Here is a 60,948-nt window from a genome sequence, read left to right on the forward strand (position 1 = left end):
CGCTCGACTAAGGAGTCGCTTGCTGAGAAAACACCAACCTCTCAACCATGCTGGGGAACCCAACTCTGAAGCCGATCCAATGGCGCGATGCTAAACTCTTTCCAACAACCCAATCTCGGCTGGTCACCACTGCCTAGGGCTAATGGACATGTTTGCAATGTTGATGCATGAGTTTTTTTTTTTACACAATGCCCCATGATCATGGAAATGCTATGCACTAATGATACAATATGCTATGTTTATCTACATGATGCATGCATACACACGTCTCCTCCAGAGACAACACCGGAGAACTCCAGGAACTGTGCTGAGGATCCTATCACCATGTCAATTTCCACCCTGCTGGGGAAAGACAAACCTTGCTTGGGAGTAACAAGACGACTTGCTAGGGATAATCAGGCGACTTCACTGGGGATGCAGATATCCTTCCACTATGGAAAACTCACCCAATCCATAGGTAGGATGAACTGCTGGAGATATATTTCTTTGAACCCGCTCCACTCGGGGAACTGCTGAGGAAAATCATCAACACAAACCTCTACTCGAGAGATCTGCTCGAGAAATCCGTTCGGTTGGGGATAATGTAACACCCCGAATAAAATAAGGCTAATTATTTAATTTGAATTAATATAATATTTATTAATTTAATTAATTAATTGGAAATATTATTGGATTATTATTATTATTTTGGAAAATATATAAGTTGGAATAAGAAAAAGGGTTTCATTATTGGTAAAGAGTTTTACGTGAAAAAGCAGAGAAGCGATAGAAAAGTGGAAAGGGGCAAAGGGGAAGAGCAAGAGCAGAGGTTGAAGAACGGGAAGGCTTGAAGCTCAAAGATTTGCCGGATTAACTCAGGTAAGGGGGGTTTATCGTCGTTTAATGGGTATTATAGATTAACATGTCATGGGTAGTGATAGCCGTTGAATTGACCCTAATTGGGATTATGAATGCTGGAAAATTATGTTGGATGAAACTGTGTTTAGGCTGTAATTGAATATGTGTTTGGGTTAGTTGTGAATTTCCGAACGTATAGCTTTTTACGGAAGTTGAATCGGAGGTCCGGAAGTCCTCCAACGGCGGAAAATGCGGAGAACTCTGCATTCTGCCTTGTGTTAGCGCAGGAACTGCTATTTTGCCTGCGTTAACCGGTTAACCCAGGGTGTTAACCGGTTAACACTGTTATATTTTGTGGAAATGTGCTGTTTTGCCTGCGTTAACCGGTTAACCCAGGGCGTTAACCGGTTAACACTGTTGCGTTTTGCCAGAAAGTGTATTTTGTCCTGCGTTAACCGGTTAACCTAGGGCGTTAACCGGTTAACACTGTTGGAAATTGGAAAATTTGATATTTTAATGTTGTGAACATAATTGGTGATTGGCTTATTCTCGTTGATTTCGATGAGTAATTTTGTTGAGTTTATGCTATGAAGTGTTGATATAAATATGTTGATAAGTTGTGTTAAGTTGTTGGAAATACTGAGTTGTAGGCTTGATGAGCCAACGTTGATTATAAGTTGATTATGTTGAAAACATTGTTGTGTTGCTGTTATTATTATGTTGTCGGAATTTAAAGTCGTGTATGCCATGTACATTCATATGCATTAAGTCGGAGCTTTGCTCACACCACGTTGGCCTGGATTGGCAAAAATCGGAGCTTTGCTCACACCACGTTGGCCTGGATTGGCAAAAATTTTAAGTTGAAAGTTGAAGGCTTATGCCTTGATGCCCACTAAAATGGCAATGATTTTAAGTTGGGAGTTTTACTCCGATTGGTACCACATGCATGACGAGTCGAGTCTCATTTGAGTTGCATTTTATGTCGTTATTGAGTTGCATTTTACGTTGTTATAGAGCATGATATTTGAGTTGACGTGCCGCTATTGAACGCATGATATGATTAGGGTGATTAATGAGTTAAATTACTTAACATAACATGATAAATAATAATGTTTGTTATATCGATTGAGGAACTCACCCTTACAACTATTTTTTTCAGGTAACGAGCAATGAGTTGAGTAGAAGCTAATGCTTGGAGTCTAGTGTAGTCTCCTAAGTGGGTCATGCTCTGATAGATGTAACATCGGGACGGGATGTTTTAATTGTTTTATTGTTGAATGTTGAACCTTTTTATCTGTAATATGTTATATGTTGGAATGGTTGGTTGATTCATATCCGCTGCGAATTATGCAAACAAAAATGTTTATTTTGATTGAATAAAGAGCATGACAGTTTTATGGTATGAAATGTTGTGTGACACCCTTGGTGCATGATTACTCTGATATAAATATTTGTTGTTGTTATTAAATAATTGGGGTATTTTAGGAGGGTGTTACAGATAACACACCAACTCTGCGGAGGAGGAGCACAACTCTGGTGGGAAAGCAAATATACCAGACCCTGTGTTGGGGATAACACTCTCACACCCACTGGGGAGATACAGCTTACTGGACACGGAACACCTGTCGAGTCGTCGAACAGCGGCCTTTATCATCCACCTACCGTGTCGGCTTTCCACTTTTGAGAACTCCCAGACTCGCCTGGACTTTCTGATCCATCCCACGAAGATCAAATTCCTGGGATTCATACAAACTTTCCAGTCCTTAGACTTTGAAGAGTCTTCTTGGTTAACTTTCCAGGATCGTCGTCGTAATCCTGCATCGTCCTTCCACTGTTCGTCTAACCACCTTGCCCCTGGTCGGGCTCTGCAGGGATCTCTTTTGTCAGAAGGGTTCATATCACTACTTGCCAGCGAATGAAGATATCTCACAGTACTTGCCCAAGAGATTGTTAGATAAAAGCGTGCCCCACGTTTCAACATCTTGGTCACTCAAACTTCCGAATAAGATTTCCAGATTTCAATCTTATAAGCATGCATCGGAAGGGACCTCCATGTTTCAAAATGCAAATATTCTTTATCAAAATAAACGGATGTTTTCGTAATCAAAGCGGTAATGACACAAAAACAAAATTTATTTGACTGAACACACACTTTATTGACCGACACAAAAAGGATGGCTCAGAACTAAGCAATACACAGGAGGCAAACCCTGGAAAGAGGTGATTGCGCACAAAAGGAAAAATCTATCCTAATGGCAATGTGAAACAGTGATCTCATCGGGTTCCAACTCGGTTACACCTCACATGTACTCAAGACTTTCCGCACTTTCGGCCTTCTGAACAAGACGCTTCCAATCGACCTCTGTCGGAGACTAGCTGTGATGTCTTAACCAAAGCACAAACGATCATGCTAGACGCAGTTGTTCGTTTCAATCCCTCTTTTGCCTGGACCGCCCTTTCGGGTTTCAGTCCACCGGGATACCCTTTTTTGCCCAAGTCGATCTTGTGGGGTTTTCGACTTGCCGGGTGTACAGCTTTTTATTATCCCTAACTTTTGCCCGAACCTTTTCTCTTTTTTCTTGGTTCGCCGGGATGCCCCTTTTTTGCCTGGACTCTTTTATTCTTTTTGTCCAGCGGGTCTCTTTTTCACGAAGTATCTTCTAACTGCGTCCGCATTCACAGGGAATGGAAAATCTTCATCATTCGTGGTCATCGATCACAAGGCTCTGTCAGAGGAGACCTTTTCGACCCCGAATGGACATTCATAACTGTTTATCCACTTGCCCCACGATCGTCTTGAGGAGGAAGGATCCTTTTCAACACCACATCTCTTCCATGCTACCCACGAGGTCCCACTTCTCGGTTAACAACACGCTTCATTTATTGGGTACAACTGCCCCATGACAAGTAACTGTCGAACTCTTTTCTCAATCAGGCTCAACGCGTCATACTGAGTCCTCATCCACTCGCCCTTTTCTAACTTCTCATCCATCTGGACTCTCCACAATGAGATCTAGCCTCCAGCAGGCAATATCACTTCCATCCCGTACTGAATGAGGAAGGTGTTGCCCCAGTAGATGCACGTATCGAAGTACGACACTCAGGATACCAACTTCGTACTCAGCCACCATCGTTGGTGCTTTCAACTGTTATCGGGGAAGCACTAGCTCATTCACTTTAAACTCTCCCCATCAGACATCAGAATCCGTTCGGATACAGGGTCAGGCCCCTCCTCCGGGATCGGTCACTCTCAATCTTTCGATTTGAGTACCTCGAGATGTCCTCATCAGGGACTTCAAACTTCCTTGACTGATAATCATCAGTGGGCGAGATAACCATACAGTACCCTCCTCTTGATTACTTTCTGGGGGACATCCTGAACATCATATTCAGTCGACACCATTCGCCCTCTCGCAACTCGTCCGGTCCATGCTGACTTCTCAAGCACGTACTTGATCAGATCCATTCTGGACATCCACAAAGTGGTATGAACCAGCATACTGTGTCAGTCAGCGAGCAGCCTATGCCAAAGTACATCAAGTTTTCTCGAGCAGTGAGTGTATTGTTTCACAGTCGATAAACTTTTTGCTTAGGTAAATTGCATGCTCTTTTCGACAAGACTAGTCATGCTGACCCACCACACACCTCCTAGACCCCTTGAGGGTTGTCAAGTACCAAATCAACACTTATTCCTTCCACGGGAGGCATTAGAATCGGAGGTTCCTGCAACTTATTCTTTTTCATTTTTCCATGCCCCTTGGAAGTCATCATTCCACCTGACCATTTGATTTCTCTTTTTTGTTTTTGGTTCAGGCGTTTCTAGTACTGTTTTTTTCTTTTTCTTTTTTTTTTTTTTTTGCAGGAAAAATCTCGATTCTTCTTTCATTCACCACATGCCTCGGGAGCTTGCTGGACAACACTCCATAAGTGCACTGATTCGAACTCAACGGTATGAGTTATCTCTACCTGTCAAACCACTAGATCAAGTCCACCGGATGCCCCTCTTCTACTTGGGACTTTGTCATCATGTCATCAACATGGCATTCGCTTTCACGATGAGTCATATCATGAAACAAAGTCACCGTAGCCCTTTGATCCGTGGCACCGGCCTTCTTCTTCACTAGAGGATAGTCTTCTCTCGATGGTAGCTCGTGCCCCACAACATGGGTATTCCACCCTGGTGTATCTGGATGCAACCAGGTGAAGATATCAACCTGCTCTTTCAACAGGGCTACCATTCTGCTCTCGACTTGCCTCTGAAGCGGCCTCAACTTTCATTTCCCTTCTGAACTCGGCGGTACTCGGGATTACCATCTTGACTCGCTCCTCGTGTGGTTGAATCACCTTCTCCTCTTGTTTCAACAACCTAGCTAATTCCAGCAGATCACAATCTTCTTCGCCTTTTTCTTCGGCATGATAGCTTGGATTGTCGAAGTCATATAGAGGTGTAACCAAATTGTTATCGATGAGATCAGGAGGGTGGTCACTTTTGTGGTTGGAACGAGATAAGTTCAAAAGAAAACGAAAAACATTGCCATTTTTATTTTTTAAAACTGCAAAAAATGAAAAACAGGGAACACCGCTTTTGATCACAAAAACATCCATTTATTACTGATGCAAAAATGTTGCACAATGAAACACATGAGATGGCCCTTACAATGGACCATTACGTTTCGGGCAAAACGTATGGCTTTCATGCAAACAACAATTGAAACACAGAAATACTACACTTCCGGATGAGTGACAGTGGTGATTTTGGAGGCCTTCTAGTTGCCTGGTACGCACGACTTTATCCACAACTCGAGCTCGCGGTCACGGTCGGTCTCTTCACTCACTGAACAAGCATGATCAGAATCCAGCATTCCTGCACTAACAAAGATGTACGGCGGACGACGTCCTCTGTTTGGTCTAGACGACTCTTGATCTGGATAACCAATCCCGAACATGTCTGCCTTTACCACTATGTCGATGATCCTTCCCCAGCCTCGGGCCTCTTTGTTCTTCACCACCTCTAGAGCTTGCTTATAAGAAGAAATGGACAGCGTCTTCTCTTTCCCAATAACAACAGCATTCTCTACCTTGATGATTTTAATTGCTTGACTGGGTGTTTCAACTTTTTCACTATCCATTTCCACTTCCATCGTCTTCTGGGTTGTATCTCTCATCAATGCACACCCCTCTGTGGCAACGGCCGCACAACAATTATCAACAACAGGGAAAGCTCCATCCTGCATCAGAGGTTTTGGGACCACAGCCATGGGAACCTTTAACTGATCTTCCTTAGTCATCTTTATTCCTCTCTTGACCTTTTTCACCATCTTCGTCTTTACAGGACCCTTCTTGGGTACAGGGTTGACATCCTCATCCATGATCCGTGCCAAGCTGATGGTCTTGGAGTCTACCATGTCCTGGACGACATGCTTGAAAGCCCTACAACCCTCAACATTGTGCCCGGGTGCCTCGGAATGGAACTCGCACCTGGCATTCTCATCATCGTGTGCAGGCCTCTTTTGTTGTGCTATGGGAATCAAAATCCTTGGTCGGACTAACCCCAAATCCCTCAATCTCCTGAACAAAAGGGTGTAGGTCACAGGTGATTCCTCGAACTGACGCTCCTCCTTTTTCTTCTTCACTTGGCTCCTAGCTCTTGGTGCCTTCTGTTGAGGTGGTGGTTGTTGCGGTGGTACAAGTGGATTACCAACAGAAGCGGTTACAGCAACAGCATAAGGATGATAACGATCCTTATTGCGTTCTTTCTTTGCTGGCACACCACTTGACTCAACCTCTTTTTTGAGCGGACCACTACCAGAGATTTTCTTTGCTACAGAGTCAGAGGGATTTGTCATCTCGGGTGACGGAGCTTTTCCCTGAACTTTCTCCTTGATCAGCCACTTCTCAATCTTTTCCAATCTCTCGACCATGGCTTTCTGCCCCAAGGCAAGCCCTTGCACAACACTGAACAAATCTCTCACCATCTCTTTCAGTTCGAGGATGTCGGCGTTGGGAGGATCCATCGGTTCAGATTTGTTGCCCCTAGCAGGATGTCTGAGCAGACGAGCTATCCACACTAGTTGACACCTACAAAACAGCAAATGGGTTAGTATGACTCACACATGCAATGTCTATCCGTACCAGGAATATCTTGTCCTTTGATTCTAGCGTCACTGAGACAAATACTTTTTCATCAATAACATTCGGACATCTGGATGTCTCTCAACCAGAATCTTAAAAAAAAATGGACCCTGAATACGGACAGACATGGGTTGAATGCAAATGAATGCGGTGCAAATGCATGAATGCAAGTCACTGTGCCACCAAGTCATCTGAAGACCCATTCTCTGAACCAGTCACAGTCAACTGAGTCGCCATGAATCCGACTTGGGGAGTTCCGAAATAAACGGAACTGGAGATTACATCACTATCATCACAGGAACATCCACTGAACGGACGACAATCAGATCCTCTGAACAAGTACTCTCAACTCAACCCGGGGATCCGAAATAAACGGAACCCGCTGATAAACCACGGACAGAACTCTGGCGTCCCAGAAATAAGTGTCCACAATTCACAGTCACCATCAGTACCAAGAGTCACCAACAGTCACCAACAAGTCAGCAACAGTACCTGTAATAATCATCCCTTCCCACTCACGGGTGTCATCTAGGCCAGGGTAAAGTCGAGAGAAACGCAGGATAAACAACCCTTTCAAGAATATCATCCTGTGCACACCCGACGTATGCACCGATAATACCCCATCAGAGTCTGAACTGCTCGTGATATCAATGTTCCGCTAAGTGGCGCATACCACCCGCTTCCCATGAATCACTCTATTCCTAGGTTTCCTAGATTTCACTCATAGCCTGGGTATTGGGCCTTTTACCTCGAGTAACTCCCACCCCAAACAGAGAGAACACAGCACAACCAGCAGATGAATATGAATAAATGCAAACATTAATGCAAACAATAAATGCAAACAATAAATAAATGAATGCAATAAATAACACAGCAAAAAGCAACCAGAACCCTAACCTAGAGAGCGCTAGGAGAGACTCGCTTAGGGGAGATGGACCAGTAAGAGGTCAACTTCTGTGATCCCCAGCAGAGTCACCAGCTGTCGCATTATGCGAAAAACCGGCGGGAAACGAAAACAACAGAGCCGCCACCGTGCGTTATTTATCCCAAAAGAGGGAAAGGAAACGCTCAGAGTAAACCTGGAAAAAGCATGGTCTCGCGACCAAAGAGAATGGGATCGGGAGTCGGTTATGCGAAGGGAAGGTATTAGCACCCCTACGCATCCGTCGTACTCGACGGGATCCACGCACAATAAGAAGGAAAATGGTTGCTAAAACACTGCTCAAACAATCATCTACACAGGCTGAAAGAGACACAAGGAAACAAACAAGACGGACTCGGCAGGACATCGTATCCTGGGCCTACTTAGTCTATCAAGCATAGACATCAGAGTCAAAGTAGTTCGGACTGGGGGAAAACATGCTCGCTAGGATGTCGCATCCTATGCATACGTATCTCCTGTGGATGAAGGAGAACCAGAGCATTCGTAGCTCGGCTAACACGCACACAAACAAACACAGGCAAAGGCAAACATGGAGCCTGAATGCCAATTACTGGACTTACATCAGCATCCGAACCAAAACACACACAAGAAGGCAAACGTGGAGCCCGAATGCCAATCACTGGACTTACATCAGCATCCGAACCAGCAAACCCACACTAGAACCTGAATGCCACTCGATGGACTTACATCAGCTTCCAAGCACATAACAAGACAAAACAAAGACACAGGCGCCCAGAGAGATCTTCTCATCTCCTGCCTACGTACCTCATCTGGTATGAGGATCAGGGCGACGTAGTTCCCCTACGAAGGGACAAAGGACTAGCCTAACCAGATAACAGAGGGAGACACAACTAGGGAGACTAACTCGAGCCTAGATGTTATCATGCAAAGTTGTCCCTAAGTCAAGGTTTCTAGCTAACTTGCACAGGAAGCAAGCCTATCCTATTCAACACAAGTAAACAGCAAATCAAGCATTCACAAGTAGCACACACTATATGCACACAAATGGGGCTCAATCAAAGGGTAAGACTGCAAGCGCAAGTCGTCTGTACAAGGTTATGGTTAGCTCTTAACCTTGCCATTGAGGGGCTAAGGTGAAGTTGATGAGAGGAGAGTGAAGACAAGACTTCACAGCTCTTATCCCTGGTCAGGGAGAGCTTCAGACAAAGGAGTGTGGGTTCAGAATGGAGGAACCCTTCTACACTCAAGACTCTGACACAACTGTACACTGTACAAGATCTTGGGTTTGTGTCCCAATGCATCAACACATTGGTGTGAGCAGAGGGACGACTCAACAGAATAGCGGGAGATAGATTGCATATCTCTTATATCCGCCAATTGCCTCATTGAGGTCTTTACCTACTTGGGGACAAAAGTAAACAAGCACAAACATTGCCTCTTAAGGAGGACTTCAGACAGGTGCTTGGCCAAGTAACAGGCCAGGTCTTCCAGACTACATGGAGACAAGAATGTTATACCTCAGTGCAAATTGCTTATCAAGCAAAGCAAAGCAATATTAGCAACTTAATGTACCTGAAATCAATCAAATATCATCAGTATACCAATCACAGAATTAAACAGCAAATGATTCACAATTAGCTATACACAGACAAACACAATCCAATGCACCAAAGTGCAAGCCAACTCAAAGGAGCCAAGCATCCTACAACATAAACCAAGTTAGTTTACAATATCAAATGACATCTCAATCAAATGTGAATCCACCTCCTTAAGTATTTTGCTTCTTAACCTGAAAATCACATTCAAACATAAGATGCAAGACCACTAGGACAAGCCTAGGGTCAAAAGGAAGCGAAAAAGTCAAAACAGCAAGTGAAACATGACCAAAATCAAAATAAGTCAAATACAAAGAGAATCCAATTGGTCTCACTTCAAAACTATGCGCCAAATTAATTTCATGCACAATTTAAGTCAAGCTAGGCAAATGTCAACCATATATGATCAAACAGAATGGTCACACTCAAACAAATACCTAAACAGTTCAATAAATTCCACAAAAATTTCATCCTAAACAGGACACATTCAATGAGCTACATGTCAATTTTCATGCCATTTGGACAAGAGGAAGTAGGTCAATGAAAATCATCAAGTCAGCAGAAATCCAAGCAAGCCAACACATGGTAGCAAAACAAGCACCACATTCAATCAAATTCAAAACAGTGAGAACAATTAAGAAATGAATGGGACCAAAGCCAAAGTGAACTCAAACATGTTATGAATCACTCCATCAAATTTCACATTCATATGATATGGTATGAGCATTTCACAAGACATGGAAGTCAATCACTCAAACAAAACCCTAAAATGTCTAAACAGCAAGAAAAAATCCCAATCAAATAGAAAATGGCTTAACAATTCCTACAAAAATTCATGGCAAAACTAGACATACAGAGGAGATCACATGCAAAATTTGAGGTCAATTGGCAAAGCAGAGGCATATCAAATAAAATCATGAAGTTGACCTAACCTAGTGTGACACACATTGTCACACTCAACTTGCACACATCATAACTTGCAAACCATAAATCCAAAATTCACAAACTACACATAAAAATCACCAGCAATGAGTCAAGAACAAGCATGTGAAATTTCATTCAATTTGGATAATGCATGATCATTTCATGTTAAAAATGGTGAAACATACACAAAATGCACACAAGTCAAAGGCAATAGGAAAAGTCAGCAAAATCACCAAGCACAACTTGGACTACCATGCGTATAAAAAACTAGATGAAATTTGGAATCCAACACAAAAAATCCCACGCAAATTGGATGAAAATTGGATTTGTTTTGATTTTTTGAAGTTAATTGAAACATTGAAATGTTTATTTGGTTTTTTAAATGAATTAAAATTGGATCTGATGGCAAACTTGTAATTCTCAAGTCAGGGCCCAAAACGCGGCCGTTTAACTTAAAGCGGTGGCAGCGCCTGATTGGACGGCCGGGGCGGGAAACAAAGATTTGAAATGAAGCCAAGCCAGCATGGATCAAACACGGGAAAAATCCAGAAAATGTGATGTTCATCCGCGTTCTTGAGCTGCAGATTCGGTTATGCTCATTTCTCAACCAAATCGCCCAAACCATATATGGATAGAAAGGTCTAAACACGTAGATTACAGATATCATGATGAAATTATCCAGAAATTCATGTACAATGCGAATCGATTGAAAGAAGTTGTGGCATCTAAACTTTAATCATAGATTTCTCTCTCAAATCTTAATGGATTTTGATTCTACAACTTGCAATGGACTCTACAAGCTATGTTCTACAATATACACATCACAATTTTGAAAACGGTTAGAGTCGAATTCCAACCTTGGATGATGGCAGTGGTGAAATCCGCGCTCGTTTGGCTTCAATCGATGAAAACAGATGGCCTTTAGTGCTCAAGAAGATGTATGGTGATGATCTCTCAGCTCAAAGATGCATAATCGTGAAGAATCTTGCTACTTCCATTGATGGACAAGCTTTGCAACAGTGAGAATTGGCACGGTTTTCTCCCTTAATTGCTTCAACAGAACTTCAACATCACCTGCACATGAAGATCCAACCAAGAATTCGCAGAAACAATGGTGAATTATTGAAGAATTGATGAAAAAGTGTATGTGGAAATTGGAGAAAAAGTGAGAGAATTTGAGAATTTTCTGTTTGGATCTGAAAATATGAGATGTGATTATGAAATACAGTTACAATTAGCAATATATACCAATGCCTAATCCAAAATTAATCATGATTAGCAAAATGAAGATGATTAGTGTTAAGTGCATTTTTCAAGTGTGTGGCCAAAATGCCCTTTCATGATGCAGCCAATTTTTCTGTCCAAACTTGACTCAAGCAAGTTCTAAATGTCATTTTGGAAGTGTTAAAAAAGGTCCCATGTGAAAATTCCATGTAATTTGAGATTTGGACCATTTTGCCCTTGCTTTTTAATTAGTACACTTGAAGATTGACCTTTTTATGTGAAGGCTTTTGGCAAAATGTGATGATGGATTATGAAAGTACACATCAAATGTGGTTTGCTCAAAGAAAAACCATCCAATTTGGCCATTCCATGTGAAAGTTATGCCACTTTGATTTTGGGCATTTTTGAAAAATGACTGGACCATATCTTGCCAACCACACATGGAAATTTCAAGTTCTTGGACTTTTTGGAATGGTGAGATCAAGATATTCAACTTTCATGTTGGACAAAATTCCATTTGAAGCTTGTATGATGAAGTAATTTTGAGGAGAAGAACTTTCCATTTTGGGCAGCTGAAATTACAGGTCACCTGCCATTTTAGGAAACTTCTTGTCTGACCTCCAATTCTTCAACCTTGGTCTTTGATATATCAAATGAGACTTATATGGACATGAATGAGGCCTCTCAAACCATCTTACGCCTTCCAATCCATAAAATCAGGCACAGTTGACCTTCCATGGTTCCAGCTGAAATTCAGCTTGACAGATGAGCTTTGATCATCCAATCTTTGGCCAAACCACTTCACAATGATCCTTAGACCATATGAACTTGATAAACCAATCCTAGGGCTTTGTCCCAATGAAAATAGCACATGCTTGCTTGTTTGACTGATTCTCCTGACCAGTTTGACCTAATTCTTCTGAATGGCTTGCACTTGGGCAAATGGCTATGCAATGCTATGCAATGGACCATGTTATGTTAATGACCTAATATGAAATGAATGTACAAAAGGTAGGGTGCAAATTTGAGGTGCTACAGCCTATTATTCAGTATGTGCTGTTAATGATGAATGTCAAAACATTCTGATTGACATTCAAACAGAAGGCTATGTACCAGGTCTGATATTATCTTGATAAGCAGACTGAAATACAAGCTAAGTTAAGGCAGACAGGATTATAACATGCAGAAGGAAATCAAACACAGGAAATTGTTAACCCAGTTCGGTGCAACATCACCTACTCTGGGGGCATACCAAGCCAGGAAGAAGATCCACTATCAGCAGTATTAATTCAGAGTTAAACTCCTCCGTTTACAACTCTTCACTTAATCCATACCCAATGCAATCTATACCTAGGAACTCCTAGATAGAAACCTCCAGTTTCCATTCCTATCACTACAAAAACAATGTAATGTCAAACAACTTGAACTTGCTTCACAACTTCGTTCAAGACCATAACAACTCTTGCCTACAGGCTTTGAGTTACAAATACTCTCAGCTTTGAACACTGAGAAACACATGGTAGCCTTCCCACAGGTTGGGAGGTTTACCTCACACACACCCCTAATTTTTCATTCTAAGAGGCTTACAAAAACTAGGTTACAATATTCTATTTATAACCTAATCACCCAACTGGATTTGGGCCTTCAGAAATCGCAGCAAACTTCTTCTTTGCTGTTACAAAGTCAGCAGAAAATTTCTGCTACAAATAAGGTCTTCAATCTTTTAGTTCCTAAAATCTCTCCATATATATCTCCATATTTAAAGCCTCTATATTCTGATTGAGTCTTTAAGACCTCCACAAGGAAGTTAGGATATTCACCAAATATCCTCACTAATCCCAGAATATATACTGAATTAATTAATTCAGTTTTCTACACATGTACGACGTCACGGGCATGATGTCGTGACATCGTACATGACATGTTGGTCCAGATGTTGAACTTCTTCGACCCAACATATTAAAACAACAGAGATGATTACATTATTTGTTTTACAAAATTAATGCTAATCCTAAGGTATTAACAATTTTGAATCCATTCAACCTCTTCTAGCTTGGTTTCCATCAGGATTCTCATTGAAGGTATCTCTACTTCAATTGGGAGAACTGCTTCCATCCCATATACCAAAGAGAAAGGGGTTGCCCCTGTTGAAGTGCGGACGGAAGTCCGGTATCCATGCAGTGCAAAGGGTAGCATTTCGTGCCAGTCCTTGTAGGTTTTCACCATTTTCTGTAGGATTTTCTTGATGTTTTTATTAGCGACTTCAACAGCGCCATTCATCTTTGGACGATATGGTGAAGAGTTATGGTGCTCAATATTGAAGCTTTCGCATAGTTCCTTCATGGTCTTAATGTTCATATTCGTCCCATTATCTGTGATGATCCGACTTGGAACCCCATAACGGCAAATGATCTCTTTCTTGAGGAACCGCACAACCACTTGCTTTGTCACATTAGCGTAAGAAGCGGCTTCTACCCATTTGGTAAAGTAATCAATGGCAACCAGGATGAAGCAGTGACCATTGGAATCTTTAGGCTCAATGGCGCCAATCATGTCAATTCCCCACATTGAGAAAGGCCAAGGTGACGTCAAAACATTTAGTAGGGTCGGAGGCACGTGTACCTTGTTGGCATAGATTTGGCATTTATGACATTTTCTAGCATAATTGAAGCAGTCGAATTCCATGGTCAACCAGTAATAACCAGCTCTCAAAATTTTCTTGGCCATGGCATGCCCATTGGTATGAGTTCCAAAGGATCCTTCATGAATTTCCTTGATCAACAAGTCCGCTTCACGTCCATCCACGCATCTGAGCAGAATCATGTCGTGGTTTCTCTTGTATAACACACCATTGCTTAAGAAGAATTTGGATGCTAACTTCCTCAATGTTTTCTTGTCAAGGGTTGTTGCATCTGTTGGATATTCTTGATTTTGCAAAAAACATTTGATGTCGTGAAACCAAGGTTTACCGGGGTTCGGAAGAGTGAAGAGTGAGCCTCTTACAAAGAAAAGGCAAACACATATCCTCCACCGAATTTTATTGGATTTCCTCTATGGGAGAGGAGAGGGAAAATAGTCAATACAACCCTCAAGGGAAAAGAAATGCACACAGGAAGTGCAAAAGGTACTGATAAGAAAAGGGTCTCACAACCGAGATTGGGTTCGGAAGTCGGTTACGCAAGGGGAAGGTATTGGCACCCCTCACATCCATGGTACTCAATAGGAACCATTCAAGTTATCTGCATGTGTGAGTATTTATCTTGTTTATTGTGTTATTTTCTAAAGAGTGTGAAAGAGTGAGATTTTTGGGTTTTTTATTATTGTGTTCGCCAAGGATTATGGCCCTTGTGCCTACGTATCATTCATCGGGTGATAAAGAATCAGAGCTATGTAGTTAGAAGTAGAAAATGTTTGTGTATTGGTTGATTTTACCTTTGAGAAAAGGGGTTTCAGTGTGATATTCTAAGGCACAAAAAAGAGGTTTGATGGGTTGTGTTGTTTTTACCTTAAGAAAAGGTTTATGAAAATATTGTTTATGATTAGATTGCACTAAAGTCTATGGGCGGAGGCGAATATTTTAGACAAACAAGCCAAGCATCTTGAGTCCAAAATAATAAGAGTAAGGGTAGGAAAGCTCCATTCTTACTCATTATCTACCACTTAAGGCTAGTGGTGCACAATACTAATCATAATTTTATTGTGTTTTGAGTTTGATTATGAATCTTGCACTTGACATTGAATCAAGGGTTTGTTTATTTGATTGTGAAATTGATGACGTATATGAATATACATAATAACCAAGAAAGTAAGTAAAAGGCATCATTGTAAGGTAGCACAAGAGAAAGCCTTGTGTGTGCAAAAGTGACCTAAGCTAACAAAGGATAAAGGTCTTACAATCATGTCTCCCTAGGTTAGTGCCATGATGCCATTATTACAATAGGTATGTAAGTTACAAATGAAATCCAAAGTTAAAACAAAGTATCACAAGATAAGGGTAAGGTCCTCCTTGCAAAGGTCCTAAGTGAGATCCTCTAAGTCCAATGGTTGATTACAAGTGGAATGAATCTTTTTGGTCTTATCATTTTATCATGTTTTTGTTGTTTTTAATTGTATGGTGATTATAAGTAAATAACAATAGTAAACATGCATGAGGAGTATACACAATGGTGATGATGATGATGAGTACTTCGATGTAATTTACAAGGTAAAGACATAAAAGCAAATCACAAGGTAATAACAATAAAGGGTTAGTGATAATGAATGATATAAAATAAACCATAAGACAATGGTAACAAGATCACAATAATGGTTAGTGATAAACAAAATTAGTAAATTATAGTTAATGGTTAGTAATACGTACAAGGTAAACACTTGAGGATTATCTATCCTTAGGTAAAAAGATTCAAAATATGGCGCATCAGAGGATAACTCATCACTGATGCAAAGTATTGAAGACGATCAATGATTAACTAACAATAGATTTGTAATAATGAAAGTTATACAACCCCAAGTCCATCTATCAATAGCTTAATAAAAGGAAGATTGTATCACTCTATGATTTCAAGTTAACAAGTTGGTTAAAGATTAAGTTAAGGATTGATTGAGTTTACAAGTTATACAATGATTAATTATTTATGTACAAAGAAAGCAAGGAAGCATAATGGTTAGAGGGTTAGTATTCAATTTAATCAAAATAAGTCAAATGAAAACACAAGTTAGTATACATAAGCAAAGGCATCATCTATGTGTCAAATGATTTAAGTTTGGTTGATATATAGGCAACCTATCAATGCCTCAAAGTATCAAGAATGATTCATTGATCATTCATTGATATATTTGAAACATTGAAGGTTTTATCAACCTTAATCAATTTATAATCATGACCTAATAGATCTCATTAGACATCAATATTCAAGGCATGAAAATTCAACCAAAAATGTCCAAATAAAATAAAATAAAGTGTAATAAAATAGAAGGCGGGGGGGGGGGGGGGGGGGGGGGGGGGGATGATGGGGGTTTGTCTTGAACATATTTTATTCAGAATTAAAATAAAGGGTGAAAAAAATAAAGTCAAATGGAAAATAAATGATGGAAGAATAGAAAAAGGAAACAAAGAAAGAAACATTAAAAAATAAATGAGGGGGCACTCGGGGTTGAACCCCTGACCTTGGGGTCATGGGGTTAACCCCATTACCAACTAAGCCAAGCGCTCTTGGTGACCAAAGCGTGCTTCTATAAGATAAAATAATAAAACAACAATTAAAATAAAACACCAGCGTGATTCATCCAATCAGAGCTAGACAACGAATATTTTCAAAATTTCAAATGCACAAAGAAGACTTTGTCTTCAACCTTCAACCACCCAAATCCAAACCTCAGAACTCATGTTTTTAGGGAGATTTAAACATGGAATCATCCTCCCCACACCTCATCATTCTCATCTCCACACTCATGAGCCATTGATTGTCTCTGAGTGTGGAGTATTTCTCAAAAGTTTAGAAACACGATTTGACCTAAAATAAAAATTAGATGGTTGATGATGGATTATCAAAACTCAAACCACAAGGTTAAGCTTCAACAAGTGATTTAGAGTAGAATGGTAACTTGTTTGAATGAAGGGATGAGTGTAACTACCTGATCGGAATCGGTTTCAGAATGGAACTCCAATGATTATGAGCCGTTTAGGGTATGTGTTTTCAAGGTGAGTTAGTGTTTGGGAAAGATTGAGGGAGGTTAAGGGATGTATTCTGGACACTTGGTTCGAGTTGAAAAGACTTAGAACTTGAAAATGGGAACTCTGTTTTTAAAGGTGAAACACGGTTTTGCAGCAGGGTGATTTTGGCTCTTGAATATTGGTTATGAGATGGAAAACCTTGTCGTATTTATAGGGAAGGTGTTGGGATTGTTAGGTGAGAGAAAGAGTATGGTTTGATCAGAATAGTGTGAAACTCAAAGAGTACAAAATGGGAGGCTTGTGGAGGAAGCATTGTTGAGGTTCTGACCTGGTTTGCCTTCCTATTTGGTTTGTCAACACTCTGGCATGGAAATGAAGGGACAAGGGTGCTTCAAACATGGCTGGAGTGGCTTTTGTTTTTAACATTTTTGGAATAAAAAACAAAAAAAAAATCACATGGCTCGGGTTCCTCAATATGTGACCCCCTTGCATAGTTGACTTCCAAAGATACCTCACTATGTTATGAAATATGTTAGAGGTCAAAAGGGATCAGATCCATGTGGTTAAATGGTTTGGTGCATCAAAATGCCAATTCTATCTGGTTTGGTCTGGTTTGTGCATCATGATAAAATCCCAACTTTGAACTTGTGCAAAATGAAATTGGCTCTTGAATTTTGTATGAAACTTGTGACAAATACTCTTTGCGATGTCCTTGATCAAATGCAAAAATAACCAGGTCAAAAGGAGTTTTGGTTTGGAAATTGAAATGTGGTAAAATGGTGGTCTTGGGCATGATTCTAGGTCTTGCTAGGCATTTGGACCAACTTGGCCAATGAAAATATTGAGGTCCTTGCTCAATGAATTAGGTCGTCGACTTTGAAACAAAGTTGAAGAGGGACTCAATTAGGACATTTGGCTCAAACAAGATCTTGAAAATCTTGAAAGGTGAAAAAGTTATGAACTTCATGTGTATTCAATGGCGACTCTGTTGGTGTAAGCCCTAGAGGCCAATACTTTTGATACTTGTATCGAATTATTTATTAATAATAAAAGGATTTTTATTTCTTATGTTTGTTTAATAAAGTCCCTAGAATAGCTAGTCCGTTTAATGTATCAAGTGTGACTTAATCATGAGATCACATTAAACATAAGGACAATATTCTTAAAGTATCCATAGTTGAGCTTTATTGTGAAGTGGGATAACATTAAAGCATTAAGACTATTATGTATATAGACTGATGATCACATCTCATGGATCATGGATAAGGAGTTATCAAGTCTTAAACATAGGTATGAATATTAAGAGTAATATTTATACTGGATTGACCCGCTATGAGAATACTATATAGAATGTTATGCAAAGTGTCATAAGTTATTCTTATGGTGATAATGGTGTATACCACCCTTCGACCTAAAACCACTATGGACCTAGATGTAGAGTCGAGTGCCTTATTGCTGATCAAACATTATCCGTAACTGGATGACCATAAAGACAGTTGATGGGTACTCCACGAAGCATGCTAAGGGACATGAGTGACCTAGATGGAATTTGCCCATCCTGTGTAACAGGATAAATGTCTATGGGCCCAATATTGAACTGGATAAGGATGACACGGTCTATGCCTTGTGTTCAATATAGACATAAGGGCAAAACGGTAATTGTACACATAAGTATTATCACAAAAGGATTTGTCAGATCACATGACATTTTTCGTGTCTTGGGTAGCAGTGATGTGTTGCTAGATACCGCCCACTGTTTATTATGTTAAACACGTGATTTAATATAATTGCCAATGCCGCGAAAACCTACAAGGTCACACACAAAAGGATGGATTGATGAGAGATAGAGTAACTAAGGAATACTGTAATGTACTGTGCACTTAAGTGAATTGTAGAACATCGTAAGGTACGGTGTACTTAAGTAGAATACGAAATATGGTAAGGTACCACGCACTTAAGTGATTTTGGCATATTATAATATATGGGCCACATACACTTGAGTGGGCTTTTTAGCTTGCAGCCCATACAAGTGGTTCTATAAATAGAACCCTTGTGTAGAAGCATTTGTACAGTTGCAATTTTGTTTCTCTCTCTCTCTCTCTCTCTCTCTCTCTCTCTCTCTCTCTCTCTCTCTCTCTCTCACTCAAAGCCTTCATTCGTAGCAGCTAGCACTGAGATTGAAGGAATCCGTTCGTGTGGATTGAGTAGAGGCATTGTCATCATTCAACGTTCATGATCGCTCTGTAGATCTGCATCAAAGGTTACAATTGCCACAAGGGGTAACGATTCTATCACTGATCATGCCCATTCGTAAGGATCACTAAAGGAGAAATTTTAAATTCCGCTGCGTTTTGGATCGCTCTTCTCCTTAAGTGGTATCAGAGCCACTTACGAAACCATGCATCTGATAGCTATTTATTTTCTGTATTTTCTGTATTAATACGATTAAAAGACATAATGAATCAAAGAATAAACGAGTAGTTAAGTTTGGCATCATGTATGTACGATTTGGATGATTGATGTTGACTATGCTTCGGAATCCGACATTACTCTGGTGAAGCAGCGATACATCGATCGTCCATAGGTTATGCAATTGAGATCGATCAAGTTATATATATGATATAAGTAATCCTGATGCAAAATACGGTATCTATGATATATTGTTTCTGTTTCGTTCATTCAAACACTTAATGGTTGTTTTCCTTTGAGCAATCAATGGTCGTTTGCTTCTTGATCCGACATTAGTAAGGTGAAGCAATGACGTGTTGATCAATCATATTGAATCAACAATCGAGGTGTATTCGACGGTCTGAAATTGGTGCATTAGGGTTAATGACGGCACAAGGGTTGTGTTGTCAAAGAGTTATGCGATTAGGGTTGTGACTGCGCAAGAGTTGTGCTTTAGAGTATCAAGTGTCGATGCGAAAAACGACGTTGATTTCAAATGAATTGTTCATTAAAAATTTTGGCCAGGGGCGCTGCCCCCTTGACCCCCGTCCGCTGATCGGGCAGCGGACCCCCGGCTAACTCTGCCTAGTGTCGCCGATATTTAATTTGGTTTTAATTAATTAAAAGAATTAAAATTAATAATAATAATGTGTTTATTATTATTGTCTTGTGATGATCGGTTATGGCCTTAGTTTTCCTTTATTTTATTTTGGGTTTTTAAAATATGACATGCGTGTCGTGCCTCCCTTTTTTAATCTCTTAATGTAACTTCTTTTCTCATCTCACTCCCTCGTATGTAAAACGAGTTTCTTTTATGTAATGTAATGTTATGAAGAAAGAGAAGAATTCAATATCAAAGGAGGACAACCTTGAAGATTTTGCTTGGAGAAGCTTAGATCGTTATTAGGTTAGCTTAGGTTCTCTCATTGGCTTGAGAGAACAATTACGCTAGGGGCCATAATTGTTTCATTATGTATGTTGATGCATGTGAATCTATGTTGATGCATGTGAGAGACGATTTATATGATAAATAAGCCGGTGAGATCAAAATAATTGCAAATTCCCTCAAATTAAATATTAAGTTTCTGCTTTCCAAGTTTTAGCACTCATCAAGACTAGTATCGAATAATGTAGGTTTCGCCTACGCGAGGTGCATGTTCTATATTATTAAGGTGCGATGGGATAATTATAATATCCAATTGCTAAAACAATGGGTCAAACTTAACTAAACAAATTATAATAAGATTATATATGTTTAGAAGCAAGAGTTGGAAATGATCCATGTGATGGATTGGAATAAGGAGTTATTCACCCAACTAAAATATTCGAGAGTTGTATTAGATACAATTGGAAGGAGTTCCTACCTAAATAACCTAGTTTTGTGTAATCCGCCTACGCGGACTTAAAACAAAGTGAAATGTGGATCTCGACCCACTAGAAAATCTTCCAACGAGATTTTCCGAATCAAGTGGTGAGGGTCATTTGTTTTGAGTAAAATAGTGGGAGCACATTTAATTAAAGGCCTAATTAAATATGTTATTGATACTTATATTTTCATTATTTTCATGTAGATTACCATGACAATAAACACCTCTAACAACATTTTGCGATCAATCCTTGACAAGGAAAAATTGTCTGGGACAAATTTTTTGGATTGGCACCGAAATCTGAGGATTGTCCTCAAACATGATAGAAAGCTGTATGTCTTGGAGAAACCTGTTCCTGAAGAGGAACCTCCTAGTTCTGCACCTAAGGAAGAAGGAGATGCTTATAAGAAGCATGTCAATAATGCCAATGAAACTGCTTGTCTCATACTAGCTACCATGAACTTAGAGTTGCAAAAGCAACATGAGAACATGGCAGCGTTCGATATGATCGAACACCTGAAGATGCTATATCAAGAGCAAGCAAGGCATGAAAGGTTTTAAGTTTCAAAAGCCCTTTTTCAAGGCAAGTTAGCTGAGGGAGCTCTTGTAGGTCCCCATGTGCTCAAAATGGTTGGGTATGTGGAAAACCTTGAGAGGTTGGGTTTTCCCCTCGGAAAGGAACTTGCGACTGATTTGATCTTGCAATCGTTTCCAGATAGATACAGTCAATTTGTCCTAAATTTCAATATGAATGATATGGACAAATCTCTTCCTGAACTGCTAGCCATGTTAAGAACTACTGAGCAGAATCTGAAGTCAAAAGGGAAGTCCATTCTGATGATCGGAAATGGAAAGAGACAGAACAAAAGACCCACCAAGCAGGGTGATAAAGGGAAAGGCAAGGAAGTTGCCAAACCCAAACCCATTGTTGCTAATTTGAAGCCTAGTAGAGGCATAGCAAAGGAAGGCACCTGCTTCCATTGCGGTAAGACCGGACACTGGAAGAGAAACTACCCAAAGTACCTAGAAGATAAGAAGAATGGAGTAGAGACTTCAACTTCAGGTATTTTTGTTATTGAAATTAATTTATCTACTTCTGCATCATGGGTATTAGATACTGGATGCGGTTCTCACATTTGTACCAATGTGTAGGGGCTAAAAAGGAGTAGAGATTTGGCAAAAGGTGAAGTTGACCTAGGAGTTGGCAATGGAGCAGAGGTTGCTGCTTTAGCCGTAGGAACTTATGTATTGACTTTACCTAGTGGTTTAGTAATTCAGTTAGAGAACTGTTATTATGTACCTGCAATTAGCAGGAATATTATTTCCGTTTCTTGTTTGCACAAATTTGGTTTTTCATTTATAATAAAAAACAATTGTTGCTCAATTTATTTGAATGATATATTCTATGCTACTGCACAAATGAACAATGGGATATATGTCCTTGATCTTGAAATGCCTATTTATAACATTAATACTAAAAGGATGAAACCTAATGAGTTAAATCCAACTTACCTTTGGCATTGTCGATTAGGCCACATAAATGAGAAACGCATTTCCAAACTCCATAAAGATGGACTCTTGGACTCTTTTGATTATGAATCATATGAGACATGCAAATCTTGTTTAATTGGAAAGATGACAAAGTCTCCATTCACAGGAAAAGGTGAAAGAGCTAATGATCTTTTGGCCCTCATACATACTGATGTATGTGGACCACTGAACATACCAGCCAGAGGAGATTTTCAGTACATCATCACATTTACTGATGATTTCAGTAGATATGTTTATGTGTATTTAATGAAACACAAATCAGAGTCCTTTGAAAAGTTCAAGGAATTCAAGAATGAAGTGCAAAACCAACTAGGTAAGAATATTAAAACTCTTCGATCAGATCGAGGTGGTGAGTATTTAAGCCTAGAGTTTGATGACCATCTGAAAGAGTGTGGGATCATATCCCAACTTACTCCTCCTGGAACACCCCAATGGAATGGTGTATCTGAGAGAAGAAATCAAACCCTGTTAGACATGGTCCGATCCATGACGAGTCATGCCGATCTTCCAAACTCCTTTTGGGGACATGCACTATTGACAGCAGCTTACACACTTAACCGTGTTCCATCCAAAAAGGTTGAGAAGACACCATATGAGATATGGAGTGGTAAGAAACCACATATGTCTTACATGAAGATTTGGGGTTGTGAAGTTTATGTGAAACGGCATATTTCAACTAAGCTTGAGCCCAAATCTGACAAATACTTATTTGTGGGGTATCCTAAAGAAACAAGAGGGTATTACTTCTACAATCCTTCTGAGGGCAAAATGTTTGTCGCTCGAACTGGAGTTTTCCTAGAAAGGATTTTATTTCCAAAGGAATCAGTGGGAGGAAAGTAGAGCTTGAAGAAATTCAAGAATCACAAAGCATTGATACACCTATGGAGGAATTCGAGCAGGAAACACAAGTAGTTGTGGAATAACAACCTGCTCAAGTAGAACAAGACCATCGTTGGTCAAGAAGGATACGTCACCTACCTGAGAGATATGGATATCTCATAACTGATCAAGGTGATGTATTACTCATGGATCAAGATGAGCCTATGACCTACCAAGAGGCCATAACTGGTCCCGAGTCTGAGAAGTGGCTAGAAGCCATGAAATCTAAAATGGATTCCATGTACACAAACCAAGTTTGGACCTTGGTAGAGCCTTCTGTAGGAGTTAACCCTATAGGATGCAAGTGGGTCTTTAAAAAGAAGAATGACATGGATGGTAAGGTACATACCTATAAGGCAAGACTAGTTACAAAAGGATATAAAAAAATTCATGGGGTTGACTACGATGAAACCTTTTCACCAGTTGCAATGCTTAAATCTGTTCGGATTTTACTTACTATCGTTGCATATCATGATTATGAAATATGGCAGATGGATGTCGAAACTGCTTTCCTTAATGGGAATCTTCTTAAGGATGTGGACATGACACAACCTGAAGGATTTGACATACCAGAAGAAGCCCAAAAGATATGTAAGTTACAAAGATCAATCCATGGATTGAAGCAAGCTTCCAGAAGCTGGAATCTTCATTTTGATGAAACAGTAAAATAATATGGATTCATCAAGAACGAAGATGAGCCTTGTGTCTACAAGAAGGTTAGTGGGAGCATGATTATTTTCCTGGTATTATATGTAGATGACATATTACTCATTGGAAACGATGTCCCTACCCTGCAACAAGTAAAGTCTTGGTTGGGGAAATGCTTTTCTATGAAGGACCTAGGTGAAGCAGCCTATATATTAGGAATCAGAATCTATAGAGATAGATCACAAAAACTGCTTGGCCTAAGTCAGAGTACGTACATAGACAAAGTGCTGAGACGCTTTAATATGCATGATTCCAAGAAAGGATTCATACATATGCAACATGGCATGTGTCTATCAAAAACACAATCCCCTTCAACTAAGGAAGAAAGTGGTCACATGAATAAGATTCCATATGCATCTGCAATAGGATCTATCATGTATGTCATGTTATGTACTCGACCAGATGTCTCGTATTCTTTAAGTGCAACGAGTAGGTACCAATCTGATCCCGGTGATGCTCATTGGGTAGTTGTCAAGAATATCCTTAAGTATTTGAGAAGGACTAAGGACTCATTCTTGATATATGGAGGTCAGGAAGAGTTGGCTGTAATTGGATATACCGATGCTAGCTTCCAAGCAGATAAGGATGACTTTAGATCGTAATCTGGTTATGTGTTTTGCTTAAACGGTGGCGCTGTGAGTTGGAAAAGTTCAAAGCAAGATACAGTTGCTGATTCTACAACCGAGGCCGAGTATATTGCTGCCTCAAGTGGAGCAAAGGAAGTTGTTTGGATCAAAAAGTTCATTAGTGAACTTGGCATAGTTCCTAGCATTGTGGATCCCATTGGTCTCTATTATGATAACAATGGTGCTATCGCAAAAGCTAAGGAACCTAGATCTCACCAACGATCCAAACACATACTTAGGCGTTATCACCTCATTCGAGAGATAATAGATAGAGGAGATGTGAAAATATGCAGAGTACCTACACTTGACAATATTGCTGACCCACTGACAAAGCCTCTTACGTAGCAGAAGCATGATGGCCATACTAGATCTATAGGCATTAGGGGTATGCCTGATTGGCTCTAGTGCTAGTGAGAGATTGTTGGTGTAAGCCCTAGAGGCCAATACTTTTGATACTTGTATCAAATTATTTATTAATAATAAAAGACTTTTTCTTTATTATGTTTGTTTAATAAAGTCTCTAGAATAGCTAGTCCATTTAATGTATCAAGTGTGACTTAATCATGAGATCACATTAAACATAAGGACATTATTCTTAAAGTATCCATAGTTGAGCTTTATTGTGAAGTGGGATAACATTAAAGCATTAAGACTATTATGTATATAGATTGATGATCACATCTCATGGATCATGGATAAGGAGTTATCAAGTCTTAAACATAGGTATGAATATCAAGAGTAATATTTATACTGGATTGACCCGCTATGAGAATACTATATAGAATGTTATGCAAAGTGTCATAAGTTATTCTCATGGTGATAATGGTGTATACCACCCTTCGACCTGAAACCACTATGGACCCTAGATGTAGAGTCGAGTGCCTTATTGCTGATCAAACATTGTTCGTAACTAGATAACCATAAAGACAGTTGATGGATACTCCATGAAGCATGCTAAGGGACATGAGTGACCTAGATGGAATTTGCCTATCCTGCGTAACAGGATAAATGTCTATGGGCCCAATATTGATCTGGACAAGGATGACACGGTCTATGCCTTGTGTTCAATATAGACATAAGGGCAAAAGGGTAATTGTACACATAAGTATTATCACAGAAGGATTTGTCAGATCACATGACATTTTTCGTGTCTTGGGTAGCAGTGATGTGTTGCTAGATACCGCTCACTGTTTATTATGTTAAATACGTGATTTAATATAATTGCCAATGCCGCAAAAACCTACATGGTCACACACAAAAGGACAGATTGATGAGAGATAGAGTAACTAAGGAATACCGTAATGTACGGTGCACTTAAGTGAATTGTAGAACATCCTAAGGTACGGTGTACTTAAGTAGAATACGAAATATGGTAAGGTATCACGCGCTTAAGTGATTTTGGCATATTATAATATATGGGCCACATACACTTGAGTGGGGTTTTTAGCTTGCAGCCCACACAAGTGGTTATATAAATAGAACCCTTGTGTAGAAGCATTTGTACAGTTGCAATTTCGTTTCTCTCTCTCTCTCTCTCTCTCTCTCTCACTCTCTCTCTCTCACTCAAAGCCTTCATTCGTAGCAGCTAGCACTGAGATTGAAGGAATCTGTTCGTGTGGATTGAGTAGAGGCGTTGTCATCTTTCAACGTTTGTGATTGTTCCGTAGATCTGCATCAAAGGTTACAATTGCCACAAGAGGTAACGATTCTATCACTGATCATGCTCATTCGTAAGGATCACTAAAGGAGAAATTTTAAATTCCGCTGCGTTTTTGATCGCTCTTCTCCTTCAGACTCACCATCTAATTCGGGTTTTGGAGAGTGAGTGAGATATCTTGAGTGATCCTCCAAGGTTGTGGGATGCTTGAGGATGAGGACTAGGGTTAAGGTGGCTTGGGAACACCTCAACATATCAGATAATCTTGAGGCTTCATGGATGAACCCCATGCCTTGAGTTTATGGATCATTGTGAGTGTAGAGGCATATGAGATGATGTATGAGGGATGTAATGCTTATATAGGTAGGGTGATATGGAGGTAGGGTAAATTTAAGGGTATGACAACCACTATTTGGAGCTTTCTATCCCTAGTCTGTCGGTGTAAGCAGAGTTATGCGATGTATAAAACGTTAGTTCTCTATGCCACTACTCGGGATCTCCTATCCTTATTCAACCAGTGTAAGTACAACAATTGCCCTAGGTCAACACATAAACTAATGGTAAGTATTCCATATGTTCCCAAAATCAGATTAAAAGAGTATCTCACATAAAAAGTATTACCAACAAGAAGCAATTGAATAAGATTATAGATCAATAGGTCCATACAATGGTCAAATCAACTTAGAATCCAACAATATATGAATAGGTTCATCATAATGCAACCTAACCTAGAGGAATTTAGCTACTCATAATGCAATTAATAATACCACAATTGATAGATAAGAATAATATGAGAAGTCCCTTGAAGTGATGGTCTCCAATGACTTCAAATGCTCTAAAAATCTCCACTTGTGCTCTCAAATTCGTGCTTCAATCTCCAAATTTTGTAACCCTGCTAAACCCTTGAAAAGGTACCAAAATTTCCCTTTTAAAGCAGTCAGAATGGATCAGAACACGTCAGAAAAAGCCCAGAAAAAGGTACTATCACGCACATGATTGTTCCATCGCGCACGCAATTTTAAACATATTGCATCGCACACATGATTATTCCAGAAAGTAGATATTTATTTTACCTTCATTTGAAAAAAAAACACGTAAAATGAGTTACGGAACTCCATATATGATCAATTTACTAGACAAACGTCGAGATGTAAATTATGCTGAAAATTGATAGTTTCTTCACAATTTTTTTCCTGATTTCTTGGCTTTGCTCTATTTCTTTGACTTCTTCATTTTCTTCATACTTCTTAATATTTAGCTCATCTTTAGCTTAAAAATTTCATCGAATTCATCACAAATATTCATAAAAATAATGTAATGAAAAATTGTCATCAATGCTTCATTGTTTGATCAAACCCATAATCTCCAAAGTTCAACTTGACTTTTGTCCTAATTAGGAAGATAAGCTTGGCCAATGCTCTAGTTATACTAGAGATGTGATTTGTGGGTGCCCGATTGGATGCACCAATTATATTCAAGATGTCATATTTCACACTTAATTTTCCACTAGAGAGCAACCTTTTGGTGGGTCATTTCTTCACTTGTCCAGCAGTTAACTCGTTATCAATCTTGTCAATTGAGGGAGTCTTATTAGATCCTTGAGACTTCCTTTTATATATATATATATATATATATATATATATATATATATATATATATATATATATATATATATATATATATATATATATATATATATATATATATATATATATATATATATATATATATATATATATATATATATATATATATATATATTATTTTTTTTTATAAAATTAGCTATTTTTTAAAAAAAGGTATATTTTTATTTTTTATATATTATATGAAAGATGTAATGTTTGAATATATATTTTTATTTTATTATAAAATGTTGTTATTGAATAATTTGAAGGGAAGTTATAAAAACAAAACCATCTATGGAGCAAATGATTTACTTAGAAACATGGCTTTTTTTAGTTATTAATAATTAATAATTGAAAAGAAAGTTATAAAAAAAATATTAAAAATGAGAAAAATTACAAAATCTCCTTAATTTTAGCGTCAAAAATTACTAAGAGCCTTAACAACAATTTTTGATATATTAGGGTTTTTTAATTTATTATCATTTTATTTATGTATAAATTTTTATTATAAATTTTTTGCAAGAAATTTTGTGAGAGAAATTGTAGAATTAGAATTTAGTATGGTACGTTGAAATAAGGAATTGTATTTTAAAAGTATTATAAAAAACAAATAATAAATTGTATGTTAAAAGTATTTAAAAATATATAACATTTATTTTATAAAATTAGCTATTTTTTTAAAAAGACATATTTTTTATTTTTATATATTATGAGAAAGAGGTGGTGTTTGAATATCTATTTTTATTTTATTATAATGAATAATTTGAAGGGAAATTATAAAAACAAAACCACTGATGGAGCAAATGATTTACTTAGAAACGTGGCTATTTTATTTAGTTATTATTAATTAATAATTAAAAATAAAGTTATAAAATAAATCAATTAAATAAATTTAAAAAATGAGAAAATTTACAAAAATCTCCTTAATTTTGGAGGCAAAATTACTAAGAGAGTTAACAATTTTTTTATATAAGATGAGAAAAATTACAAAAATCTCCTTAATTTACAAATATATATAAAATATTTGTTTCTTTTTGCTCATTTAGTTATGATATAAAGTATAAGATTAAATATATTTTTGGTCTTTAAATATTTTAAATTTCATTTTTAGTCTCTTTGAAATTTTTTGAAGGTTTTGGTTTCCCCAATGTTTTTATTTGTCTTTAAAACTTTTTACATTTTTCTATCGATGGAAAAGACTTACCAAACCGTATGCAAAGAATAAAATTGGTGGCAAAATAAACAATGAAAAGCCAAAATTTCCCAAAAAAGCTTACAGAACGGAAAATGATTTTTTTTAATATTTATAAGGACTAATGAGTTATTTAACCCTGAATTATATATCTTATAAAGTGCAGAAGTATTTTTCTCCCCTTAAATGACTAGCTTTTATACTTAATAAATAATCTATAAGGGAGGTTTCAATTCATAGTTAATCTTTATCTAGAAGGAAAATTACAATCCAACTTGAAATACCAATGGATAAGACCCAAATCTCTCACATTCAAAACAACTATAAATACCCTACCATTTTCTTTTTCTCTTCATCATAAAAACACACATCCCTAATAATGGCAGGCAAAGAACTTGCATCCTCATCTTTTCCCTCAAATTTCAACCCTCCAAACTCCAACAATGACTCCTCAGAAAACAACTCTAGTACGTTTCCTACACACCCAAGTAATCATTTTTCTAGGATGGGAGACAACAATGAGTTCATGGTTTCTACAACACCCATCAATACCAACAAAAATGATACATTGGTGATGCCACAACCATCATCTGATAGATATATGAATCTCCCTCAAGATCCATCGGAGGACCTTATCAAATCTTCCTCTAGAAAGCGAACGGATAGACATTTGGGCTCTAAGAACAGGCCCAAAGCACACATCATTGCCGAGGAAGACACACAAACCTTCACAGAACTGGTAGGACTTGAGATCCCAATAGAATAAGACATTGCAGAGAACATAATAAAATATGCTCAACGACTTCAAGCTAACATAACAATGTCGATGGGTTTTGGTCTTATCTCTAATGTTGTCTTTCTTGATCCAATATCTCGTGTCCCATTATTACCCATCAAAGGATTCATACATATGACATCTTTATATATATATATATATATATATATATATATATATATATATATATATATATATATATATATATATATATATATATATATATATATATCCAAATTGTTAATGTACTCCTACACAATTCGTAACTCATCTACCATGTCCTAACTAATATGCAGGTGGTGGAGTTGTTGGTGGAAAGATTATTGTTGCTAGTGTTATTTTCATTAATGCTACTCTTACTTGGAAAATTGTGACCCACAAGATTATCTCCACCAATAGAAATGTTTAAGCCTTGAAGAAGATGGACCATTACATGTTGGTGGTGTCATCACCAACGTTAATTATGTAGCTTATGAATATGACGACAACAACAAAAATAATATTTTTCATGTGCCTACAAACTCCAATGGTGTGCATAGTAATTCAAGTCAGCTGAATTATCAACTTCTCTCTCACTATCTTCCAACTTATTGGAATGTCAATGATGAAAATTTCATAAAATGGAACCACTCCAATCATCCTCATAACTATTATATAATCAAAGACACTTATGTGATCCCCTTTGTTGTTTTAGTCCTTTAAAAATTTGAATAAAATAAGTTTAATTTCTTGTTTTTATCTTTTTTTAAATGATAATAAATTCTAAACAAATAACATTATTTACTTAACTTTATTTGTTTAATAATCATATACCAAATAATTTTACATTGTTATATATATATATATATATATATATATATATATATATATATATATATATATATATATATATATATATATATATATATATATATATATATATATATATATATATATATATATATATATATATATATATATATATATATATATATATTCTAGAACTGTAGCCTGAAAAACAAACCTTTCATTAATTGAACATGCTTTTATGTAATAAAATAAAATGATAGTAATAATCATTTTATATCAGTCACAAGAATATTTAACTATATAATTAAAAAAAATTAATGAATTCATTGATACTACTAAATAATCATATCAAAATTTTAAAAATCAAATCATGAGAAAAGGTTTCATTCTATTTTATATGTTAAACAACTCGTATAAAGATTATAAAATATAAATTATATGTAAATACAAAGCTACCATTACAATAAAATTACATTAAATTTTTCAAAAAAATAATAAATATTCAGATTAAACTTTTTAGTATTATAAGTTCAATAAATTCATTATTAGTTTTTTTTATGCAATGTAATGTTCCTCTTTATGTTTTTTATTTAATATTAAATTTTAATCTTTTATATTATAAAATTTATTATCAAGAAAAATTAGAGTTTTTGTGTCATATTCCAATGGTTTTCCGCTCACATCCAGGATACAAATTTTAACTTGAAAAAAGAAATGTAATATGTTTCAAAATTAATTTATCATATTATATTATGTCATCAAATATTAAATTGAAATAAAATATTATAGTTATCACATTCTTGCTTTTTTATAGATCAACCACAACAGTATGTTAGGTTTTTTTAATTTATAAAAATTTGCATGTTTAGATGAAATTTAATTAGTTTTGTTTTAGTCATATTTATTAAAAATAAAATAGAACTGGATAATATTTGTTTAAGTTTCATTAAAAAAATATATTTATCAAATACATTATTCTTTAACTTAATTAAAAGAAAAACTATCAGTGGAGGATCTATTTAGTACTCTCTCCGTTTTTTATTATAAGCCATTTTAGAAGAAAAAAATTGTACCACAATATAAGTCACTTTACGTCACCAATGAATAATTAATATTATTTTCCTATTATACGTAAATTTATCTTTCTCATGTCATTAATGAAGGACAATATTGTAAAAACTTTCATAATTTTTCATTTTCATACAACAATCATTATTTTTCTTAATATGTATGAAAAATAAAAAATGATTTATAATAAAAAACGGAGGCAGTAAGAATACTTTTTGACCAAATACATTGAATATAGAAGTTGGTTGAAGATTTATTGCATAATAAGTTGACTAGCATTTTTATTTTTCTTATTTTTAATGAAAAATTATTTCTCATTCTTACCTATTCCTACATAAATATTTAAAACATTTACTTTTTAATTGATATTATTTTTTTATTGGAATATGATTACTTGGTCAGGATTTAAAATATATTAAGGATCAATTAGTTTTAGTTTTTAAAAAATGGCTTAAATGCACTTTTAGTCACCCTAGTTTGAACATTTTAAATAATTAGTCTCTCTATTACAAAACCAGTTATATTGGTTCCTTAATTTTGATGGCATTTCGATTGTTATGGCCCCCTCCACTTTTGCGTAGATGGCAGTGATGATTAGAATTTAAAATTATTTTTAATTAAATAGAATCACTAACTAGGATAATTTATTTTTTAATACTTTTTAATGATTAGGATGATTTATTATTTAATATTTTTTTAAATAATTAATTAATAATTTTAATTTAGTCTTTTTAGAAATTAATTAATTAAAATTTTGATAAACACTTTGGCCCTTAAGCTTATCTCATTTCAGCAATATCCAAATATTCAAGTTTGTAAGTAATAATATTAATAAGACATATAAACACTAAATACATTTATTAAAAAATCAATGTGGGGGCTTTAATGAGAAACAAAACTCACACTATACCTACAACCTTGTTTCCATCAAACCACCTAACATTTGGTTTCAACTAAACACTTATCTAATTCACAAACTTAGCATCTCATAGTGTCATTAGCTAAAGCCTTACATGTGTAACAGAACTCCAACCTAAACTAAAGGAATCTCATGACAATGGAGTTTAAATTAAGAGGTTCTCCACAAATTCAAACCAATCAAATTAAATGACCTTACCAATGTCTATTAAAATTTTGCGATGTTGCATTTGATTCTGGTGATACAAAGTACTCTCTTCTTGTGTTGTTGGTACTTGAAAGATGGTTTCATTTGGTCCAATTCATCACATGTGTGAAAATCTGGAAAAAATGAGAAGAATACAAGTATCCATGGGCATCAAAATTTGTTTCTGAATATGTAAAAAAGATTGATCAAGATGATACACAGGCATGCATGCTTTTGAAGAAAATAATTGAATATGATATTAAAGAAATGGGGAAAATGTTCTATACAAGTTTAATAGAAGACTACAATGATCAGACATGGAAAAACATGACATTCAAGTCTCAGTGTTTTAGAGGAGAATTAAGACTTCCGGTATTTTGTTACAATGATGTCACACCCTATTTTATTCGAAACATAATAGCATTTCATTAAGGCATTGGTTCTTGCTTTCTTCCAAAGATGGTATACAGTAAATCCTAAATGAATAAGTTCCAAATAAATATGTACTAGTGGAGTGTGTAACCATAGAAACACAGGAGTCTCGTGGAGATCAAAAGAGTTCGCATCAATGATTTCGATCTGAAAAATGGCCCTTCCGAAATATATGCTATAAAGGTTATGCAAAAGGTCAAGATTATGGAGAAAATAGAACTGATTGTTCTGTATGTGTTATTTCAGACAAAATATAGACTGTATCTTATGTTGGATTTTGTAAATAAGGATCATCTCTTCTTTAAGCTTTATCACCAGGGTCTTTTTAGGTAAGTTTGACTTTGAGTTGTCGTGTCTAATGTTTCAGTTTTTAGTTTGCAGCCTTAGTGTCTAGTTCTATTCTTTATCTTTGAATATGCAGAACTGATAAGTTTGTGAATTAGATAAGTGTTTAGTTGAAACTAAATGTTAGATGGTTTGGTTGAAACAAGGTTGCAGATGTAGCGTGAGTTTTGTTTCTCATTAAAGTCTCACATTAATTTTTTTAATAAATGTAGTTATGTTTATATATCTCAATAATATTACTCCTTACAAACTTGAATATTATGCTAGTTCTGAAATGAGATGGGATTAAGGCCTAAAGTACTATTTAAATTTTGAATTAATTAATTTCTTAAAAAATTTAGTTAAAATTATTAATTAATTATGTAAAACAAATATTAAATAATAAATCATCTTCATCATCATTAAAAAGTATTATAAAATAAGTTATCCTAGTCAGCGATTCCATGTAATTAAAAATAATTTTTAAATCCTAATCACTGTCACCTACGCAAAAGTGGAGGAGACCACAAAATCCAAAGGCCATCAAAATTAAAGGACCAAAATAGTTGGTTTTGTAATAGAGGGAGGAATTGTTTAAAATGTCCAAACTAAGAGGACCAAAAGTACATTTATGTCTAAAAAATTGTACTCTTAAAATAGATTTTTTTTTAATAACAAAACTTTTTAATATATTATTTATAAATTTAAAAAAAAAAATTAACATGAAGTACAATAAATATACAATATTAAAGATTATTTATTTTAGCTTTAAAAAAATGTATTTTTAAAAATTATTTTTATTAATTATTTTGAAAATAACAACTTTTTAATTTACTTTTTATAAATTTTAAAAAATTAATTTTCTATATAAAATAAATATACATTATTAAAGATTAAAACAGAGTCAAAATAGGATAATATTTCAAAAAGATATACCTCAAAAGTGATTTTGTAAAAAGTTATTCAAAATAGTTTCATATTTAAATGATTTTTTAAATTTTAAATATCCAAAAAAATTAAAGTAAAAATAATAAACACCTAAAATGTTATTTTTTTGAAAAACTATTCAAACCATATTTTTATTTACATTTTTTTAAAAAAATTATAATCTTTTTAATACAAAAACATGTAATACAATAAAAATTATTTTAAAAAAACTAAAACAAATTGACCATAAATACATTTCATAAGAAAAAGATGCTTATTCAACACACAAAACATATAATAACAACATATTTTTATTTTAAGTAAACATTAATATTTACAAATCAACCATTTTTCAAAAAGATTAATAATAATAATCTACTATGATAACATTTCTTATATATATTAAGATAATTGACTTAATTACACTTTTGATACTTTTAATTACACTTTTTCGCCTAAAAGAGGTTTTGGAATAAGGATAAATCCCCGATTGATATAACAGTAGCAACCTTTTTAAGGGTGCAAGCAAGCCGGAAAGGAAGGATGTCAGGCTTTCATAAGAAACAAGTTATATCCCCTGAAGAAGCATCCTTAGTTAGGCGCGTTCGCTTGGGAGTCCCTCTTCTATGGGAGATTTTTTCTCTGCATCACGGCCCCTCTTTGACGAAATGGGGTACGAGGACGTTTCCTCCATGCTCAAAATGACTGCATCATTTACGAGTTGTTCGACCCCGGGGGTAGCAGTAGCGGTCTCGGTGGTTGAGATGGGAGTCGTGGTTGGAGCAAGAGCAATGGTCTAAGGAGGAGGCATCACAACATGACAAATAGGACCAGCCTTAATACCTTGAGTCTTGGAGAGGTTGTATAACATCTGCAACTTATCCAAGACAATCACATATGTCAGAAAAAACTATAAGACTTAGTCCTCACCAAAAATCTTTTTCCTCTCCTAGCGTTTGACCGCACTCAAGATGGCGTATGTGTCAATCCATCTCTTCCTCACCTTGAAAGAAGGTACCTCATTAGGGTCAAACTCTTCTTCATAATCAAGCTCTTGAAACCAAAAATTAAGGTTTTCCTTCATCGCTACCTCGTCGGGGGAGAGTAGCCTAGTTTGGTGTGATATAAATAAACATCTCGACATAAATGATATGAGGACTAATACTTTAGAAACGTGCCCTTGCAGAAGCAGAAATATTTAACGGGGAAGTATAAGAATGTGATAGGAGGTCTCTGGCCTACGGGGCTTCACTAGCAAAAAATGCCCCAAAATATCACCTTAGTCTCGGGTGAAATGGTCGACCCAAAGATCATTTGTGTGAAAACTAATGAGTCCTTGGCCGCGGTATTCGTCCCAAGAAGTGTGATCCTGGTAAAATAAGTTGAAGAATAACCTGAGTGAATGCTTCACGGACTTATGCTCGACACACAACTGGAAAACCTGATGACAGTCCATCATTGAATGCATTTAGTCCTTAAATAACCTAAAAATACATAGAGCTTAGGCACTGTTGCAAAATGTTAATCAAAATAATCTTTTAGAGCATTGCATGAGTTACTTTCATTATTTGTTAATGGCTTAGTGGTTTAGTGGGCTAGTAGTTTTTAATTTGAGTTAGTTTCTGATTATTTATTAGTGGGTTAGTAATCTTTTGATAGAGATTTTTTTTTCTTGAATACAAATAAGTGAGTATTTTTTTTATTAAATAATTATTAATTATAATAATGAGTAACCATTTTCTTATTTAGCATTTTATTTTTATTATAATTAATAATTACTATTTATTTAATTTAGAACGGGGAATTTTTAATATACTAGGGTTTTTTATTTAATTATTATTATCATATATACATTTTTATTATAAATTTTTGGCAAGAAATTTAGTGAGCGAAGTTATAGAATTATAATTTAGTATAGTATTTTGAAAAAATGAATTGTATGTTAAAAATGTTATAAAAATAAACAATAAATCACATGTTAAAATATTTAAAAAATATATAATATTTTTTTATAAAATTAGATATTTTAAAAAAGATCTATTTTTATTTTTTATATATTATGAGAAAGAGGCGATGTATGAATATATATTTTTATTTTATTATAAAATGTTGTTATTGAATAATTTGAAGGGAAGTTATAAAAACAAAACCATCTATGCAGCCAACGATTTACTTAGAAACTATGCTATTTTTTTATAGTTATTAATAATGAATAATTGAAAAGAAAGTTATTAAAAAAATTTAAAAATGAGAAAAATTACAAAAATCTCCTCCATTTTAGCGGCAAAAATTACTAAGAGAATTAAAAACAATTTTTAATATATTAAGGTTATATATATATATATATATATATATATATATATATATATATATATATATATATATATATATATATATATATATATATATATATATATATATATATATATATATGGTCTTTAAATATCTTAAATTTTATTTTTAGTCTATTTGAAAAAATTTGGAGGTTTTAGTTTTCCGAATGTTTTTATTTATTTTAAAAACTTTTTGCATTTTTCTAACGATGGAAAAGACTTACCAAACCTTATGCAATGCATAAAATTGTAGCAAAAAAGTCAATGAAAAGCCAACATTTACCAAAAAAGCTTACATAATGGAAAGTGAATTTTAAAATATTTATGTGGACTAATAAGTTATTTAACCCTTAATTATATATCTTATAAAATGTAGAAGTATTTTTCTCCCCTTAAATGACTAGTTTTTATACTTAATAGATAATCTAGAAGGGAGGTTACAATACATAGCTAATCATAATCTAGAAGGAAAATTACAATCCAACATGAAATACTAATGGATAAGACCCAAATCTCCCACATTCAAATCAACTATAAATACCTACCACTTTGTTATTCTTTTCATCATAAAAACACATATCCCTAATAATGGCACGCAAAGAACTTGCATCCTCATCTTTTCCCTCAAATTTCAACCCACCAAGCTCCAACAATGACTCCTCAGAAAACAACCATAGTATGTTTCCTACACACCCAGATAATCCTTTTTCCAAGAGGGGAGGCAACAACAAGTTCATGGTTTCTATACCACCTACCATTACCAATAACAATGATACATTGGTGATGCCACAACCATCATCTGCAGCACCATCATCTCATAGATATATGGATCTCCCTCAAGATCCATCGGAGGACGTTACCAAATCCTCCTCTAGAAAGCGAACAGGTAGACCTTTGGGCTCTAAGAACAAGCCTAAAGCACGCATCATTGTCGAGGAAGACACACAAACCCTCACAGAACTAGTAGGACTTGAGATCCCAATAGGAGAAGATATTGCGGAGAACATAATCAAATATGCTCAACGACGTCAAGCTAACATAACAGTGTCGAGGGGTTTCGGTCTTATCTCTAATGTTGTCCTTCTTGATCCAATATCTCGTGTCCCATTATTACCCATCGAAGGACCCATACATATGACAACTTTATTTGGAACATATATAAATCCAAATTGTCAATGTACTCCTACACAATTCGTAACTCATCTACCATGTTCCTCTTTTACCGTATACTTCTCTAGTCCTAACGGACATGCGTTTGGTGGAGTTCTTGGAGGAAAGATTACTGCTGCTAGTGTCATTTTCATTAATGTCACTCTTACTAGGAAAATAGCGATCCACAAGGTTGTGTCCACCAATATAAATGTTTAAGCTCTTGAAGAAGGTGGACCAATACATGTTGGTGGTGTCATCACCAATGTTGACTATGTAGCTTATGAATCTAACAACAACAACAAAAATAATAATATTTTTCATATGCCTACAAACTCCAAAGGTGTGCATGCTAATTCAACTTAGTTGGATTATCAACTTATCTCTCACTATCTTCAAACTTATGGGAATGTCATTGATGATAATTTCACGTATTGGAACCACTCCAATCACCCTCATAACTATTAGATAGTCAAAGACACTTATGTGATCTCTTTTGTTGTTTTAGTCCTTTAAAAGTTCGAATAAAATAAGTTTAATTTCTTCTTTTTATCTTCTTTGAAGTGATCATAAATTTTAAACAAATAACATTATTTAGTTAACTTTATTTGTTTAATAATCATATGCCAAATACTTTTACATTGTTCTTTATATATATATATATATATATATATATATATATATATATATATATATATAGAGAGAGAGAGAGAGATAGAGATTAATTACTATACACTGTCAGAGTAAAAAATTTTACACCGTCGGTTCATCACCATCACCCGTTTGTATTACTTTATATATTTTTAAAATAAAAGTCAAACTTCTTTTAATATCCAACGTCTATAATTAACTGATGGTGTAAAACCCTTTTACACTGACAGTGTATTTCAATTAATCTCATATATATATATATATATATATATATATATATATATATATATATATATATATATATATATATATATATATATATATATATATATATATATATATATATATATATATATATATATATATATATATTCATTCTAGAACTCTAGCCTCAAAAACAAATCTTTTATAAATTGAACATGCTTTTATGTAATAAAATAAAATGATAGTAATAATCATTTTACATCAGTCGCAAGAATATTTAACTATATAATTAAAAAAAATTAACGAATTCATTGATACTATTAAATAACCATTTAAAATTTTAACAATCAAATCATGAGAAAATGTTTCATTCTATTTTATATGTTAAATAACTTGTATAAAGAGGATAAAATATAAATTATATGTAAATACAAAGCTACCATTACAATAAAATTACATTTAATTTTTCAAAAAAATAATAAATATTCAGATTAAACTTTTTAGTCTGATAGGTTCAATGAATTCATTATTAATTTTTTTTTTATTCAATGTAATATTCCTCTTTATGTTTTTTATTTAATATTAAATTTTAATTTTTTATATTATAAAATATATTATCAAGAAAAATTAGAGTTTTTATGTCATATTCCAATGATTTTCGGCTCACATCCAAGATACAAATTTTAACTATAAAAAATAAATGTAATATGTTTCAAGATTAATTTATCATATTATATTATGTCATCAAATATTAAATTGAAATGAAATATTATAGTTATCATATTCTTGCTTTTTTATAGATCAACCACAACACTATGTTAGATTTTTTTAATATATAAAAACTTGTGTGTTTAGATGAAATTTAGTTAGTTTTATTTTAGTCATATTCATTAACAATAAAATAGAACTAGATAACATTTGTTTAAGTTTCATTAAAAAAAATATGTTTACCAAATACTTCATTCTTTAACTTAATTAAAAGAAAAACAATCAGTGGAGGATCTGTTTAGTACTCCCTTTGTTTTTTATTATAAGTCATTATAGAAGAAAAAATTGTACCACAATATAAGTCACTTTACATTACCAATGAATAGTTAATATTATTTTCCTATTATACCGTTAAAAATTTATTATTCTCTTCTTTCAATTATGTAAATTTATCTTTCTCGTGTCTTTAATGAAGGACAATTTTGTAAAAACTTTCATAATTTCTCATTTTCATACAACAATCATTATTTTTCTTAATACATATGAAAAGTCAAAACTTATAATAAAAACGGAGACCGTAAGATTACTTTTTGACCAAATACATTGAATGTAGAAGTTGGTTGAAGATTTATTGCATAATAAGTTGACTCACATTTTCTTTCTTATTTTTAATGAAAATTTATTTCTCATTCTTACCTATTCTTACATAAATATTTAAAATATTTACTTTTTAATTGATATTATCATTTTTTTATTGGAATACGATTACTTTGAACGTTTTAAACAATTAGTCTCTCTATTACAAAACCAGTTAATATTGGTCCCTTAACTATGATAATTTACTTTTTAATACTTTTTAATGAATAGGATGATTTATTATTTAATATTTTTTTAAATAATTAATTAATAATTTTAATTTAGTCTTTTTAGAAATTAATTAATTAAAATTTTGATAAACACTTTGGGCCTTAAGCTTATCTCATTTCAGAAATATCCAAATGTTCAACTTTGTAAGTAATAATATTAATAAGATATATAAACACTAACTACATTTATTAAAAAAATCAATGTGGGGCTTTAATGAGAAACAAAACTCACACTATACCTATAACCTTGTTTCCACCAAACCACCTAACATTTGGTTTCAACTAAACACTTATCTAATTCACAAACTTAGCATCTCATAGTGTCATTAGCTAAAGCCTTACATGTGTAATAGAACTCCAACCTAAATTGAAGGAATCTCTTGACAATGGAGTTTAAACTTAAGAGGGTCTCCACAAATTCAAACCAATCAATTCAATGACCTTACCAATGTCTGTTAAAATTTTACGATCTTGCATTTGATTCTGGTGATACAAAGTACTCTCTTCTTGTGTTGTTGGTACTTGAAAGATGGTTTCATTTGGTCCAATTCATCACAAGTGTGAAAATCTGAAAAAAGGAGAAGAATACAAGTATCCATGGGCATCAAAATTTGTTTCTGAACATGTCAAAAAGATTAATTAAGATGATACACAAGCATACATGCTTTTGAAGAAAATAATTGAATATGATATTAAAGAATTGGGGAAAATGTTCTATACAGGTTTAATAGAAAACTACAATGATCAGACATGGAAAAACATGATATTCAAGTCTTAGTGTTTTAGAGGAGAATTAAGATTTCGGGTATTTTGTTGCAATGATGTCACACCCTATTTTATTCGAAACATAATAGCATTTCATTAAGGCATTGGTTCTTGCTTTCTTCCAAAGATGGTATACAGTAAATCCTAAATAAATAAGTTCCAAATAAATATGTATTAGTGGAGTGTGTAACCGTAGAAACACAGGAGCCTCGTGGAGATCAAAAGAGTTAGCATCAATGATTTCGATCTGAAAAATGGCCCTTCCGAAATATATGTTATAAAGGTTATACGAAATGTCAAAATTATGTTGAAAATAGAACTGATTGTTTTGTACGTGTTGTTTTAGACAAAATATAGACTGTATCTTATGTTGGATTTCATAAATGAGGGTCGTCTCTTCTTTAAGCTTTATCACCAGGGTCTTTTTAGGTAAGTTTGACTTTGAGTTGTAGTGTCTAATGTTTCAGTTTTTAGTTTGCAGCCTTAGTGTCTAGTTCTACTCTTTATCTTTGAATATGCAGAGAGGATAAGTTTGTGAATTAGATAAGTGTTTAGTTGAAACTAAATGTTAATGGTTTGGTTGAAACAAGGTTGCGGATGTAGCATGAGTTTTGTTTCTTATTAAAGTCTCATATTGAATTTTTAATAAATATAATTGTGTTTATATATCTCAATAATATTACTCCTTACAGACTTGAATATTAGGCTAGTTCTGAAATGAGATGGGCTTAAGGCCCAAAGTACTTTTCAAACTTTAAATTAATTAATTTCTAAAAAAAATAGTTAAAATTATTAATTAATTATGTAAAACAAATATTAAATAATAAATCATCTTAATCATCATTAAAAAGTATTATAAAACAAATTATCCTAGTTAGTGATTCCATGTAATAAAAAATAATTTTTAAATCCTAATCACTGTCACCTACGCAAAAGTGGAGGGGACCACAAAAATCCAAAGGCCATCAAAATTAAAGGACCAAAATAACTGGTTTTGTAATAGGGGGAGAATTGTTTAAAATGTCCAGACTAAGGGGACCAAAAGTACATTTATGTCTAGAAAAATTGTATTTTAAAAATAGATTTTTTCTAATAACAATTTTTTTAATATATTATTTATAAATTAAAAAAATTAATTTTAACATGTAGTACAATAAATATACAATATTAAAGATTATTTGTTTTAGCTTTAAAAAATTGTATTTTTAAAAATAATTTGTATTAATTATTTTGAAAATAACAACTTTTTAATTTATTTTTTATAAATTTTAAAAAATTAATTTTGCTATGTAAATAAATATACATTATTAAAAATTAAAACATAGTCAAAATCGAATAACATTTCAAAAAGATATACCTCAAAAGTGATTTTGTAAAAAGTTATTCAAAATAGTTTCATATTTAAATGATTTTTAAAATTTTAGACATCCAAAAAAATTCAAGTAAAAATATGAAATACCTAAAATGTTATATTTTTGAAAAACTATTCAAACCATATTTTTATTTAAAACTTTTTTAAAAAATTATAATCTTTTTAATACAAAATCATGTCATACAATAAAAATTATTTTAAAAAAATACTAAAACAAATTGACCTTAAATAGATTTCATAAGAAAAAGATGCTTATTCAACACACAAAACATATAATAACAACATATTTTTATTTTAAGTAAACATTAATATTTACAAATCAACCATTTTTTAAAAAGATTAATAATAATAATCTATAACATGTCTTAATATATATATATATATATATATATATATATATATATATATATATATATATATATATATATATATATATATATATATATATATATATATATATATATATATAATTGACTTAATTACACTTTTGATACTTTTAATTACACTTTTCCGTCTAAAAGAGGTTTTGGAATAAGGATAAATCCCCCGCTGATACAACAGTAGCAACCTTTTTAAGGGTGCAAGCATGCCGGAAAGGAAGGATGTCAGGCTTTCATAAGAAACAAGTTATCTCCCCTGAAGAAGCATCCCTAGTTAGGCACGTTCACTTGGGAGTCCCTCTTTTATGGGAGATTTTTTATCTGCATCACGGCTCCTCTTTGACAAAATGGGGTACAAGGAAGTTTCCTCCATGGTCAAAATGACTGCATCATTTACGAGTTATTCGACCCCGGGGGCAGCAGTAGCAGTCTCGGTGGTTGAGAGGGGAGTCGTGGTTGGAGCAAGAGTAATGGTCTAAGGAGGGGGCATCACAACTTGACCAATAGGACCAGCCTTGATACCTTGAGTCTTTGAGAGATTGTATAACATCTGCAACTTATCCAAGACAATCACATATGTCAGAAAAAAACTATAAGACTTAGTCCTCACCAAAAATCTTTTTCCTCTCCTCATGTTTGACTGCACTCAAGATGGCGTAAGTGTCAATCTATCTCTTCCTCACCTTGAAAGAAGGTACCTCATTGGGGTCAAACTCTTCTTCATAATCAAGCTCTTGAAACCAAAAATTAAGGTTTTCCTTCATCGCTACCTCGTCGGGGGAGAGTAGCCTAGTTTGGTGTGATATAAATAAACATCTCGACATAAATGATATGAGGAATAATACTTTAGAAATGTGCCCTTGCAGAAGCGAAAATATTTAACGGGGAAGTATCAGAGTGTGATAGGAGGCCTCTGGCCTACGGGGCTTCACTAGCAAAAAATGCCCCAAAATATTACCTTATTCTCGAGTGAAATGGTCGAACCAAAGATCATTCGTGTGAAAACTAATGAGCTCTTGGTCGCGGTATTCGTCCTAAGAAGTGTGATCCGGGTAAAATAAGTTGAAGAATAACCTGAGTGAATGCTTCTAGGACTTATGCTCGACACACAACTGGAACACCTGATGACAGTTCATCATTGCATGCATTTAGTCCTTAAATAACATAAGAATACATAGAGCTTAGGCATTGTTGCAAAATGTTAATCAGAATAATCTTTTAGAGCATTGCATGAGTTACTTTCTTTATTTGTTAATGGCTTAGTTGTTTAGTGGACTAGTGGTGTTTAATTTGAGTTAGTTTCTCATTATTTATTAGTGGGTTAGTAATTTTTTGATAGAGACATTTTTTTTTACTTGAATACTAATAAATGAGTATTTTTTTATTAAATAATTATTAATTATAATAATGAGTAACCATTTTCTTATTTATCATTTTATTTTTATTATAATTAATAATTACTATTTATTTAATTTAGAACGGAGAATTTTTAATATACTAGGGTTTTTTATATAATAATAATTATTAAGTATAAATTTTTGGCAAGAAATTTTGTGAGCGAAGTTATAGAATTATAATTTAGTATGGTATGTTGGAAAAATGTATTGTATGTTAAAAATATTATAAAAATAAATAATAAATCACATGTTAAAAGTATTTAAAAAATATATAATATTTTTTATAAAATTAGATGTTTTAAAAAAGATCTATTTTTATTTTTTATATATTATGAGAAAGAGGCGATGTATGAATATATATTTTTATTTTATTATAAAATGTTGTTATTGAATAATTTGAAGGGAAGTTATAAAAACAAAACCATATATGCATCAAACGATTTACTTAGAAACTTTGCTAGTTTTTATAGTTATTAATAATGAATAATTGAAAAGGAAGTTATAAAAAAAATTAAAAATAAGAAAAATTAAAAAAATCTCCTTCATTTTAGCGGAAAAAATTACTAAGAGACTTAAAAACAATTTTAATATAGATATATATATATATATATATATATATATATATATATATATATATATATATATATATATTATATATATATATATTATATATATATATATATATATATATAATATATATATATATATATATATATATTATATATATATATATATATATATATATATATATATATATATATATATATATATATATATATATATATATATATATATAGATATATATATATATATATATATATATATATATATATATATATATATATATATATATATCTATATATATATATATATATATATATATATATATTATATATATATATATATATATATATATTTGGTCTTTAAATATCTTAATTTTATTTTTAGTCTATTTAAAAGAAATTGGAGTTTTTAGTTTCCCGAATGTTTTTATTTATCTTTAAAAAAAATTGCATTTTTCTAACGATGGAAACCAAACCTTATGCAATGAATAAAATTGTAGCAAAACACGTCAATGAAAAGCCAAAATTTACCAAAAAAAGCTTAAATATTGGAAACTGAATTTTAAAATATTTATGTGGACTAATAAGTTATTTAACCTTTAATTATATATCTTATAAAGCGTAGAAGTATTTTTCTCCCCTTATATGACTAGTTTTTATACTTAATAGATAATCTAGAAGGGAGGTTACAATCCATAGCTAAGCATAATCTAGAAGGAAAACTACAATCCAACTTGAAATATCAATGGATAAGACCCAAATCTCCCTCATTCAAATCAACTATAAATACCTACCACTATGTTATTCTTTTCATCATAAAATCACATATCCCTAATAATGACACGCAAAGAACTTGCATCCTCATCTTTTCCCTCAAATTTCAACCCCCCAAACTCCAACAATGACTCCTCAGAAAACAACCATAGTATGTTTCCTACACACCCAAATAATCCTTTTTTCAAGATGGGAGGAAACAACAAGTTCATGGTTTCTATACCACCCACCATTACCAATAATAATGATACATTGGTGATGGCACAACCATCATCTGTAGCACCATCATCTCATAGATATATGGATCTCCCTCAAGATCCATTGGAGGACCTTACCAGATCCTCCTCTAGAAAGCGAACAGGTAGACCTTTGGGCTCTAAGAACAGGCCTAAAGCACACATCATTGTCGAGGAAGACACACAAACCCTCACAGAACTAGTAGGACTTGAGATCCCAATAGGAGAAGATATTGCGGAGAACATAATCAAATATGCTCAACAACGTCAAGTTAACATAACAGTGTCGAGGGGTTTCGTTCTTATCTCTAATGTTGTCCTTCTTTATCCAATATCTCGTGTCCCATTATTATCCATCGAAGGACCCATACATATGACAACTTTATTTGGAACATATATAAATCCAAATTGTCAATGTACTCCTACACAATTTGTAACTCATCTACCATGTTCCTCTTTTACCGTATACTTCTCTAGTCCTAACGAATATGCGTTTGGTGGAGTTGTTGGTGGAAAGATTACTGCTGCTAGTGTCATTTTCATTAATGTCACTCTTACTAGGAAAATAGTGATCCACGAGGTTGTGTCCACCAATATAAATGTTTAAGCCCTTGAAAAAGGTGGACCAATACATGTTGGTGGTGTCATCACCAATGTTGACTATGTAGCTTATGAATCTGACAATAACAACAAAAATAATATTTTCATATGCCTACAAACTCCAATGGTGTGCATGCTAATTCAACTTAGTTGGATTATCAACTTATCTGTCACTATCTTCAAACTTATGGGAATGTCATTGATGATAATTTCATGTATTGGAACCACTCCAATCACCTTCATAACTATTGGATAGTCAAAGACTCTTATGTGATCCCCTTTGTTGTTTTAGTCCTTTAAAAGTTCGAATAAAATAAGTTTAATTTCTTCTTTTTATCTTTTTTTAAGTGATCATAAATTTTAAACAAATAACATTATTTACTTAACTTTATTTGTTTAATAATCATATGCCAAATACTTTTACATTGTTCTTTATATATATATATATATATATATATTCTAGAACTGTAGCCTCAAAAACAAATCTTTTATAAATTGAACATGCTTTTATGTAATAAACTAAAATGATAGTAATAATCATTTTACATCAGTCGCATGAATATTTTACTATATAATTAAAAAAAATTAACGAATTCATTGATACTACTAAATAACCATTTCAAAATTTTAACAATCAAATCATGAGAAAATGTTTCATTCTATTTTATATGTTAAATTACCTGTATAAAGAGGATAAAAGATAAATTATATGTAAATACAAAGCTACCATTACAAAAAAATTACATTTAATTTTTCAAAAAAATAATAAATATTCAGATTAAACTTTTTAGTCTTATAGGTTCAATAAATTCATTATTAATTTTTTTTATTCAATGTAATGTTCCTCTTTATGTTTTTTATTTAATATTAAATTTTAATCTTTTATATTATAAAATATATTATCAAGAAAAATTAAAGTTTTTTTATCATATTTTAATGGTTTTCGGCTCACATCCATGATACAAATTTTAACTAGAAAAAAGAAATGGAATATGTTTCAAGATTAATTTATCATATTATATTATGTCATCAAATATTAAATTGAAATAAAACATTATAGTTATCATATTCTTACTTTTCTATAGATCAACCACAACACTGTGTTAGGTTTTTTTAATATATAAAAATTTGCGTGTTTAGATGAAATTTAGTTAGTTTTATTTTAGTCATATTTATTAAAAATAAAATAAAACTAGATAACATTTGTTTAAGTTTCATTAAAAAAATATGTTTACCAAATACTTCATTCTTTAACTTAATTAAAAGAAAAACTACCGGTGGAGGATCTATTTAGTACTCCCTCTATTTTTTATTATAAGTCGTTTTAAAAGAAATAAATTGTACCACAATATAAGTCACTTTACATTACCAATGAATAATTAATGTTATTTTTCCTATTATACCCTTTAAAGTTTATTATTATCTCTGCTTTCAATTATGTAAATTTTTATTTTTCTCATATCGTTAATGAAAGACAATTTTATAAAAACTTTCATAATTTCTCAATTTCAAACAACAATCATTATTTTTTTTAATACGTGTGAAAAGTAAAAATGATTTATAATAAAAAACGGAGGTAGTAACATTATTTTTGACCAAATACATTGAATGTAGAAGTTGGTTGAAGATTTATTGCATAATAAGTTGACTCACGTTTTTATTTTTCTTAATTTTAATGAAAATTTATTTCTCATTCTTACCTATTCCTACATAAATATTTAAAAAATTTACTTTTTAATTGATATTATCATTTTTTTCATTGGAATTCGATTACTTGGTCAGCATTTAAAATATATTAAGGATTAATTAGTTTTAATTTTTAAAAAATGGCTTAAATGCACTTTTAGTCGTCCAAGTTTGAATGTTTTAAACAATTAATCTCCATATTACAAAATCAGTTATATTGGTCCCTTAATTTTGATGGCCTTTCGATTTTTAGGTCCCCCTCCACTTTTGTGTAGGTGATAGTGATGACTAGAATTTGAAATTATTTTTAATTACATCGAATCAATGACTAGGATAATTTATTTTTTAATACTTTTTTAATGATTAGGATGATTTATTATTTAATTTTTTTAAAATAATTAATTAAAAATTTTAATTAAGTCTTTTTAGAAATTAATTAATTAAAATTTTGAAAAATATTTTGGGCTTTAAGCCAATCTCATTTCAACACTAGCCCAATATTCAAGTTTGTAAGTAGTAGTATTAATGAGATATATAAACACTAACTACATTTATTAAAAAATCATTGTGGGACTTTAATGAGAAACAAAACTCACATTACACCTGCAACCTTGTTTCAACCAAACCATCTAACATTTGGTTTCAACTAAACACTTATTTAATTTACAAACTTAGCATCTCATAGTATCATTAGCTAAAGCCCTGCATGTGTAACGAAACTACAACCTAAATTGAAGGAATCTCATGACAATGGAGTTTAAACTTAATATGATCTCCATAAATTCAAACCAATCAAATTCAATGTCTGTTGAAAATTTACGATCTTACATTTGATTCTAGTGATACAAAGTACTCTCTTCTTATGTTGTTGGTACTTGAAAGATGGTTTCATTTGGTCCAATTCATCACAAGTGTGAAAATCTGAAAAAAGGAGAAGAATACAAGTATGCATGCTTTTGATGAAAAAGATTGAAGATGATATTGAAGAACCGGGAAAAATGTTCTATATAGGTTTAATAAAAGACTACAATGATCAGATATGGAAAAACATATCATTCAAGTCTAAGTTTTTTAGAGGGGATTTAAGACTTCTGGTATTTTGTTGCAACAATGTCACGCCCTATTTTATTCGAAACATAATAGCATTTCATTAAGGAATTGGTTCTTGCTTTCTTCCGAAGATGGTATACAGTAAATCCTAAATAAATAAATAAGTTCCAAATAAATATGTACTATTGGAGCGTGTAACCGAAGAAACATAGGAGCCTAGTGGAGATCAAAAGAGTTAGAATTGATAATTTTGACCTAAAAAGGGGCCCTTCCAAATTATATGCTATGAAGGTTATGCGAAAGGATAAGATTATGGAGAAAATAGAACTGATTGTTCTGTAAGTGTTGTTTTAGACAAAATACAGACTATATCTTATGCTGGATTTTGTAAATAAGGGTCGTCTCTTCTTTCATCTTTATCACCAGTGCTTTTTTAGGTAAGTTTAGCTTTGAGTTATCGTGTCTAGTGTTTCAGATTTTAGTTTGCAGCCTTAGTGTCTAGTTGAATATGCAGAGAGGATAAATTTATGAATTAGATAAGTGTTTAGTTGAAACCAAATGTTAGATGGTTTGGTTGAAACAAGGTTGCAGATGTAGGATGAGTTTTGTTTTTCATTAAGCTCTCACATTGGTTTTTTAATAAATGTAGCTAGTGTTTATATATCTCATTAATACTACTCCTTATAAACTTGAATATTAGGCTAGTGCTGAAATGAGGTGGGCTTAAGACCCAAAGTACTTTTCAAATTTTTAATTAATTAATTTCTAAAAAAACTTAATAAAAATTATTAATTAATTATGTAAAAAAAAATAATAAATCATCCTAATCATCCTTAAAAAGTATTAAAAAATAAATTATCCTAGTCAGTGTTTCCACGTAATTCAAAATAACTTTTAAATCATAATCATCACTGTCACCTATGCAAAAGTGGAGGAGATCACAAATTAAAGGACCAGAATATATAATTAAAAATAACTTATAAATCCTAATCATCACTGCCACCTACGCAAAAGTGGAGGAAACCATAAATTAAAGGACCAAAATAGTTTGTTTTGTAATAGGGGACCAATTGTTTAAATCGTTCAAATTAAGGGGATCAAAAGTGTATTTAAGCCTAAAAATTTGTATTTTTAAAAATAATTTTTATTAATTTTTTAAATAATAAAACTTTTTAATTTATTTTTTATAAATTAAAAATAATAACTTTAACATGTAGTACGATACATATATAATATTGAAGAATATTTTTTTTAGCTGTAAAAAAGTTGTATTTTTAAAAATGATTTTTATTAATTAATTTGAAAATAACAAAACTTTTTAATTTATTTTTATAAATTTAAAAAAATTATTGTTTACATGTAGTAAAATAAATATACATTATTAAAGATTAAAATATAGTCAAAATCACATAACATTTCAAAAAGATATACCTCAAAAATGATTTTGTAAAAAGTTATTCAAAATAGTTTCATATTTAAATGATTTTTAAAAATTTTGATATCCAAAGAAACTAAAGTAAAAAGATGAAATACTTAAAATAATATTTATGGAAAAACTATTCATATTTTTATTTAAAAACAAATTTTAAAAAATCATAACCTTTTTAATCCAAAAACATGTAATACTATAAAAATTATTTTTAAAAAAACTAAAACAAATTGACCTTAAATACATTTCATAAGAAAAATATGTTTATTCAACACACAAAACATATAATGACAACATATTTTTATTTGAAGTAAACATTAATATTTTTTAAAAAAGATTAATAATAACAATCTACTATGATATACATACATATATATATATATATATATATATATATATATATATATATATATATATATATATATATATATATATATATATATATAATATATATATATATATATATATATATATATATATATATATTATATATATATATATATAATATATATATATATATATATATATATATATATATATATATAATATATATATAATATTATATATATATATATATATATATATATATATATATATATATAATATATATATATATATATATATATATATATAATATATATATATTATATATATATATATATATATGGAGGCACATAGAGTGCAATGGGGGCTGCTGGCCCCACTTTTTTTTTAGGTTAATTATATTAATAGTTTTTATATTATTTAAATAATAATACTTTAATAATTCAATATTTGTTTTAAGTATAATTTAAGATATTTCTCCTACTAAATCCATATATTTTAAAAATAATATTGATAAAAGTATTTTGTATTTATTGATATATTTAATTTTTGATATTATAAATCAATAAAAAAATTTAAAACAATGATGTATTTATTTTAAAAATTAATTTTTGTTTTGTGTACAAAAATTATGAGCAATAATTATTTTTAATAAAGATTACATTGAAATTATAAAATAATTTTACATTATTCTTCAATAAAAATCCATTGATATACTATCGAAAATGTAATTTTAAAATATAAGTGTGATTTAACGGAATATAAGTTGTTGATTGATTGACAGTGTAAAATTATTTTAAATTGTCGATGTATATTTTTTTTTTCGTTTCAAGAATAACTTTGTGAAAAATCAAATATCTAACAATATAAAATATAAAATAAAATAAAAATTCAATAACATCATAAAAATATATATTTTTAATAACATTAAAAATAAATTAATCATATTATAACTTAATTAAAATTATTTTAATATTTTTTATTATTTTTTCATTTAAACTTGATGATGTGTCTATTTTTAAATAACCTATCACTTGTGAAGCGTGATAAATTATCCAATAAGAACATTTGAATATTTTTAAAGAAAAAAATTAAGTATTATTAAAAATAGACCTGTCAACAACTTTAAGTGCAAAATGTGAGAAAACAACCAATAAAGTTTGGCTTTACTTAGGAGTTTTGACGAAAAGGGAGGGGAGGACTTTAAATAATAAAAAAGGATTGAGTGAATAAAGTAAAATAATTAAGGTTGTTATAGTATTTCAAAAATTAAAAATATATTAATGATAAGTATTATTTTATCATTCTAAACAAAATCTTCTTTTTAAAAAATGTTAAAGATTTCTCTATATTTTAAAATATATATATATTTTTTGAAGCTCTCTCTTCCCCTCTCTTCCAAACTATCAAACAAAGTTTTAGGTCAGTTTGAGAGTTGATTTTTGGAGGAGAAACTTTTGAAGGGTTGCGTTCATATTTTAAAATTTGTTTGATATTTTTAAAGTTCAAAAAACAATATAACCCATTAGCATATAAAATTATATTATTTTTTAAACTATTTTAAAATAATAAACACATGTCAAAATATATACACAATCCTCCAAAATTTCCCCTTCCAAAATCCTCTAAAATCCTCCAAAAACCAACTCCCAAATAGACCTTAAAGAACTTTAAGAAAAAATATAAGTTACATGTCGCTAATAAATTGACACACGTTTTTAGTGTAAAAATGTAAAAATAAGATCAAAAGTATTTGAACTTAAAATAAGTATACTTTTTTTAGGAATGAAATAGAAAGATTAAAATTGTAATTAAGTCAAAATAATTCAAATATTTTTTATGACAAAAACAATTATCCTACACATTGTATTTTTTTTTAAATATACAACATGTTTCTATTTTTTAACTTAATTTATCTTTTTCTATTTTTCATTTCATTACTCTTTATAAATAAGCAATTAAAAATAACTTTTATAGAAATATTTGTATATGAAATAATTATTTATTATTAATATTTAGTTATTATATAAAAAAGTCAATTTAATTTAATTTTTTATATCTTATAAATTGAATTAAAATAATTATAATATATTAATTATAATTTATTATAAAAATCATATTATAATCAATTATCCACAGGGTCTTCCTAACTAATTTGGTGCAATTCAAATATTAAAATTTGGCCCCTACAAAATGAACACAAAGAATTACAAATACAGTCAATTTTATTTAAAAGGTAAATAATATCAAATACTAGAGAAAATAAAGAGTTTGTAACATTTGAGGATCACCAAATCAAGAGTGTTCATGATCGAGTACGAAGATCCTACATGTTCGATTCGGTCAATTATCGTTTTAACTATTATTCATTAGAATGCTAGACCTTCGATTCCCTCGGGAACTCCACAAAGTAACAGAAAGAAAGAAGGATCCTATATTTAAATCCAGGTCTACACTAAAACTATTAGAAAATGGATGCAACTTCCTTCAAGGTAATGCTCAATATTCTTGATCAGTCTTTTGATATAGCATTACATCGATTTCTTGTTGCTAACGTGATATTTATCGTGGCAACTTCAAAGATACGACGGGTTCATAGCTAATATTGGAATAGATGTGGTACCGAAACACCTTCTCTAGGTACCAAAGGATCCTGAACAATGAACGAATATCTCCTCGGGCCAGATCCGATAGATCGTGATAAGCTCGTGTTGCAACTGAAGCTACCTAATCATAGCGAAGCGAAACCAACTTTTAGCACGAAATTGTTTAGGGTTGAGCATGCCGACTTTATTACTCCTTCTTCTCAACACTTAGGTTCATTAAGAAATCTCCTAGTAAAATTCCTCTTCCATATGACTATGGAGTGTTGCGTTAAGAAATAGAGACATCTATACGCAAATGTGTTCGAAGAACGAGAACTTTGAACATAATACGAATACGGACAACCTGAAGATTGCAGAAGAGGCAAGAGTCCGTACAAGATAACTTATAAGCAACATTCTCTGAGCACCAACACCACGTCTGATGTGGTCGAATTACCAGATTTCCATAGCTAGAATATAAACCCACATATTTCCAATAAGCAGACCGCCAATCATATCTCAACTGATCGGGTGAATATCTGCACCAAAGTGAGAAGGGGACGAGAATGTTGTTGTCCAGATGGCCAAAAAGCATTGTACCATAATATTACTTTTGGCCCCAAGATTTCAATGGTCATCCTCAAACCACATCATTAACAAAGTCGGCGCCATCCAGTGGTACCATGGAAGACGAAGATATCGCTGGCTACATTGGAACCCCATCATCCTGAAGAAAATACAATAGGAAAGAGGACACCTTCATACGAAAATCAAGGCATAACCGCCACGTCCAACTAAGAGAATTCCATATCGAGTATTTGGTGCTTCAGAAGGCCGACGTAGGAGGGAAAACGACTCGGGATGGAACGCTAGCAGCGAACTGGGAAGGGTTCTACCGGGTTCATGATGGAATCAGAATTGGAGCATACTTTTTGGAGTCCCCAAAAGGAGAATGGGTATTAATGACTTGGAACATTGCCAAGATACAATGATATTATTGTTAAAGGTCTGTGTATCTGTCCATTCCATTGTTTTGCTGTAAGAAACTCACTTCATTATGAATATAAATATTTATATATCTTTTCTTTTTTCCTCTAATGTATGTTCTCTTGTTTATCTCTCTCTTTTAGAGCACTAAAGGCAATGAAGACAATGATTAAACACATTTTTGCATAGTTGATACAGGTCACACACATTTTTGTGTAGTTGATAGTGATTAAACGCATTTCTGTGTAGCTTGCACACCCCTTTCATATTTATCCAATCCAAGGGTGTTAGGCACTAGAATCTAGAGACTTCCACCTCGATCTAAGTAATACCTCGAGAGCAGGGATGGGGATCCTACCCTTGACCAGGGAATGGTCCTTTGTAACAGAGAGCGCACTACAAAGATATGACAGTGTCTCGTTTGTTTCGCCAATTTCCAAGCCCCGCAAATTCTAGAGCACAACATACAAACAAACATGATAAAATAAACGCTCATTACAGTGAACAAACACAACAACCAAATATGGTGACGCACGACTTCTAATGCGCTAAACCGTAAATTACAAGAGATTATCATCAAGTTAGTCGAAAGGTCACCTTAAAGTACTTTGACTTAACGAGGATTCTTTTTTCCTCATGAAGGTAAGTTATAAGGATTCTCACACCCAAAGCAGCTAAAATGGTACCAACGTGAAGCCAATTGGTGCATGCTGGTAGCGCCCTTAAAGAAAATAAACTTTATATTGCAAGGATGTCACTTAAACCCTAGCGCTGCAACAACTTGCAAACAATTAGGAATGCAACACAACTATAGTAAAATGGAGTAAAGATAGGGCTTTAAGTGAAACAACTCACAACTCACTGAGGCAAAAATATTTTTATAATTATTTGTCATTACACCCAAGGTATAAATTTTGGGAAATGTTAAAATAAAAAGATAAAAATACAAAGAAGAAAAAGAAGAAACTCATACCACTCTCTAGAGTCCCCACAGGAGCAGTCTGGAAAGGGTCAAACTCTTTAGCAATTATAGGCGCAGTAGGGCAGAACCCCCTCGCCTGTTCTACGAATTGTTCATGGACCCCATACATAACTTTCATCGTCTGTTGGGATGAGCTCTGGCAACCTCATTCTCAAGGGCCACTAGAGTTATAGCATGAGCTTTGGCCTCCCGTCGAAGAGTTTACCGATCGTCTTCCAGGTTGTGGGTCATCTTAGTAACAACATCAGAAACCTCCTGATGTCGCTTCTTATTTGCCTTCAACGCCATCTCCATCTTAATAATTTGGAATTCTAGTGTAGAAGGAGAGTTATGGGTATTCACCTTCTCTTGCAAAGAGTTAGCAAGTTAGGCCTTCCCTTCATCTCGTCAACTTCCTTCTAGAAAGCAAACACTTATTCTTCATAGATTCTCACTCACCCTTCCAAGTGTCTCTCTCTTTGGAGATATTGCCAGCAGTCGAGGCATCTCCCCTACTAGTAGCGGCCAAGGCGAATAGAGAAGATGCCCGATACATGTTTTAGGTGATCTTAGATAATCCATCTTTTCCGCCTAAGAGGTTTTGGAATAAGGATAAATCCCCCGCTAATACAACAGTAGAAACCGTTTAAAGGTTCAAACAAGTCGAGAAGGAATGATGTCAGGCTTTCGCAAGAAACGAGTTATCTCCCCCGAAGAAGCATCCCTAGTTAGGCAAGTTCGCTTGGGAGTCCCTCTCATAGGGGAGATTTTTTATTTGTATCATGACCCCTCTTTAATGAAATGGGTTATGAGGACGTTTCCTCCATGGTCAACATGACTTCATCATTTACGAGTTGTTCGACCCCGGGGGAAGTAGTAGTGGTCTCGGTGGTTGAGAGGGGAGTCGTGGTCGGAGCATGAGCAGTGGTATAAGGAGGGGGCACCATAACCTGACTTGTTGGTCCGGCCTTGATACCTTGAGTCTTAGTGAGGTTGTATAACATCTGCAAATTATCCAAGACAATCACATATGTCAGAAAAAAAAACTATAAGACTTTGTCCTCACCAAAAATATTATTCCTCTCCTCGCATTTGACCGCACTCAAGATGACATATGTGTCAATCCATTTCTTCCTCACCTAGAAAGAAGGTACCTCATCGGGGCCAAACTCTTCTTCTTAACCAAGCTCTTGAAACCAAGAATGAAGGTTTTCCTTCATCGCTACCTCATCGGGGGAGAGTGGACCTAGTTTGGTGTGATGTAAATAAACATCTCGACAAAATGAGATGAGGACTAATACTTTAAAAACGTGCCCTTGCAGAAGCGGAAAGGTTTAGCAGGGAAGTATCAGAAGGTGAGATGAGCCTCTGGCCTATGGGGCTTCACTAGCAAAAAATTCCCTAGAATATCACCTTAGTCTCGGGTGAAATGGTCGAACCAAAGATCATTCATGAGAAAACTAATGAGCCCTTGGTTGCGGTATTCGTCCCAAGAAGTGCGATCCAGGTAAAATAAGTTGAAGAATAACTTGAGTGAAGACTTCCAAGACTTATGCTCAGCACACAACTGGAACACCTCATGACAGTTCATTATTACATGTATTTAATCGAAGAATCAGAGTAAAACATGTGAAAGTCAAGCAAATATGAGAAGGAATAACCAAAGAATGAAGGAAAAATAGCTAAGTGTGCAAATTATAGACTTAGTGGAATGTTGAGTAAAAAATGAGCAAAAAAAGAGTGAAGCTTCAAAAATAATCACATCCAGCATCGCGCACGCGATAGGGCATTAAAAGATTCATCGCGCACGCGATGCAAGGTATCACACGCATGATGGTCACTTTTCTGGGCCTTTTTCTGACGCATTCTAGTCCATTCTGACACCTTTAAAATGGAAAATTTTGCACTTTCACAGGGGTTACAAATTTTGGCATTGTGAGCATGATTTTACAACATCAAAGGATGATTTTGAGAGCATTGGAAGCTATTGGAGGCCAGTCCTTCAAGGGAAGTCATATGTTATTCTTCTTTATTCAACTGGTATTGTAATTTTAATTATGAGTAGCTTAGCTTCTCTAGGTTAGGTTATGTGATGATGAACCTTATTCAATCTTGTTGGCATTATATGTTGGTTTAACTTTGTATGAATCCTTTGAATTATAATTGTATTTTGTTGTTGCTTAATTTTAATGCTTTTTATTTAAGATACTTTGTTAATCTGATTTTGGACACATAGAGATTACTGACCCTTAGCCTATGTGTTGGACCTAGGGTAACTATTCTACTTATGTTGGTTGAATAGGGACAGGAGACATTGAGTAGTGGCATGGGGAACTAATATTATGCATATTGCATAACCCTGCTTATGCTAGTGGACTAGGCATAAAAAGCTCTGAGTAGTGGTTAGTGAGTTATTTCGTGAGAGATCGGCTATAACGGTTTTGTTAATTCGGTGTGAGATTATAAGGATAAGACCATTCATACAAGGCATCATACATCAACAAGATAGGATAAGGGGATTATTCTAATACACAACCAAACATTCTTAATTACTTTTGTTTCAAACTCGTAATTTGTTTTCCGTCTAAAAACCTGACCCCCCCCCCCCCCCCCCATTTACTGTTTTTCCTTTACATTGCATAATTGTTGGCTTGTTCGAACATAGTCTCTATGGATTCGATCTTTCATTATTGTGACACTATCGGTACACTTGTCGAGAAGTCATCAACACTCTCATGTAAGCCCATAACCCCTAATGAAGCTAGGAAGGAGCAACCTTTACATGCTTCAAAATAAACACTTCAAAATTAGATAAGGTTAACCACAATCATATCCTAATAAACAAGCACTCATAAAGGGGGACCACACAGTTGTCAAAAGAGTCGTAAATCCTCTTCTCCGAGCCCATCGGAAGAGCTGACCGATCATAAAGGTTGCCAACCATGATGCCAACAACCTCTATCACTGCTTCAGTATTCATAACAGAATGGGTACCCACCACTTCAGCATCCACCTAGTCGTACTTAACCGTATTAGTCGACTCCACATTATCGCAACATAAGAAGTATCATTCTTATAACAACTCGCTAGGTTAATAGTACTATCACTCATTCTGACTAGAAAGTAGGAAATTTTGAAGGTAAAAACTTGAGTTGAGAGGGGTGCCTGAGTATGCAAGGTTGATGAAGCGAAGCGAATGGCGAAAAGTAGAAACATTAATCAAGGAACTACTAGTGCTATGATAAATGCTCTCAAGATGAAGAGACGAACATGCTCACTAAAAACTGAATATGAATGATCCCAAGGATTACGACAAAAAATTTCAACACTTAACTCCTCATATTTATAGGCGAAGACAGTTGAACGACCTATGTTAGTGAATGAGAGGATTTATGAAATCAATGACTGGATTTCTCCTTTGGAATACACACAAACTCGACTGCACTATAAGTTGCGTCATGCCTAACTTGTCACGTCCGCACACGTGTAGAGATAAAACAATGAAACATTTCAATGCTGGAAATGCATTTAATGTGCTTGTTCCATGCTACTTTCTCAACTGACTCCATGTGTTTAAGTTCTATCTCACCTTGGATGACATCCCTAGAGGCTGGCCAAAATTATCAAAGGCTTCCCCGACTTCCTCAATGCCCGATAAAGCCTTGGGGAAACTAGTTTGGGTCGGCCAAAGGCCCAAATAGCTTAGGCTTAATTTTCCTCAAATCCATTCCACTTGACCCAAGGTATAAAATTAGTTCACACGTAAATAAAGGTACGCCCTATGATATTCAATTTTAATTACAATCATCTTTAATCTTGAAATGACTTTGTCGTTGGAGTTCTAACCATATAGGTCCATCTTGCACCATATAACAGAGATTAACACCACCGATTCAAGACACTTAATTCACCAATTGCATTCAGATATCTTATTCCTGAATGGAACATATCAAACTATATTTAATAATATATTGTGTTTTATCATAAAAATTTAATTATAAACGAATTGATACGATAAGCCTTTAAATATGATCCCTAAATATTTTTCAAATTTATATGGGTCAGTGGGTAACACTCATGGTCACAATACATAAGAACTAAGGGTAAGGTCTAACATGATAGCCCATAATAAATTTAAATAAATCAAACAAAATCCAATATTATATTATAGTAAAGTTGTTTGGAATAGTGGTATATATGGTTTATATAACACTTTTGGTGCATTGGTTCAAACTTGTAGTCAGTTTTTGTAAAATACGTATAAAAAAATTACAAAAAAACTTGTTAACAAGGATTGAACCATCAGCACCAGGCTTAAAATTGAGAACTTAATCGCAACACCTATACTACACTACTATAAATAAGACTTTTTATGACGAAACTTACACCTCGAACAATAAAAACCAAGGGTGTAGATCTTGGAAGCACCATGTTTTATTTAAAAATAAAAAATAAACAACTTGTTCCCTCGGTTTCCTTAAAAATCAAAGGAATATAGCTATAAGGGAGCTTGCTTCGAATCGCAGTTACTGCATTTTTTGCGTTTTTCAATGGTTTAATTAGTATTTCTCACTTGGCGTCTTTCAAGCTTCACTTGTTTTTCTTTGTTAATATTTTTTTCCATTTTTATTAGTATTTACCTCGGTTACATGGTCCAACTGAGAGATAATATATTTTGCATCAACAATTTCAAAGTATTATTTTCAAAAGCCCATTTAAATTTTTTATTTTATATATTCAAATCCCTCGGTTTTCATCAAAAATCGACGTGATATATATTTTAAGTGAGTTCCATGAATATGGCGTTATTGTGTTTTTTATATTTTCTATTTTTAATTAATACTTTCACGTTGGCTTTTATATAAAACTGATGTGTCAGATATTTTGCATGAAATACTTAGACTGCTATCAAAGATCAAACGTCATTTTATCACTCTCATTTCGCAAAAAAACCTAGGCGATTGTCATCGTCACTCTCATCAAAACTCTTCCAACAGTTATTCTTCAAAACTTTATTCCAACCAAAACGCGTTTGAGGTACGTTTGTTCATTTTGTTTTTCACTGAAACGTTAGTTAGAATGTTTCTACGTGTTGTTTGATTCACTGAAATAGTTTCTCTTGATCATTATTTTATATTTTTATTGAAACCTTAGTTAGTATGTTT

At 33.2% G+C, this 60,948-nt stretch overlaps 2 protein-coding genes across 3 annotated transcripts; both read left to right on the forward strand.

The window, feature by feature from the left end:
• The first annotated feature begins 29,716 nt into the window (after nucleotides 1-29,716).
• LOC127128303 (uncharacterized) lies at nucleotides 29,717-30,848 on the forward strand. The gene is made up of 2 exons (XM_051057548.1): nucleotides 29,717-30,082; nucleotides 30,415-30,848. The coding sequence occupies exons 1-2, from the start codon at nucleotides 29,723-29,725 to the stop codon at nucleotides 30,490-30,492; spliced, it is 438 nt and encodes a 145-aa protein (XP_050913505.1). The 5' UTR covers nucleotides 29,717-29,722; the 3' UTR covers nucleotides 30,493-30,848.
• A 6,834-nt stretch (nucleotides 30,849-37,682) lies between these two features.
• Nucleotides 37,683-47,091, forward strand: LOC127128304 (AT-hook motif nuclear-localized protein 28-like). 2 transcript variants are annotated; one of them, XM_051057549.1, is made up of 2 exons: nucleotides 37,683-38,437; nucleotides 46,742-47,091. In XM_051057549.1, exons 1-2 carry the CDS (start codon nucleotides 37,685-37,687, stop codon nucleotides 46,766-46,768), a joined length of 780 nt encoding a protein of 259 aa, XP_050913506.1. In that variant the 5' UTR covers nucleotides 37,683-37,684; the 3' UTR covers nucleotides 46,769-47,091. The 2 variants fall into 2 exon arrangements, with proteins under 2 accessions (XP_050913506.1, XP_050913508.1); XM_051057551.1 differs by having other exon boundaries at nucleotides 37,683-37,982; nucleotides 46,287-47,091.
• The last annotated feature ends 13,857 nt before the right edge of the window (nucleotides 47,092-60,948 follow it).

This window comes from Lathyrus oleraceus, chromosome 3, assembly GCF_024323335.1.
Source record: "Lathyrus oleraceus cultivar Zhongwan6 chromosome 3, CAAS_Psat_ZW6_1.0, whole genome shotgun sequence".
In the NCBI taxonomy this organism is placed as follows: domain Eukaryota; kingdom Viridiplantae; phylum Streptophyta; class Magnoliopsida; order Fabales; family Fabaceae; genus Lathyrus; species Lathyrus oleraceus.

Coding starts and splice junctions, on each gene's coding strand:
- LOC127128303 (XM_051057548.1), top strand. CDS start 29,723: ATGGCAGGCAAAGAACTTGCATCCTCATCTTTTCCCTCAAATTTCAAC. Junction 30,083..30,414: donor CACAAACCTTCACAGAACTG/GTAGGACTTGAG, acceptor ACTAATATGCAG/GTGGTGGAGTTGTTGGTGGA.
- LOC127128304 (XM_051057549.1), top strand. CDS start 37,685: ATGGCACGCAAAGAACTTGCATCCTCATCTTTTCCCTCAAATTTCAAC. Junction 38,438..46,741: donor GGAAAATAGCGATCCACAAG/GTTGTGTCCACC, acceptor GTGATCCACGAG/GTTGTGTCCACCAATATAAA.